The sequence below is a fragment of the Aythya marila genome, assembly GCF_965140915.1.
Source record: "Aythya marila genome assembly, chromosome: 2".
Lineage (NCBI taxonomy): Eukaryota > Metazoa > Chordata > Aves > Anseriformes > Anatidae > Aythya > Aythya marila.
Window position 1 is genome coordinate 15,630,912 of NC_139043.1, and position 60,948 is coordinate 15,691,859.

Consider the following 60,948-nt stretch of genomic DNA (forward strand, 5'->3'; position numbering starts at 1 on the left):
AGCTTCCCACATCTACTGAAGAAAACTTGTCTATAAGATTTAGGGGACACCACAGAGACACAAAGAGTACCTGATCAGATTTGGTATGCATGAGATTTCAGCAATTATGTCATATTAGGTCCAGGTTTTCAAATTCTAGATCCAGTTAATAATATGCAGTATTCAAAGCAAATTAGGCTCTTTATATGTCTAAGCATCTAATTTGCATGTGCAATCAAATATGTAGATACTAATGGTCTCAAATGGATTTATTTTCTCATTCTCATGATAAATGGGATGCTGAATTATTCCCAGCTGAAAATTTCGCCCTGGTCATTTAAACACATCTAAGGCAGTTATAGCATATGAGCTATGGCAGCTTGATATGAGCCTGTTGTATTTTAATCTTACCCAACACTTCCAAATACGTGATCTCTGTTCAGTTCCCTGCAACTTCAATGATTTGGAATAGTGTTTCTCATGGCTTCATCTGTCATAGAGCACAGTTTCTAAACACATTACAGCTCAGCACATTCACTTCAGCCAGGACACCCAGAAGAGTTACTGAGGTCCTTGTCCCAGCCTGAAAAGCAAAGGAAACTGCTGTAGTTATTTGTGTCCAAAATCAGAAGATGTGCAGTGAATGAGGCAGCCAGGGGATGAGATGGGATGTTTTTGTGATCAGGGCAATGAAACACCACTTTGGGGAACTGGATTCTGTCATCACATTTGCCACATTCTCCCTTTTGCTATGATTTAAGTAATTTAAAACAAATGGTCTGAATGTGTTGACAGGTCAGTATTTCAAAGGCTAACTTGAACCTAGGAAGTCTCTATGGCCAGTAGAGAAGGACAGATTCCTCCAGAGGTGATCTGAAATCTCAAGTTAGACACTGCTCCAACCAATGTTTCTCAGCACGGACCATGGAACATCTAAACGTGATTTGCAAAATACATTAAATAACAACAGTAACTTAAACATGTTTAAATTTGGGCTATTCTTCGTTCCTGTAATTGCACATTTATATCTTCTTATAATTCTTAGTAATACTTGCTGCCTATTTTGAAAAAAATAAAATAAAATCCTAAGCTTACTTAACACATTTAGCTGTCATAGTCTTTTAGCTCCCTGTAATTCTAAATGTTCTTAGTCCTGAAATTGCTCCATCACTGCTTTTAATTTGGCCTTGTCTCTTACTGTGTTGTGCTTGAATCACAGCTGAATAATTGGTCTCAGTACAGAGCATGAACAACAGAATATCAGGAAAAGCAAATTAGTCCATCCATTACAGCAGGTACAGTCTGCTAATGAAATTATGGACTAGAAGCTCATGTCCTAGTAGCTAATGTAAAGGTTCATTAAAGAATAGGACATAAATTCTGCTTTTTATTCAGCTGAGCCTGTAGCTTTGAACAGATGACTTCCAAAACCCATTCTTATGATTGTAGAAGTAAGAGGCAAGTTAAAAAGCCTTTGGAAAACAAAATATATTTTAATTGTCAAATTAGGAAGCCAATATTTGGTATTTTAAGCTTAGAGGGATAGATATTGGACTTACTCTATAAAATGATCAAATTAATTCAGTGAAATTGAATCAGCTCAAAAACTAGAAGTTTCCATACAGGCTTAGACGTTTCTTTTAAGTTTACAATCCTAATGATCATACAATTTCTATTTTAACAACAAATATGCCTTGTTTGGATAAAGACTATCTCTGTGACAAGCATCTAAGAGCCACATGCAAAAAATACTGACTTTGTGGCATTTTTATTTAAGGGCGAGCTGAGTAGATCTCTTCAGTGGATGACCATAAAGTGCACTGAAAAAGTCAGTTTCCCTTCTTTTTCCTTTCATGTCCTTACAAGATGTACTGTCTTAGGAAGTAATACATTCACGAAGCCTCAGGAGGTAACTCCTAGTTGAGAAGGGAACAGCTGTAGTACCAACAGAAAGGGAAGGATCAGCTCAGGGTAGTGCAAGGACCCACGGTGGTGTTTCAGGCTGTAGCAGGTGCAGAGAAATCAAAGGCTTCCTGGAGTCAAAGAAAAGGATTTCTCAGTTACTGGATCAAAACAACTTTGGTCACTAGTACTGAAACTATTTCTCAGACTGCTTTCAGCAACGTGGTTTTTACTGGAACTTCGTGTGTGAGAGCTAGCTGCTATCTATCTGAGAAGCCTACATTTGAAAACACTGGCTGTAAATAATTTTGGTAAGATTTTAAGGCAAGTTTCACTGAATATAGTGTCTAAAATCTTACAGGTCTGCCCCTGACTGATGCAGGGAAAGAGAACAACCATTCTTACATAAAATCAATACCGTGCAGGGCATGAGCACAAGGTCCACGGGTCAAACCAAAACTTGGCACCCAAGAAAATGTTTCCTCTCCATACAACTGAGATGATGTCATGTACACAAATGCACCAGGATCATGGCTTTCTTTCCTTCATCCACATGGACAGTAGAGAAGCTTGTTGCACTAGGTTACTGCTCTCTAAAGACACCAACAACCAAACTACCAAACAGAAAGGAAGGAAGGAAGGAAGGAAGGAAGGAAGGAAGGAAGGAAGGAAGGAAGGAAGGAAGGAAGGAAGGAAGGGAGGGAGGGAGGGAGGGAGGGAGGGAGGGAAAGAAACAACTGTTTTAGTCTTTGTTTATATAATTGAAGTGATGGATAAAATGCGACCAAATCATCTAAACAAATGCTCTTTCATTTTTAGTCATATTTTCTAAGCATAAAGATGGCATCATCTTAGGGGTAATATTAGTTTTAGAGATGTGTATTTCATAAGGCTTGGAAGTCTGCATTCTCTTTAAATTTGCATGTCTCTGTGTGATAATTCTATTTCTTAAAGTATGTATATACTAAAGTAAAACAGCCACATAAAAATCAGACTAGAGATAATACAGCATAAGTAAATCTGAAGTTTGGCATCTCTTGTGAGTTCAAAGCTTATTTTCTTCTTTAGAGTATTTGGCTTGTGGTATGATGATAGCATCAGTGCATCAGGCATAAGTTTCGCCTTCAAAAATTGCCTGGTTTAAAGCTTTAAAACTTTTTGATCTTTACTACAAGAATAGCTGTTGCTTTAGCATAGGAGATCCCATGGAGCTGGAATCAGCAGAGTTTTATTATTTTCTGGGCAATATGGTTAACATGAAGAATTTCAGAAGAAAAACTTCCAAAGTGTTGTTTGATTTAATATTTTGCTTGTGCTCTAGAGATAATCAGCATAATTTCTATCTTGAAAAATAAAGCACATGCTAAGGCTTAGGAAAGGCATTAAAGTGAAACCATCAGGAAACCATATATTCCAGCCTTCATTTCCATAAACAGCCTCCTGATTTGTATGAGTTGGCAGGAGGGGGGTAGTATGCCAGCAAACACCTCTGCATATTGGTGTGGGTAAGCATTACCATAGCCATAATACCTGTGCTAACCACTGCACCAGCACACACTAAGCACTAGCATTAACCACTGCCCCTCAGGGGCACAGCTGGCAAACTCAAAATAATTCCAAGTGCTTTCTGCAGAAGGCTTGTGCCACTGTTCCTGGGTTGTGGGGAGAGGCTAGGAGGAGAAGATTGCCCCAGGATGTGGAGATGGCTGTGGGTAAACACTGAACAAACCTTGCGAATGAAAATAAGCGGCCTCCGTTGCAGCTTCCTTGGCGCCAACGCTCTTCCTGCTGGAGCACAGCCTTGGCAAGCAGCTGGGATAAGCACTTTGTCAGACCGCGCTTCGTGCTTTGGAGCAATGCCTGACTGGCTGGTGACAGCAATCAGCTGTCATCAGCCAAACCCACTTTCATGCATTTTTACGTCTGGTGTATCAAACTGTTCGTCTTTGTTTCTGTCCTGGTGCATGGTTCATGGAGCTGCTGTCCCAAGCTGCTCACCAGTCATCAACATTTTTTTTTCCCCTGCTGCTCTTCTCGTTTTATTGATTGTTCCAGGCTGCCTATTGCCCTTCTACTTGACCTTTTTGTTTCTTTTGACATACACAAAATTAGTATAGTTAAGGTGTCTGGTCCAAAGACTTCTGAAGGCTCAAAAGCATTGCAATGGGGCACAGAGACTTGCCTTGAGGTCATTTGTCTGCTTCCAGCACAGGCCAGGGCTTAACAAAGGACATCTTTTAGCTGTTCAGTAACATAAAAGTGCACAGCTGGTCCCAAGCCAGGTCCTGACATTGATCATTGTTATCACAAAACCAGTCACCACAACTGCAATTAATTTAGACTTCTGTAAGCAGACACATGAGGGAGGTAAATGGCTTGGTACATGATACAATCTCAGTCCTGAAAAAATAAAAACAAAAATGTGCTTCAAAGCTCTGCACTGAAAATTACTTTTTTAACAGAACCAATGCAGGATGAATCATCACAGCTCTGTTGTAGTAAAAGTTTCCTTTCAATGTGAATCTGATTTTTTTTTCCACCTCATATTTAATGGTACTAAAGTAAGGTTGCACCTTTGCATCAAGAAGATTCAGGAAAAATTGTTTTACATAAGTAATGCCACCACAAAGATGGGTCATATAGACTGAATCCAGCTGTGTAAATACCTCTTTTCTGATGACATCAAAAAAGCTTCCTACAAAGTAATTCAAGTGTTGATAAAGATGATTTGTCAGGGGTGTAACACTTTTTTTCATTCCTTGTGGATCAGAGTGATAAGATACTATTCTATGGAATTCCCCATAAAGGAGAAGTTATGGTCTCAGAAGAGATCTACACAAAAAGAGGCATGCAACAGGACTAAGCCATAAACAAAATAACACGCTCAAAAACTCTACCTAATACTGAAGTTCCAGAAAACAAGATAATCTGACTCGGATTAGGACCCTCTTCGCATATGACACTCCACTCTGAATTTGTTACGAGAGTTACAAGATTTGTGAACACTTGGGCACGTTACACTGCTGCCAGTGATAATCGCAGTGTAGATCATTCTGCAAGAAATTGGATTGATGTCTGTTTCAAAATGTTGTATGCAGAGTCATTCCTCAGCAGCAAGAGCAATTTGGTTGGAGGTGCTGAATGTCTTCATGTCCTACCTTTTCTAACAAGACTTCTACGTTTAACCTTTCAGGGAGACATCCCATAACCTGCCCTTCCTACAACATACCTAGCTCTGCCAGACCAGCTGAACAAACAGCCTTCAAGGATGAGATTATTGCTATAAAAACAACATTAAAATTGCAGTCACTAGTGTATAGAAAGCTGCCAAGGCTTTGTGCCTTATTAGATACAGACTACAATATAAGACATTACATGATATATGGCCTTTTTCTGAATTGCTACATAGTTTTATGGATATTGGGAAAAATCTACCTTTCGGTTATGCTCGGTCTAATAGACATTATCATAAAAACATTTGACTTGGACTAGATGCAGAAGATAACCCAGCTGGTAACTTTCCATCTTGTCAGGAACATTAAGCCCATTCCCTGAAATAAATTGCTTGTTCAGTTTCATGCGTCCGCTGTGGCTAAGCACCCTGTTACTGTAAGATGGAAAAAGACAGATTCATCAGCAACCACAGAGACCAGGCCCAAAAATACTCGGGCAGAGATTAGGCCTTGGGTTGGCACAGTGCCTGGGAGTGAATTATATCCATGCCACTGGACTTAGTGGCCTTTCTCACATGGCTCTTACTATATATTCGTACAGTGACTTGGTATTTAGCTCCATTTATTGATTTTTTCCCCAAGTATCTATTCCATAACTATTAGAAGATTTCCAGTGATGGCATGTTTGGCACCCAGAAGCCTCCTCTCTTTTACTTAGTTTGGTTTTTATGCCTCTCTTCACTAGGCATTTTAGGTTCATTTTACTGTTCTTTGTCCTACCAGCTCTGTTTCCTGGTACAAATTTCTAGTAATTCACTGTAAGCATGGATGTTTGACCAGCCCCAGGCTTGAGAAGACTTCAGTGGGAGTACAAGAAAGTGACTTCTACCTAGAAAAGCAGAGGATGAGAAAAAAATATTCAGAACACAACACAGACTTGAACTGGAACGCACTTTCTGCCAGAAGATTGACTTTATGTTGGTTGGCAATGGAGCTCCATCATTTGATTGTAGCAATTACTCCACAGAAAGAAAAGGATTGGTCATCAAGGATGTATGGCAGGTCTTCACGAGTTATCCTTCCCCGTGCAGACACTGTGGATATCATGACTCTTCCAATAGAGAAGCTATCGCATGGAGTAGCTGCACTGAACTCTGTAACCTAGTATTTGTTCAGAAAGCACAGCTGTCTTGCCAGTTATAGCCAGCACTAAACTAGGCTCTTTTCAGCACTGAAGAAGTATCTCATGTACTATTTTTTGTTTTCAGCATGAAGGCTTTTATTCAGGATATGACAAATGGGATTTCTGTGATCTCAGCTCAGCTCTATCTGCTGATAGAGACATTATTTTTGGCTGCAATGTCACTATTGCTTTAAATAATTTACATTGGAAACATTCAGGATGAATTTCACAAAGAGATGCCTGCAATGGAAATCGTAGTGTTTCCTGTAGCATCCTGATCTGGGACCCTGTCTAGAAGAAAGAAGAAAACCTGCGCTCAGCCCCTACTCCCTCCTGTACATTAGGAAGGGCTCTGCACGGCTTCTCGAGAAACTCAGGCGCTGCAGGGCCTGCCTGCAGTGCAGTGCATATTTCCAAGATAACCTCAGACCAGCTGGCTAGGACCCACTAGAAATCCAGCCTTGGTGCTTTCAGGCTTCTGAGGGCAGGTGTTCAGGGCAGAGAAAAGCAGAGAAAGGAGGCGGGACACCATACAGATGTAAAGCTTATAGGCACTGGACCAGGGATCTTTAATTCCACTTTTTCCTTTTGTTAATTTATTTTACTTGTAATGAACAGCTTGCATCTGAAGAACAGATCTTGCCATATACTTCCATCAGTTCCGTTCTTAGGTTGTGAATTCAAGCAATGAAAAAAGTTGTGAAAATATATTAAAAAAAAAAAAAAAAAAGCACAGACGGTGTCCTTTGGCCCTGAGACAGTAAAGTGTACTGCATTTTTTCAAAGACTTGAGACATGCTTGCTAGCAGGAAAATTCCTGAAAGTGAAAAATCCTAAAAGTGAAAATTCTAACATATCTGTCAAAAAAGAACTGTGTTTTGGGGAAAAGAAGATAAAAAATAAATAAAGCTACTGGTGTTTCAAAGCTTGCTGTAAACTGGGGGCAGCTGATAACATTTACATTGAAGAAGCCCAGGACCCCTTTGATCTTCAATTTCTTGCTTATTTGTGCTACTGATAATGACCACTGTAGCCAGTGTCTAGCCCATATCCATCCATTCAAAATATAAAATAGCTCCTGTTATAAGTCAGTAACGGTGGGTTTCTGTGTCAGTTTGCAGAAGGGGCTCTTGAAATACTGCTGGTTTTGGCTTTAGGGAAACAACCAGCACTCAGACTTTGCCCGTCACGGAAAGCGCTGTGCAAATGAGCAGTTTCTTAAATAAATGGCTTAGGAGTTCACTGATCCTGTTCTCAGTGCACTATGCCTTTATTACCAAACGTATGACCACCTTGGCAATAAAACTAAGTTTCAACAGAACTACAAAAAGACGGTAAGTGTATGGAGACCAAATTCACATCCACCCCTTAGCAAGGCTGGAAGAGTTGTGAGGTCCATGAATGAAGAAGGCTGCACAGCTGCTACCCATATTAAACACTGCAGTGGAGGAAACCTCACTCTATAAAAGTCAGTCATACCCTAAGCAGCTTTTCCAATGAGGAACTCTCATGGTATTTGCTGGAGATTAAAAAACAGCATTGTTTAAATGCAAGGGTTATATTTTTATTGGAAGTAATCCTAGATCCACTGAAACTACTTGCAAATTTTCATTGATTTTAGGATGGAATCTTAACCACTTCTGATGGAGAACAGATGAACTCCATAGGATGGCAAATCACTTAACTTTACATGTTTTAGTACAGGAATTTAAAGAAGAGCAAGAGGCATCCTTCCCAGCATGCTTACAGTGAAGTATAGTCACTGCCCTATTGTTCCTGCTCTTAATAACCTATAAATCAGGTAGAAACCTCAGCTGCTATCTGATTGCACGTGTTGTCTTTGATGTCTGAGTTGTACAACATGACAAAAGGATTCAAATTAATTGATAATTATAAATGAATTAACACAGTTACAATTCAACATGAGACAGTTGGGTTAGATGTCAGCCTACAAACATGTTAATGTTAGGTTTCAAAAATCCCAAGTGGCTGCCCGCAGTAGACAGCTGGAAAGCTCAGGTTTTTATATCACCAGCATCAAAATGGAGCCTGATCATGGGCCTGATGGCTCTTCCTAGGTGGATTTCTTCATGTACTCCATACCTCTCTGAAGTCAGCAGGCCTCCTTATGTGTATCAGTAACTGTCTTCTTAGCCTCTGTTGCAAAGCTGAGAAGAGATAGAAAAAAGAAAATACTTCATTTCTGATAAATGAAATAGTCTAATCAAATACAATGTGGAAAGCCCCTGCAGAAATGTATTTATAACACACAGGATGCTGAAACAAACAACTCAGTGATAGAGGGAGAATGACTGTAAGAAGCGAAGTGTCCAAGTAGTGCATCAGGATGTGAGTTGGCAAGAACGGTGCAGAACCAGATGTAGTCTGTGAATCAGCAGCTCTGGAATGCCAGCACAGAAAGAATGGCAGTAATGATCCAAGAGGGGACAAAGGCATGTAGAAATTGTTCCAAGACCATTTTAGCAAAGCACATGTTTCTAATCTACATATTCCTGTGATGGTAAAGTAATGTCTGAAACTCTTATTAGCTTAGTTCCTCAAAGCATTAATTGAGGTCAAGCAGAGTTCCTGAGATCCTGAACAGATGAAATCCTTTGCTAACCAGACACTCAGGCAAAAATCAAAAAGAAAAAAAAAATAACAATGACAACATAAAACCACCCATGTTTTAGGAAAAAAAAAAAAAAAAAAAAAGACCTATTTTCTGGCGGGTAAAGACAAAACACTGACTTACTGCTGCTTAGTTTCCAAATCTGAATTTAGTGGCTGAATTCTGCTCTGGCTGGCACTGAAATGGGCTGAGGGTGAGCGGGGGGAGCGATGCCGCGCTGCTGGCGTTCTGGTGCCAAGCGCAGGATTCCTTTCAGCGGGTGGGGATGAGAGACATGCTGTGGGCAAGGGAAGCATTTGTCCCCAGATAACTTTGGCTGCTTGCTAAACAGTCCTAGGAGAGGTGTGGGGCCTGTGGGAGAGCTCGGTGTGTATCCTTACCCTCACCCGGCTGGCTGCTCTCTCTCCTTGACAGTGGGGGAAGTAGGGTAGCACCCAGCCTTCAGAGGTCCTTTGGCCTCTATAAAAGGACACTTGTACAGGTCAGTGACAGTCCATAGACTCTATTCTATTTGTCACTATTCTATTTGTCTTCACTCCCATGAAGGGTGAGGGATGTGACATGGGCTGTGTGAATTCATAGCCCCTGAGTACTCCTAGAGAAAAACATCATTAGATTAGGTTCACTGGAGAAAGCACATGAAATTTCTGTGTCTGTACAGGGAAAAAGCATGTGATACGGTTGGAAGAATTATCTTTCTTTTGATGAATTAATCCCTACTACAGGAAATTTTGAAGGGGCTAGAATATATCCACTTCAAATGTCACCTACTGATTTTATAGTCAATTTTCCTTTTCATGTTGAACAGAAAAAAAAACACACATTGATTTATAGAATCTCAAAATAACCTTTCCTCCAACTTTCAACCCAGAAGAAACCGTAAAAGGGTTTCTCTTGGTTAAAGAGGTCTCTCACCCTCTATCAGCTGACTGAGGCTGTGCCCTGCTCTGCTCGGCGTACAAGGAGGACGTTGTTAGCAGCCCGAGAACACCGCTGCCCTCCACACAGAAATCACATGAGAAGACCTTCACGGTGCCTAGACGGGTCGGTTGGCAAGGGCAGGACTGATAGTGATGGGAAGCTTACTTTGTGTGTTTATAATTACCACATGCACTGCTCAGGATATTTTTACTTCTTTTTTTCTCGTGTCTCTGCTGTCAGCACAGTCAAATCTCTTTACATCTTCCATACTCTACCTGCAATGAATTAACTACCTACATTTTCCTTGAAATCTATTTTAGCATTAAAGTGGAGGAATAATCCTATCGCCGAGGAAGCAGTACCTTTTTTTTTTTTTTTTTTTTTTTTTTCTTTCAATTAAAAATGAGTTCCAGCTTTGACTACTTCTCTGAGTTACTTTGATCAGGTTCAGAACAGAGATGCTGTGTCCCTTTCAGAGAGCAGGACAGTAACCCCGCTGCTGTTGTTTATAGTAGTGAAGTCCTTGGGTATAGTTTGGATGAAGATAGGACAGGAAAAGGGAAATACAGTGAGAATTTCTAGTGTTTCATTCTGCTTCTCAGTTGAAAAATCCCATCCGAGACGGTAAAGCATTTTAGCATGGATTTTAATCAGGGGAACATTGTTTTTAGAGGACAATTGCAAAAGCACTCTGCCTTAGAAGGGCGCCGTGCTGTGCTCTGAGGCACATTGTGAAGTTACATTCTTTTCAGTCCCACTGCGCCCAAACTAAGAGCTAAGAGAAATTTAATAATACTCTGTGTGGGCCTTTTGCACTTGTTGAAATTACAGCTGCAATTGTGTGACGGAAGGGAGTAGCAACACGAGTTTTCTCCCACTGCTAAAGAATCGCAATCCTAACTAGAAAAGACCTCCGGTAGGATACAAAAGTTTTGTCACTCTTCTGTTCCTTCATCACTGGCTGCTGCACAGAGCGCTTACACGTGACAAAACCATACCGTGAGTGCTGAAGATATCTCTGTGCTGGGAAGCAGCCTAATGTTTCTTGCAGAACAGCAAGCAAATAACTGGCAGGGATATGCTGCAACTGGTGGGACAGATGAGCCCACCAGTTAGAAGTGTAAGATGATGTTTCCCATTACAAAGCACCTGGGAATTTGAGAAATTTTGATTATTATTTTTTTTAATACTGTTTGAGTATGAGAGGAAATTGCTGAAACCTCTGCTATTTTCAGTTATTGAATGGAGAGCCTAATCTTTGTCCTAACAAGAGCTGATTCCTGTTCAATGCCTCTTGAAAAAAACTTGAAATAATGCAATTCAAAACAAATAGATCAGAGTAAAGAATTGTCACTTGTGTTTCACATGCAGTTGACCTACATACAGCCAGTGTGTAATCTTTCTCCTTCACTTCATGGTTTGTTTAGATAATATAGATATTTTGCTCTTTGAAGGAAAAAGGTAGAAAAGAAGAGGTAAAACAAAATGTCAAAAAACAATCTGAACAAAGAAAAACCCCACAAACAAACAAGAAACCCTGTGCCTAATGCCTTGTATTTGCAAATCAAATACAGAACTGTTTCCAGCTGTTCCTGAAAAGCTTACAGCTTTCAATATTACCTTGTTGAACAGAAAATTATGAAGAAATGGAAAAATTAAGAGAGAATTTGTTTGTAAAAGTATGAGACTTCAATAAATGGATTAAAATAAGATGATCTGTGTCTTGAAACAGAGATCAGAGGTATGGCTCTGCATTTGGTTCTTTGTCAGTTGTGCCATGGTCTTGGGACTTTTTTTTTTTTTTTTGCGCTTGTAACCCAGGCAGAGAAATGGCATGCAAGGGAGAAAAGTTCTGGAAAGGTTCATTAAAGCTTATGTAAATAGCAGTTCCTGTTTTGGATGGGCACTGGGAGTGCAGTTTTTTAAATTTTTTTAACAAGGATTCAGTGAACACTGAAGCAGCCTCAACACTGAAAGTCTCTACATTTCTTTACAAACTTTATACAGACATACAAGGTAAGATTAAAATAAAATGTATCTGCAAAATAGCTCTAATTAATCAAAAAGATCTGCAGCTTGGATTACTCTATTAATTAACCTCGATATTTAAAGTGATGTGTCTTTTTCTATTATTATTATTTTTATTTTATATGAATCACAAGCTAACCACTAGCTGTAAAAAGCTAATACTTGGAGTTTTTTGGTACAAAATCCAGTAGACACAGAGCAATCAGAATGACTATGAGTTTGGCAAAGCCTACATATTCTTTCTGCAAGTTCACCTGGCTACCTTCCCAACCTGAATTGCCAGATCTTGATGACGACGATAATTTCACATTGAGAAGCCAAAGCACATGCCTTAAGAAAAGAAAATAGTACATTGCAAAATGAATGAAAAAGTTTCCTGCACTGATTCTCGATAGTTTATGTGGAGTTGTTTATTGTAGACTGTCATACAGCACGTAAACAGCATATTGTGAAAGTAATATAATACAGTCAGTCATACAGATCCATTGCTTGTGTTTTAAAATGATGCAGCTTGTTGGGACAAATGCTGCAAATTCTGTCATCAAGATACTTGTTTCTCTAACAAAATAATTAAGTGTTCTGCTGAAAAGGATATTTTTTCTACGGAAACCTCAGAAATACCGATGTGTTTATGATAGTTATCCATTGCATTCCTTTGCATGGTTAAAAGGCAAATATCCATTATCTGATTATTTCAGTGACAGCACTTAAGCTCCAGTAACATTATTTGAAAATACAAGGCAGCCAAAGAAATTGAATTTTGGCAGTGTGTCATCACATGCAGGTAATGTTAAGTTCTTATTCGTCAGTCATCAGTTCAACTCACCTAGAAACATGGTATGGCAAAGCAGAAAAACATCAAAAGGAAATTCACTCAATCAAAGTAATGATTCCATATTTTGATTTCAGCAAATGAAATTTCCATAGTCTTACTCATCAACTTTTTCTCAGCCCATACCCCCTCAATAATTCTTTAGGAACTCATAAGCATTGCTCCAGGGTTACGGCTGGACACAAATGCCTACCTATTGTTTGAATGAGTAATATTGCATATAGATGAGTCAGACTGTGATTACCTGCTGTAGGAGTCTGGTATTAGATAGGATACTAAACCATTTCCTATCTTCAAATTCCACATCTTGAACTTCCTTATGTTTAGTCATGACTCAATTGCAACAGTGAAATATTGCAAAATATTGATGTTGCTCTACTAGTTAAATTTAATTTTAATTGCACATGTGGACAATTTTATGGTTGGATTCTTAATTATTGAAATGCATTAAATGATAATAAGGGCCCTTTAACAAGCTGGAGTTTATGAAAATAAATTGTATATTTAGGGGCAACAAGAAAATAGTAAAAATGTCCCCCAAAATAACATATGGTAGCTTATTTTTCATGCAATTGCCTTTGTTGTTCCATCCAAAGAAGATGATTACTCTGATACTCACATGAAGCAATCTATAAATTAAAAGGAAAATCATATGCTGTGCTCTGTCAGTGAAATGTTGGATTTTGATCTTTGCAAAGTGTCCATTAAATATATTTACTACATGAGTAAATCATTTTTAACACCATGTGGGCAGATAACTTCAATACACAATTCCATACTTCAGGTTTGTTTTCATTAAATTAGCTCTATCTATCATTCAGTTTAACCTGCAGTCATTGCTAATAATGTCTCCAGAACCTGGTGGGAAAGGTGCTCAATAGCCCATTATTGGCAGACTGTTTAGTCAGTCTCTAAAGGATTCATCCTATTTTGCTCGTTATTTTTCTTTCAAGTATACCACAGGCATTTGTCTCTCCAACATAGAAGTGAAATGTTTATTTAAAACACTTACAAAGCCAAATTCAGAGTTTTTGGTGGGTTTTGTTTGTTTGTTTGTTTTGTTAATAGAGAAAGTGTGGTACTAGGGATGACAGGAACAACTGAAAAGTCCTGGCACAGCAGGAGGAGGGGAGGATCTGCACATACACGTGTGCCAGCAATGCAGTTACCACAAAATCACAGAATAGTTGAAGTTGGAAGCAAGCTCTGGGGATCATCCTGTCCTGCCCCTGGCTAACATCCTTTACATGAATACCATTTGGTGGCTGCATCTTCTGTGTGCTAATACCTCGTGTCAGAGTCTAACAAGTCCTTTCAGGGGTCTCATGACAGAGCTCTTTACAGAGAGTACTTCAGTACAAAGTCTGAATCAATAACATGTTAATGGGTTCTGTCTGATCTTTGCAAAATACAGAGATAACTGATCTGGTTCGCTGTCACTTGAACACTTTGGTTCAAATGAGTGCCACACACAGATTCTGCTTTGGAAAACTGCCCCCAAAGTATATGAAATATGTGCAGAACATATGAAATTTATCATGTAATTTAAAAGCATGTTCTGAGACTGATGCATTTTTACTATAGGCATATTTTAATTTTTATTTCCATTTTTTATGGAAATCTCATTAAGGTGGATTCTAATTTGCAATTAAGAGCTCCATGAGTAAATTCAAGCATCTGACTAAAACTCCTGCTGCTTAAGGAGGATGTAATTCAGCATTCATCCCAGATAAGCTTTAGGCATCCAGAATGTGGCTGTCCAAAGCTAAGGCAGTTCACTTTGGCTCTTGAGTCTACATGGCCTCTTTTATTTTTTATTTTTATTTTGCCTTAAATTTAATGTTGAACCTTGAGGAGAGATCAAAGCCACAAACACAGGTAACCTCACAGGAAGCCTTCCTGAAGCAAAAAGAACCTTGTCTCCCATTTCTTTCTCTTTTATATAAATATACCTGTTAGCACCACAGTAAATTCTGTTGACCATGTATATAAATAGGTATAAAATTCAACTTATTACCATGTAATTACCATGTCTAGCAGGAATAAAAGCAAAGCAATATTACTTTTGTCACTTGTGTGTACAGATAAAAACAGAAGAAAGGGATTTGCAAAGTAAAAATCTGCCATGTTCATGTAATTTATTTTCTCAGAACAGAAATGTTATTTAGATTTAAAACAAAACAAAACAAAACACTTTTATATACTGGAACACACTGGTGTTAGCACTCTGATATATTTAATGCAAATTACTTTTTCTGAAAGGGTTTCCTGTAAAATCTTCTATATCTTATCAGGCGTCCAGTGATCTTAATCTGGTCTTAAGATTTATATCTCACTGGAATTTTTAGTTAATTCTAAAGCAATGTAGCCAGCATGCTAGTACTTGTTTTTTTTTTTTTTTTTTGAAGACCAAGTCATGCTATTGAGCTGCAAGGTACAGAAAGAAGGGGAATGCTTGTCTCCCAGAGAGAGAGCTCTGCCACTTTCCCGGTCTACATGCAAATAAGAGAAAACAAAAATATTCTTCATACTCAGAGCAGAAAAGTTCTTGGTACACTCCCAACAGCCACAAAATCCTCAGTTGGGATTTCTCAGGAAATCTTTTATTTGGCCAAGCAAGATGAGCTCTAAGCCATTCAGAGTTTAAAAAAGAGTCTTCCAAGCTTACAAGCACTGCTTCTCGTTCTCTGGGTTCACATCTTAGCACTGTCTAGAACATAGCAACAAAGGACTGAGAAAGACTTCTTTGGTCACTGAATGATGTCCCAGGCAGTCCAAGAATCACTGCAATGGATGCTTAGTCTTAGGAGAGCCACACGACTGCTCCATGACCAATCCCACACCTCAGAGTGCACACTGCTCCTGATTGCCTCTACAGGCTTAAGACACGAAGAAATAAGACACAAAGACACAAAGGACAAGAGCTGTACCTCTGATGGACCATAAGAAGAAAGCATGAGTGATCATTTCCCAACATCCTTACGATAGTAAGAATTAGAAGCAAACTGTCCAAAAGCTCCTTCAATATTCCTAGATATCCCAGAAGCAGCAGCAGTGCATCTCGCCAAGCCCCAAACCCACCACTCTCACCTGACTCCCAGAGCTAAGCAACAGAAGTCCTGTAAGGTGAGGCTAAAACACGAGCACGGAAATCTCCTCTGCTGCAGGTAGTTAGGTGCTAGCCCTACTAATAAATTGGACACAAAAGAACAATTATCTTGGGTTTTAATTCCAACTTCAGGGTACTTCTTATCTTGTTTTGTGATCCCCGTCCATAAACTTATCAACCTCCATCTTAAAACACTTACAGTTTTTTATAACAATTACCATTGTTGTCTGTCTTTTCCCAGGGAAATCTAGCCGTGGGGAATACAACAGGAGTGTAATTCCTTTTTAAAAAATATTAAGACAACATGAAGTTGAATGTTAACCCTTATGTTATCCCGTCAAGTACAACATATGTCTAAAATAATAACATCCAGCGCTGTTTCTTGTAGACCTTCCAGCAATGGAAGTAGGACCAGTGCACTTGTAATCAGCACACATCCTGACTCAGAAAGGACAGGTGCTCCAGGTAGTCAACTCACATGTAAAAGATTGATACAATTAACCTTGCAAATCATAAGTTAAAAGCAAAATACATATATGCATAAATTTTTCAAAGCTTAGTAGGTCTGGTACTAACCTATGCCACTGTGAACCATGAAACACTGATAAGTAGCAATGGTTAGAGAGGGAAAATTTCCAGAAATTGGGAAAGGATTGATATATTCTTTCTTCTCTCATGCTTAAATTAACTTGGGGAATTATATCTGCGCTAGGTACTTGAACATCTGGACTTTTATTAACAGTGAAAAATATACGTGATTTGGTTATCACATAAAATACTGGTAATAAGTTTACAAATAAATACATATGAATTATTTACTTTTGAGTAATGACAAATGCGCATAATAATAGAAGTGGAAATTTTCCATGCTAAAATTACTTCAGCTTGTTGTTCATGTTGTTGATGATATCTCTGAAAACAGGAGGAGTAAAACTGATGAAAATGAAAAGCATCGATGTTATTGACTTGGAAGCAAAAAGGAAGATTACGTTGGTGAGACTCAGAATGAATGGGTACACAAAGACGAATTTGGTAACAATGGAGGAAGGGCCTGTTCCAGAGAAAACACTTCAAAAGGGACCCTGATACCCTCACAGAAACTTATGATGCTGCTAACTCTGAACAGCATTAAGAAAAATGTAAACTTGGCCTGAAGCACACAAGAACTGTTGATGTCTCACACTAGAAGTCTGATGTTAACTCAATTAATTTCAAATACTTCTTCACTTTGGAAAATCTTCTGAAGAACTTTGAAGTGCATCTGTAAAAACATTTTACATGTTATTCTACAATCATTTTACTGATTAGTATGAGTGAAAATATTTTTCATCAAGAATTAATTTCAATTTTTTTCCAGAATTTCCAATTTGCCTTCATCCCCTTTGGAGTTTGTATCTATACAAGATATCAGCACTGGAAGGAAAAAAAAACCATGATACTCCTTATGCAAATTAAATTCTCACTATAAGAATTTCAGTTCTGAACAGGCTGCAGAATCAGTGCTCATCACTGCGCACTTCGAGCATATGTATGTATATATACACAGATACCTACCTCAAGTATGTGAAAAGCAGCTAACCTGAACAGCTCAACATGATGGCATAAGGTCTGTGCAGACCTGCTGAGCTCTCTCCTTGATAGAGACAAGACTTCCTATCTGCAGTGGCTTTAATAAATAACCTTCTACAGGCCGATCTGCCAATCTGCAGTGGCCAATGAACCGTGTGCTTCAGCTTCCTCCCTCTCAACTCCTTCTTCTTATCCCAACCATCACATACTCTTCAAGGTAAACCCTTAAATCCACATCACTAAATGCTCTTTGGAGGAATGAAGAGATCTATTACCTTGTGTGCTGCTTGTTAAATTCACAGCCAGCACGAAGGAGATATAGAATATTCTGATTTTACTCATGGTAAGCAATGCTCTTAGTTATGCTCTTATCATGCTCTCAGCTACCTGCAAGGGACTTTATTTCCCATTTTCAAAGACATAAATGCTACTGAAATCTCTGGTTGTTTCCTTCTCTTGTAGTTGGCAGCAAGTCCAATGCTTTTGAGGGATTCCAGAAATGGAGATTTTATCAACTGAGGATATAATTTCCTTATTTTTCCATGCAAGTACAAACCCTGTCTTCACAGCTGTAACCAAGGAAGGAAGCATTCTTTGGCAGGCGTGAAGAAACTATTGTTTCTGAAAGACGTTCATACGGACAAATCAGAAAACAACAGTTTAAGAGGCATGGGAATCACAAAGGCAATTTCAGTTCCACTAGTCCACTTTTTCTTTTACTTTCTGGCAATGTTTTGTAACATTCTCCAAACAATTATGAAAACAAAAAGGCCGTTGATGTCCGCTGAAGAACTTAGAAGTACCATGGTCTGCTTTGAGGATGAATCTATGTCTTCTTCATATCACAAATAAAAGGATTTTCATAAATTGTTCTCACCGTTCCTTTGCCTTCATGCATGTTATTCACCATTCTTGGTAGGTGTCATGATAGGAGTCATCATGAAGAGGAAGAGCAAATTACGGAAGAAAAAATTAAATGTGATTAGAGCAAGGGGTGAGAAAGATTAAACAAAGAGCCATACTTCTTTTGAACTGCCTGTGATGCCTGCTAGACATTGATGAAGCAAGAAATACATCAAGGAAAAGGCTGGGTAGGCAGGGTATGGCTATAACAAAGCTGAAACTGACTGCCTACACGAATGAAATACGGATGTGATGGGAGTTTATTCAGGATGACAAAAGCTCTTCAGAAGTTGCCAGAAAGTGATTAGTACCTGCCTCATTCCTTCCTCGCCTTCTTTTTTTTAAAAACTCAGCCACTCCTTAGTGTGCTAAGTCAGCACCTTGGCACCAAAGCTTCTGAATACCAAGAACCGCTGCTTTTCCACATCGTATCTCCATGCCGTAACATCTGGCAAGCATCCAGATTATAAAAGAAGACTTTTGCTAAAAACTTGAAAAGCTGATGAAACCTCTCTACCGTATCCTGTGGACGGCACGATAAAAGAGCTTGGTGAAGAAATGACTTGGAGGAAATGGAGAAGACTGTATGAGTTACACTGTGACAACTACAAGTGCATGCATGCACACACACACACACCCCATTCCCTCTGCTTAGGGCAGCTCTCCAGCTAACGAAGACTCACTTTTCTGCATGCAAGGCATGCATCCATTTATGGGAAGACGAGAAGTTGGGAAGGTGAGTCTGCCTGAGGTCAGCAGGAAATTAAGATAATACAACAGGTTTATTTGGATGCACAGCTCTCCCATCCTCTCATCCCCCACGAATGGTTTGTTTACCATCACCAGAGAAATTTGTTCTGCATACAACTTTAAGAAGTGCTCCCAGCCTAGCAATTTCCAACTGAAAGTCAGTTCTGGTCTGTATATCTCATGTGCTGTCACCAACAATAAACGTCAGAACTGAGATAATTCTGTTGATAAAAGACCCAGAAAAAGCTTTGGATTCCTCTCCTCCAGCATTACTTCTGCAAAGCTTACGAAGTAGAGTAATAAAATACATTTTTTGCCAATAGATTTGAGACATGATTTTAAATATAACCATGCTTCTTATTTGCTAAGTAAAAAGCTGTGTGCAGTCAGCTTTTTAAAGGAACATGTGAAAAGATGTTTTTTGAAAAGCTACATCAGTAGTCTGCTTACTCCTTTGGTATCTGTAAATCCAAATTCAGTAAAACACACGAATGCAGACTTTTTCTGCAAGTGCCTGATGAACCACACTTAATCCCAGTGGAGGCAAAGTGTCAGAGAAGATTTCATAAGACCATCAGAAGTTTTTTTTTTAAAATCAGTGAACATAAAATCTTGCTGAATGCCCTGTACAAAACGAGACTGAAGTGCTCTCTCTCTCTTTCTCAAAATGATGGGGCAGTGCACACGATTTTTGACACCCTCATAGCTAGCTATATGAAACCACTGCTGACACTGCTTTGAAGCACACGATATATACTTTGAAATACACAATATATAATACCAATGTATTTTGATAGAAAATAACATCATATAAATGTATGATGATAATACATAGCCTGGCATTTCCTTGTCATTCAATCTACTTTCCATTCTCTACTTTCTCTGAGTCTGGGGTCAGAAATAAGACAAATTAGTTATGACCTAACTGGGATTATATTGGAGTGATGCTTTTTGGCACATAAAAACACTTAGAATATTAAAGCAAGCTGATCTATACGTTATATCAATGGGGAGCTGTGACTAAAACTTTAAAGGATGCATGATCTTTGGATCTATTATTGATTGTAAAGTTCACCGTGTAACTTGTGTCCCTTAATTTTAATTTTTATTTTTTGCCATTTAAAAGTAAACAAATCTTGAGTGGTTTTAGATAATCAAAAGCACAGCCCTGACGTAGATTTCCCTAACAAGATTTGATCCTTAGATTCTCAGCTATATCTGCTATAACTCCCACGTGAAATAATTTTCAGAGCTTTTTTTTTTTTTTTTTTTTTTTTTTTTTTAGCTAACAATGCACATCTAATCTCACTCTTTGAAACAGCTAAGCCTTTTTTGCCATGACTATAAAAAAGTGGTTCAGGCAGGAATAAGCAAGCTAAAATACAATCCAGTGGTGATTAGTAAGGATTATAAACAATGGAAAGCAACTGAGAATAGGGATTTACAATGGGATGTTTCAGACAACACATGCCAAACGTTTTTAATGGTTAAAATATAAACACAGTCCAAAAGTAGGTTCCTTCTTCAAGGAAAATTCAGAGTTGATGCTTTAGGTAGTCAGGTTACAAAACATTTGTGTTAATTTGCACAAAGAAGGTGAAATATCTAAAATCCAACATTATTCCTAGAGCTTCCTTTTGCTTCTAATTAGTCTAACATTGTTAGAAATAACCAAATACGATCTTGATGATTAGGAATAAGATAGAGTTGTTGTTTTTTGTTGTTGTTGTTGTTTTTCTGAGTTTTATGCATTTCCAGTAAAAATAAATAAATAAATAAATAAAACAAAACTGCTTTGTAGAACTACTCGTATTTAGGACAAGATGTTGTTCACATATCATCAGATGTTTGTTTCATCCTTCTAGTTCACAAGAAAGTCTAAACTTGTCTGGGACAGGAGATGTGTTCCACATCATACTGTTTACTGGAAATTAAAAAAAGCTTTATAATTTCATAACTGAATGAAAGCTTCAGATAATCTAGTTTGACTTCAACGCTGTCTTAGGACACTAAACTTCTACTGCCAATTTTCTGCTGGTCTCAGTAATTTATTTAGTTATTGAGTTCCCGAAGCTGAATTGACCAATCACGGTCTATTGGTAAAGAGACTTTAAAATGCATTTGAATAAGCTGCCTGAGCCATATTTTTCTGTTACTTTTAATTATGCTTTCCCAGTGTCAGACAATGTCTCTAGAGTACATAAATCATCTTAATAGCCTTTATTTAGATAGAGTGTTACAGGCAACAAAATTTTTTGTCCAAGGTACAGCATATCCTGCAGGCATATTAATGCCTCTTTTGTTGTACAAATTGATTTGCAAATTCAGAATAAATTTGACCTGGAACACAGCTTAAATTCTCAAAAGTCACGTGCTGTATTTTTCCAGCACACTGCAAATTAAAATGAGAAGAGCACTTGAGGAACACTGAATGTCAACAAGTACTGTCAACTGATGAATTTCAGAATTTAATTCTTTAAAAAGGCAGGAGGAAGCAGCTTTAATTTGCTTCTCCACAAACACCTGGTTTAAAGATTTATTCAAATAGGTATTTTTTTTCTTTTCTTTTTCAAATCAAAAATTTTTTTCTTTTTCAAATCATTTTACTCTACTGAAACAATTTTGTTGGTTAATTACATCATTATCCAGATACAGTTTCACAGGAATGCTCAGGTTTGCCAATTCTCTTTGTTTAACATGCTTTTATTGCTAGCAAAGACCAGAGATCTAAAGGAATGCAAATCATTAAAGAATCCAGAGGTTTATTGCCCAGGTCATGAATGAGAAGAAACATACATCGCTCTTTACTGAGAAACTTTACTGAAATTACTTGTCAGATAAAATGTTTCTTTTGAAAACGTATTTGATCTATAAGGTCACACCAGGTTTAAATACCAAACAGAAAGATTCAGTTTTGTGACAATCGATGCATATTTTTCTTTTACTATGATAAATTACTTTTAAATAGTTTCTTAGTGTAAATTACCAAAAATGTATGCTACAGACAAAGCATTACGTAGCAATATGGAAGATAGTAAGTATATTTCCAATAGAAAAAGAGGAGCTTTTTGTAACATTTTTCTGTGACAAAATGAGAAGGATATTTACCAGGATATTTGGTCTTTGCTCTGTTTTCAAGAAAATGACACCACATCTGTAGACAAAAGTCACATGTTACAGCCAACAGAGGTAACATCCTGCCCTATTTGTGCACGCTGCATCGTGTCAGACGTAAAGTAGGTCTGGTAAGAGGATGAATGCTGAATATTTTGAACAGCTGATCACTGAAGAGAAACTTCAAAACAGAATACCAGAAATGGATATGAGAACGTGCTTGTTTAGTTCAGCAGAGCTCATGCAAGAAGCCAGTGTAAGAAAAACCATCAGTCAGTTCTCCAATGAGCTTCCCTAGAACCAACAGCCTAGAAGTGGGCAGTTTCTTCTCCATAGTTGACACTTCCTGGTATTTTTTATTTCCATCATAATTAAAATGAATAATCACCTATTCACGAGTTTCTATTCTTTGTGAAGTTTGCTGTTTAAACATTTAAAAGGCAAGTGAGCCCAAACATCTATTTTCTTGCAAATCAAGTCACTATGAGGTTTCTTCCTTACTGAGATGTTCATACATTGGGTATTACAGGTCAGCAAAGGTAGCTAATGATACACCCTCTTTGGTTATGGATAACGAGAACTTTAAGTTTCTTAAATAGGCTGGGTAAAGGATGTCTCAGCAGCTGAAATACTTCTTGGACTAGTAGCCATAAAACTGTTGATTTTGCAGCCAGCACATATTCATTTCTCATGAATGAAAGCAACTGAATTGGAAAAGTAAGAAGTATGTTACGTGCCCTTCATCAAAATAATGCCCTCCTATCATAGGAAATCTGTGAGAACCCAAACCCAGCAGCTGTATAAGACCATCCCTCGCCATAAGCCTGTGAATAATCCCAGAAATAACTGCATTAGACACATTAATATGTCTTACTGACTGATATAAATTCATAATTTCTAAAACAGCAATCAACAGAAATAGGCTTTATGACATCTTAGGGCTAACAACGATTATGTTTAAAACATTTTATTGAAAACACAGATAAACAGAACAGTAAACAGATGTCCATATATCACAAGCTAGGTGTTGTGAAGCAGCAGTGCACCTTCTAAAGACCTGGTAAACACCCTGGCCTTACCAGACAACTATTTCCACATGTACTGATAGGCTGGGAGGTGTAATTATTGCTGCCCTGAATAAGACTGCACAGTCCTGCAGAACTAACTACAGCAGAAAAATAAACTTGTTACAACATGAACTCAATCTAGAAGACTTTGCTTACCTCATAACAAACTAGACACAAAAATATTCTTTGTATTAGAGTGTAAAAAAATGCAGATGAAACTAGATTATTAGGTATTTTTTTCTGTCCTGTGGATTAGTTTGGAAGCAATGTTCACCCTGCGTACCTAACCTACGTGTAAATATACCCTTCAAATCCTTCATCTGCAAAGGGCCTTGAAAATGGAGCCTGATTTCAGATGGTCCCTGTAAAATTTGAAGTCTTTTACTGTTATTAAAGGGTTGGTACTCTAGGTCATTCTGGACATTGACTAATTTAAGAAAAAAGCTCTCTTTCTTGTTAACTTCTAGACTATATGAGAAGTTTCCATTATACCTTGTGATTTCTGTAAGGAAGCAGCCTGAGCTGACCTGCGAGCTCGTACTTTGCCCGTTTGAACGTTCATACTATTCCGGGATGTAGGAGGTATGGTGGCAAACCTGTGAAAAACTGATCTGAAAGATCTCTGATCTTAGTGGTTTGGCTGGACAACATTTTAGCCTGCAATCCGTAAGTTTCTGTCGACTACAATTAGAGCTGTGATCAGTACTGAGCAAAACTTGGAATAAACCAACCAACCGAAACAAAATACTGTTGTTTTTGTTTGTTTGTTTGTTTTTTAAATTGGGCTGAAAAGGCATTTCTACAGCCTTATTTTCCCAAAGTCGGACACGGCAAGTCCTGCACCTGGTTCCACTGAAGGGCTTTTTGGTTTGATCACCGCACAAACCACCAAAGGGCGGTTGTAACACTAAATACGGGTGTGGATCCATGAAATGTGGATGTAGATTTCAACATCCTGAAGCCTTCACCTCACACCTTGGGCTCGGCGTCCCTTACCAAACCCAATTCCCCCAAAAATGAGGGCCGTGGACCACCCTCACAACCCACCCCCCAGCTCCTGAGGGAGCCCCGCCCCTCACCGAGCCAGCCCCCTCACCGCAGCCCCGCCCCTCCCTCACAGCACCCTCTGCGCATGCGCCTTAGCCCTCCCGCCTCACCCCGAGCCCGCCCCAAGGCGGGCAGCGGGGCGGGGCTCTGCGGAGGGTGACGTCACCCCCTGCTCGACCCGGGGAGGGGGCGGGGCCGGGCCTGGCCGGCAGCGGGCGCCGCCATGGCTGCCATATTGGGGCGGGAGTGAGAGCGGGAGGCGGCGGCCGGCCGGGGCCCTTCCCTGCTCCCCGTTCCCCTCAGCCCGGGCGGACTCGGGTCTCCCGGCGGCGGAGCTGTAACGAGAGACCCCGCCCGGAGCCGGACGGGCGGCGGTGAAAGGAGGAAGGGGGGGTCAGGGGGGACAAGAGGGGAGCGGAGCTGAGCTGAGCTGAGCGGAGCTGAGCGCCCCGCGGGCGGCGGCGCCCTAAGATGGCGGACCCGGCGGAGTGTAACATCAAAGTGATGTGCCGCTTCAGGCCCCTCAACGAGTCCGAGGTGACCCGCGGCGACAAGTACATCGCCAAGTTCCAGGGCGACGACACCGTCGTCATCGCGGTGAGGGGCGGCACGGGCCGGGGGGGGAGGGGGTTGGGGTGGGCACGGAGGGGGCCGTGAGGTGGCTGAGGGGGGCGGCGGGCAGGGGGGGCTCTCCGAGGCGCCCTGAGGCACCCTGAGGCGCTGTTGGAGCCGTCGGGGCGAGGAGACGCGGAACAAGGCGGGCTGCGGCTCGTCGGGGCTCCTCGGCTGTAAACCAGCCATCGGCCGATAACTTTGTGTTGGTTTTTTTTGTTTTTTTTTTTTTTTTTTTTTTTTCCTTTCTTTTTTCTTTTCTTCAAGCCAGAATAAACTGAGACCATTTGGCTTATTACGCGCCTATAAATGCGTTTTAATTAAGCCGCCTTGTGAAGTCCGAGGCCTGTTATAAAACAATCAGAATCTTGCAGGGGAGAAGATAATCCCCTCCTTTTTGTGCAGCGTGTCACATTGAGCTGCAGAGGGGAGCTGGAATTTAAAATACGGGGGTTCGTGGCTCGGGTTGGTTGGTGTTGTGCAAGCACTTTATTCACAGTATTTATTTTTGCAAACTTGTAACTTGTGTTTTCATATAAATACTTTTTTCTCTAGACACATTGCTGGCTTTGCATCGGCGAAAGTAACTTGGAGATTTCAGTTACAATCAGGCTTCAATTTAGTCTGTGGTGTACTGTTTCTTGAGGCTACCAACAATAGCTTCCTCTTTCACCATACCTGAAGTCGAAGCAAGGCAATTTAGCAATGTGCCCCTTTTTAGTATCAATCACTTAATATTAGTCTGTTAAAGTTCAACCACGTTTGTCCATAAAATATGGAATTCAATGAGTCTGGAGCTACAAGAAGGGCAGGAAGCTCATGAAATGAGGTAATTTGAGACTTACTTCAGTTGGCAAGTCAGTGTGTTGGAGTATATCTCTTATTTAAGTTGTACAGGTAAACTCCTCAGAGTAAGGAACCAAACCTGGAAAATTTAATTAGAATAAGTGATCTCACTTCAATCATTGAGGATCCGTTCATTATGGCAGTGTATGTTCTGCTTAAAATCCAAGATTAGTTTTAGAAACCTTGATGTGTTCTGACTTTTTTTTTAAAACAATTTTTCCATATCTTCTTAAAGTAGCTCATGGTCTAGAGAGACCAAAAAAAAGCATTCATTGTTTGTATGCTCTCTAAATACACTTTAAAAAATATCTGAAATGTAAACTAGGCTGAGATAGCACTAAATCTGTGTAGAGAACAGTCTGATGGTACGCTCCAGAGGGATCATGTGGGGCTCTCTGCTGGGACTTGGCAGGGAATTAATATTTAGAGTTACAATTTCCCTTTGGTGTTTTCTACATTGGTTAAAACTAAAAAAAACCCTTCAGTGGTCCCAGATGTAGGATTTGCTGTGTCTGACTTTAGAAATATAACCACCTAAAATTAGTAGATTGGATAGCAGTGACAGTATTTGAATTTTGTTTCACAAAATCTTACTATAGGGTTGATGTTTTGTGGGTTTTGACTTTTTATAATAGTGGATATAGGACAAGATTGACGTTCTCAAAGTTGGAACTAGATTATCAAAAACTGTTCAGGCAATTACTTTAACCTATGGACTTTTTTTTTTTCTTTTTTTTAAAGAAGCTGACAGGTCTTGCAAAGTCTTGGACCTTCCAACCTAATGATGTAGTCAACCACCTCTCCTGTGTGTTGTGGGATTGCCAAAGAGAGGATGGTAACAGAAACAGGTCTTCACATGAAACAGTTTCTAAAAACATTCCTCCACAGGCTGAATGTTTGGTTGCCATCAGCTGATTGATTTCTGTATTTATTCATGCAAGTGATTTTGGCTGCCTGTTGAACAGCAGCTGAGCCACTTTTATAGCTGCTTTCCTTAGCTGCCTCGAACTGAGCAGCCCGAAGGACTTTCACCTTTCAAATCCATGCTGAACCAGTGAGGGCTTCTTTAATAATATTCGGGAGTTGCCTGGAATGGCAGATCGGAGGTGAAAGCTAGGAGGCAGTGGAAGCAGAGCGTGTAGCAGACTGCGGATTTGACTCCTCTGTGGAAGAGGGTGGGGAGGCAGATCAGTGACTATGGCCAAACCCTTTTCCTCCTCCCTTCTTGACTCCCCTGTCATCTCTGAGCTATCTGTCCTCCCTTCCCCCTTCTTTCCCTAGCTCCTGTGTAATTACGGCATGGTTGTCTTTCTGGACAAGTGAGTTGTTTTCATTTGTGTTAGATAAAATGCTTGTTTTAATTGTAGCTAGTGCATAGCAGCAATTTGAGGGGACATGTGGTGTCCGTCTGTTCTGAAGAGTAGACTTTGGAACAAAGTGCTGTCCTTCCATGGGTTCTCTTTTTTTTTTTTTTTAAGCTAGTAAAGAGCTTTTACATTATTAATTTAAAGGATTTTTTTCTATTTTAATACACGACAAAGTGTTTTTAAATGGTTCTTTCCCTTAAGTAAATAAAAGGCTTCTGTTAAAACGGACAAAGGGGTGGCTTGTTATGAGTATATGATGTTTATGTTAAACATGATAAATCTACCTTTATGCTGCAGTTGATAGGAACTTGCTCATGAGTTTCAGGCTTTTGAATAAGATGGAACAAAGAGGAACAGCAAACCTATAATAGGTGTGATTGTCCTTTGTTTTCTTCAAATGTAAAACTACTTGAGACTGGATAACTTTGTAGTTCTGCATAGCATATCTGCACCTTTTTAAAAAGGAAAAATCAACATTTCTATACCCAGTCTTGCTTATCTCACAACCGTCCAAAAGATAAATCACTGAATGCAGTCATACTTGGTATTTTTCGGACTGACACCTGAACTGAAAACACTACTATCAAATGGCTGAAGTGGTGAGGTGTTATGGACAGTCGCACAAATAGGTGGTATCCCTTTGTTCTCCAGATGTTTCAAGGCATGATTATAGTATATTAATTATTTTATGGCTTTAAAAAAAAAAATCTGCCTGCCTGTATTTTCATATTTGTATAGAGTCCTGTTTCCTAGGTTTAAGCTGTAACCACTGTGAAGAATTTGAGACATTTAGCTTTCTCTTTTGTTGCCTTTTTAACTAATATTGGATCGTAAATGAGAGCAAAGCTAGGTTTAAGTTGCATTAGAATCAGATTAATGAAGATCACTTGTTATTACTGGAGCTTTTGGCACAAGATTATTCAAAAGGAAAATGTAATTCCTGTGTGTTGCTGCAGGAAAGGCTGTGCTGGACCATGTAAATGTAAGAAGCAAAGTATGTTCTTGAAAACTCTTCTGTTATTTTACTAGTTTGAATAAAAGCACGCACTTGACTGGAAACACAAAATAATTAGTGCTTGCAGTACAACTTAAAACATAAATCAAAAATAATCTTTAGCTGAAACAATGGTGTTATTTCACTGTTGTTTTTTAGTACTTTTATGAAGTGGTGGATAATGGAGACATTTTTCAGAGGATACTGGTGTGACAACTTAACAGAAAGCAAATACTCTCACAGTGATATTTAAAGGATGATGCTCAGTGGCTGCTGTACCACTTTCTTAAAACACCTTGCTTGTCTCATGTTTATTTTTTGTTCTGAAATTCAGTGACTGTTTTTATGCTAGCAGCATTGACTTCTCTTTAGAAGAAACATTATGCTAAAGCAAAGCTTTGCTCGAACTCTTGTTCCAAAACTTCTGTTTTTATGCTGGAAATAGTTTCCAGTCACTTTTTTTTTGGTGATTAAAATCTTGTGTTTTAGTCCTTCTTCTGCTGCAAAAATTAACTGTGTTCATGTTGATGCTTGAAATGCAGTATTTGCACAGAAATAAGAAAAAGGGCAGAAAGAGCTGAGATTGGCTAACTGCTCAGTATTTCACTAACTGCTCCGTATCAGCCACAGTTTCCTAAGTGTAGAGCTAGGACAAGAAGAAAGCACTGGTAGGTGTGTTCGAGCAGTAATACCTTAGCTTAGCGCTGGGAAGAACTGAGTCAGGTATTTGACATCATACTTTCCAGAGATCATGGGGTGTGAGGCTTTTCTTTTCACGTATTTTGTGCTCGTGGGAAGAACATTAAAGTTGCAAAACGTAAAGGAGGGAGGTAGGCCCGTTACTTCTTGCTTCAGCCTCCCTCCGAGGCAAAGTTAGGGCAGGTGTGATGGTGTTTCAGTGGTCTGTTATAGCAAGAGGAGGTTAACAGCTGGTCTTTAACTGCAAAACTCTCTGCTTGAATGTAAACCCTGTGTTCAGGTCAGCTACTGCTTCAGTCATGTAGGCAGATGTTCTTTCTGAGTGCTTGCAAAGTTTTTGCTGTGGGACAACATCCTTTAGTACAAAGAGCTATGAGAGCTGTCTGCTGGCTGATAGCAGAACAAACGCCAGGCAAGGAGTGAATGTAAGTATCAAATCCCCTCTCTGGAGAGAGGAAGTGGGAGGCTCTGCTTAGTTGCTTGATGCATTGTGTCACTTATAGGGCATGTGTTTAATTTTTTTTGTAGGTTTTAGTAGGATTGCTGAAAATTTTGGAGTATGTCAAGCAGTGTCATATCCCATTAATGCCAATACATTGCTATCACCACTGTGGATGTCTTGTGGTAATGCTGCATGGACCTCTTATATTTTCATTACCTTCATGTTATCCAACTGTTTACTTCTTGGGGAAGAAAAGGCATCTGATGCAGAAAAAAATATCTGACACTTTAATCTGTCTTGATTAATCCCTTAAAGGTAATGGCCAGGCTTTCTAGGGCAGGGTAATCTGTGTGATACTATTCCTGCTTTGTTTACAACAGAAAGTAGACTGTAGGAGCAGTGATAAAACATGGTATGCAGGTGTCATTGATGTGAAACCACTAGGTGGGAATAACTTGTATTCTTAAATGTAATTATCCAGGAACCTGCTTGGTTAAACCTACTTGGTGAGGTATTGATTTCCTAATGATGGAGGAGGGACGTGCCTCTGATGTGGGCTTGTCACAGGTGTGATAAAGAGATGTACTGCAGGCTGGGAGGGGAGGAAAGGATGTAACTGGGGTTTTGAATGCTTTGAAGTTGTCTTTGAGCTTCGTCTAGAAAAGTGCAATGCTGAGGGCACATAAACAAATACACCATGCACCACCCGCAAGGGATGGGGTCTGAACAGGGCTGTTTTTGAGAATTCTTTGGGTTGTAATTAATTTCTGTAGTTGGTAGCAGTTGTTGAGGGAGATTGATCTCTTTCATTTATACAGGGAAAGCTGTGAGGCACGTGACAGATTCCAATTAAAGGCATTATTGCCTGCGTGAAGTCCTTGCAGCTTGGCTTCCTCATCATACTAATCTATGGCATTCATCATGTGCACTACTCTTTATATTAACACTTTCTAAATGAAAAGAGACATTAATTATGAGATACTCTCAAGTTACCTTTCAGATGCCTTCATAAGAGAACAGAGCCAAATTAGAGTAACTAGTCTCGAAGTATTCTGTGTGTAGGGATTAGTCTTGAGTTACTAAACACGATTTTCCTTTTACACAGATGAAAAAGAAGAGTGTAAATCATTCAGCCTTCACTTGCCAGAAGAGTGTGTGTGTATGTGTTGGGGAGGACCTTGCTTCTGAACAGCATTTAAAACTTAGAGAAGGAAAGCTTTTCGGAACCAGTAAGCTACCGGATAGTTGCAGACCAGCTCAGGTCTTTTGTACAGTAGATTATAAACAAGGCATCTTCCTGTACTGGGAAGTGGGCTGGTTTCATTCATTTAGTTATTTTTAGCTGGATTTCTTTGAAGGGAATAAAAAACTGCTGTTTGGCATTGGATATATTCTGTAGTAATATAGAAATATGAAATGTGTGTACATTCAAATATAGTATGGAAAATAATGCTTGCATTTCAGTGGACTTCTCTGTTCCCATAGTTGTCATGCTCTGTTGGGGACAGCAAAGATAAGTTGTGTTGGGATCTGTGAGCAGGTAGTGTTGTTAATAGTAGCTGCATAAACTGTCCAAAGATCCTGTCCATGAACTTTCCAGTATTCTTCTAAAATATTTGAAAATTTTATGAAGATGCAACTTAATTGGAGCTATTACTCCTGAAAATAGTTAGATAATAGTTTGGAGAATTTAACAATTTAAGCTAATAAAATTTAACGTTGCATGGATTATTTGCAGTGATCATAGAATCACAGGGTGGTTTGGGTTGGGAGGGACCTCTACGGATCTTCTAGTCCAGGCTCTCTGCTGTGGGCAGGGACATCTTTCACTGGACCAGGCTGCCCAAAGCTAAATCCAGCCTGCCCGAATATCGCCAGGAATGGGGTATCCATGCTTTCTCTGGGCAACCTGTGCCAGTGCCTCACCACCCTCACTGTGGAAAAATTGATTTCTTTTATCCAATCTAAATCTACTCGCTTTCAATTTAAAAACTTGTCACTCCACATGCTGGTAAAGTCACTCCCCATCTTTCTGATGAACTCCCTTCATCTATTCAAAGTCATAAGGTCTCTCTGGAGTCTTCTCTTCTCCAGGCCAAACAGCCCCAGCTCCCTCAGCCTGTCTGCACAGGAGAGGTGCTCCAGCCCCATGATCATTCTCGTGGCCTTCTCTGGACTCATACAAACACACAGATGATCTTGAGCGTGAAACAAATCTGCCTAAAGTTTTGCCATGTGGGTAACTTGCAGTGTTACTTGCAGCCAAGTTGAAGGCTTTTTGAAATAATAGCTGCTCGTGAGAGAGAAAATGTAAGACTAGTGTTATCTTTTCCACAGTGACTTAACCTTTTTATATAACGTGTTCTCAGCCTTAATTTTCTTACCTGAGGGTTACTTGGACTTGGTTGTTTGTCTTCTGGTGTATATAGTGGCATCTATTCTACCTCTAGAACATAAGAATTGGAGGTGCCTTTAAAGCTAAAATGAATAATTGGGAAGGCTTGTGATTTCCCCTCTGTGAAAGAAATGTTCTGGCAGACTTTAGCACCTTAGGGATAGTTCTTGCCTACTGAGTCTTGTGGTTTCTTAAGCATATGTACACAGTGAACTCTGTAATTATTTTATTTTTTCCAAGAGAGAGCTCATCTATCTGAATTTGAGCCTTCTAAGCGGATGGATATGCGTTGGATCTAACGAGCTTTGTTTGGTGTTCTGCTAGATGTTATTAAAAGGCAAATGGAAGGTCAGGCTGGGGAATGTGGTGGGTGGGCGAAAGATGGAAATTAGACTTGTTTCACTGCCAGGGAGGCAGTTCCAGAGTATCCTTGGGGGAGGGAGGGACAGGATGCTGACGAATTAAATTTAGGCAAAATGGAGCACTTAACAGTTGCAGTGAGCTGAGCAGCAGGAACTGATTTAGAACCTGTGTAAACCTTGGCTGTCTGCAAAGATGCTAAATCAAGGTCCAAAAATGCTATGAAAACTTCAGCTTAAGATGAGCATAATAATTCATATCCTAATGGTCTGTCAGCTGGTTATAACTGTTATAAAAATCCAGCATTCCTTTCAGAAAGCTGTGTCAGAGCTTCCTCTTCTGGGGTCTTCCGAAACGAGCCTTCTGTGAAAGGTTCCCTTCTCCCAAAGTGGCCTTTTCCTTCTGTTTATGGAGCCTTATTTTAGGGTTATCGTGTATGGAGAAATAGTTCTTGTGCTGACTGTAGGTGATCTCAGCTTTTCTTTTGGTTTGAGGTTTTGAACGAATATTATGAACACAGCTATTCTGTGTGATGTGGTGTAAGTTGCTCTTAGTAATTTAGGTTTACCAGAGTAAACACACTACCAGAGGAGTGGAAGAGAATAAAGAAGACAATAAAGGGTTCTCAGATGTACAGACTAGGCATTGGTTTACATTGTAAATCAAGTAAGTTGAGGTGATGTGGTAGAATAGTTTTGGAGAACTATTTAGGTTGCACTTTGAAAGCAAATATATTTAATTCAAGGCCTTATTTGTAGGCAAGCTTGTGAAGAGTTAGGCAACACAACTATATACATAAGCCGATTTCCTCACTACAGCCTTGAAGTGCTTAAAATAAAACGTAAGGTTGGACTGAGACTGAATAGGCTACTTCTAAACTATATGAACAAACACCTTTCAGTTGTACTTACAGAAGAATTACTTATAAAAAATCCTGTGTCTCTTTCTACAGTCCAAGCCATATATATTTGACCGTGTATTCCAGTCAAACACATCCCAGGAACAAGTATACAATGATTGTGCTAAAAAGATTGTCAAAGGTAAGGTGGAACAAGCTGTGTCATATTTGTGTGGATTTTGAAGTTGAAAACTAATACTTCTGTTGCTTCCCTTTATCTTTGCAGTATTTAATAAGAGCCAACATTGTTCATAGCAGTATAAAATCGCTCTGTAGTTGAGCTGATATGTCAGTACTAAAAAATGCTGTTTCAGCTGTTTGCCGTGTTTGATAATATTTACCTGTCATTATATTTGTAAAAATCTCTGTAGAAGATTGCTTAAAACAATTAGTATGAAATTAATAAAAGACTGCTTTTGTTTGAAAACAACTTGCGAGTAGTTTGTTTATTTATTGGTATCGGAAAACATCCTACAATTGTTTTAGTTTGGAGGAATGTAAGATGAAATGAAACTTGAGAAACCATATGTAGACTATTGAACTTTTCTTAGCTTTTTAATTTAATACACAGTTTAAAGGAGGCTTTTGATGTGATTCTTTTTCAAACTCGTATTAATCAGAAAAGTGAATTGCTGTAAAAAAAAAAAAAAAAAAAATCCATGCTCCTGCGAGCATTTAACTCTTCAGTGAGTTAAATAGTAATCAGGATTAGATCAGAAGTTTGTTCCTTAAAAAAATGGAGTTAACTAAGAATCGTACCCAGCCGCTTTGCTCCCCTTCCCCCATTTAAAAATCTAATCTTTGTTTCTCTTTGTTTGCTTGTTGGATGTGATTCCACAGTAACTCACCTTTAAATAAACAAACAAAACTACCTTACCCCTCAATTTAAATCTTGGTGTTGGTTCATTCATGATTTAAAATACAAACCTATGGCTGAAGGGTAAGGTACTTGAAACTTAGGGCATAGCCTATTGCCTTAACGATCAGATACTTAAACTTTACTGTGAAGGCGGCAAATACCGTAATGTTCTCGTGTATGATTTCTTCCTCTGAATTGTCAAATGCAATCTGTTCAACCTAGCAGTTGGATTGATTTCCTTTTTGTTCCTGACTCCGAAGTCTTGATTTTTCTGGCTGAAGGAATCTAATAGAGTAAACTTCTAAAATAGAGTCAGTGGTAGCGTATTACATTTAAAGGGGTAGGGAGGAACATCATTCCCAAATGTGGAATGATTTAACTTGATAAATGTGTTAGAAACTGTCTTCTTGTGTTTCTATTTCATTTGACTTTCCTTCTTCTAAAGGAAATTAACCCTAATGAGAATACTCTTTCCTTCTAGATGTACTTGAGGGGTACAATGGTACAATATTTGCTTACGGGCAAACATCATCTGGAAAGACACACACAATGGAAGTAAGAAATCTTGAAATAATTTTATCTTAATATCACTGTCATCTATTTTCATCACAGTAGTCTTATTTTCCTAGACAGGTGTCAGCTTGTTCTTGTAGAATCAGAATGGTTTGGGTTGGAAGGGACCTTTAAAGACCATCTAGTTCCAGCTTCCCCTGCCACAGGCATGGAAATCTTCCAGTAGATCAGGTTGCTCGAAGCCCTGTCCAACCTAACCTTGAATGCTTCCAGAGTTGGGGCATCCAGATCTTTCATTTCAATTTTCTTTTCCATTGCAACATTTGGATACCCAAGATGTTTTTGAGGACTGAGAATGGCAATTACTGAATTTATTTAGCCCTCAGTAGCTGGCTTTAGAAACACAAGAATATCATTCATGGTAGATTTCTCACTTTTAGCTGTTTGGGAGCTCCTGGCAAAAGCTGGGCCTAAATGGGCAGTCAGACATTTCCTCTACAGATAACATAAGTACACTGTACCTGTCAGCATTTTAAAATTAGCTTGTCTGATTTTTTGTTTCTCCTTCAAGTACTTGGTGCTGTTGTATTAAGTATGAATGTTTTGTTGTTTCTCTTTCTAATAAGGGGAAGCTTCACGACCCGGATGGAATGGGAATTATTCCAAGAATAGTGCAAGACATTTTTAATTATATTTACTCTATGGATGAAAATCTTGAATTTCATATTAAGGTAAACTTTTCTTTAGTGTTAATTATTTAATCTATGTTATAACTACAAGTAGTCTGTGGTTAAATTGATGTTCTTTATCTGTTTCAAATGCCTGTAGCTTGGAAAATCTAAATGTTATTTCAGAAGTAAATGGCACTTAACAAATTAAGTTAACATTTCAATCTCGTTTCCATTAAACAGTGATGGTGGTTATATTGATAACCAATGGAAGTGCTGATAGTGCTTGAAGCTTTAGATAAAAATGTTTTCTTCCTAAAGGTGTATTTTAGTTCATAATAATCATATTGGATCTTTGTGGTTGAAAAGCTAAGCATTTTTGTTTTCTTACGCTGTATCTGTATTTCCCTTTGCACTTCTAGGTGTCATATTTTGAAATATACTTGGATAAAATAAGGGACCTTTTGGATGGTAAGCCTTTTATTACTGAACATAGCAAGTAAATCTGTCTGGAGAGAAATGTGAAGAAAAAAAGTTGTAGTGTGATACTAAGATAAATATGCAGTGTGCTAATAGTAGTCCATATGTTACAGGTACATCAAAATAAGAAAGCGTGCAGCTAATCCATATGATGCAACTAAAGCTGCAGTAGTGGTTGTTTAATTTATGTTTGGTTTTGAAAAGTGTTGCTGAAAAATAACATCTGTGACTTGTATGTGTAATAAATGTCCAAAAATATCATAGATGCCTTAGCTTTAGAACTTTTCTCTTCCAGTTTCGAAGACCAATCTTTCTGTTCATGAAGACAAAAATAGAGTTCCCTATGTAAAGGTTAGTGTTGGTCTGATACCATTTTGGTCTCCTACTCTTCTAGTGTACACTTCTTACTTCTGGCTTGTTGGTATTTTACCTTTTGTTTTGCTCTTTTTTTTTTAAAGGGTTGCACAGAGCGTTTTGTATGTAGTCCAGAAGAAGTTATGGATACTATAGATGAAGGAAAGTCGAATCGACATGTAGCAGTTACAAGTAAGTGTTATCCTTATCTCCTTTAGTGCTTTATTGGTTACCTTCTGGTATATCTTAAAAAGTGGGGAAGACTAAAATGGTGAACTAAATTGTGGTGTTTTAAAGGTCTAATGCAAGCAGTTTCAGCATCTTTTTAAGAAACAAGTCTTTCAATTTGTTTCTTGTTAGATGTTATGACTTAAGCTTGGATTGGAAAGAGAAATTAAGTGATCAGTGAAGAGCTCTGAATCATTAGAGGGGAAAACAAGTTTAGTCCTGTGTTATGAATAGTGCAGGATACTAGCTTGTGAAGTTCCAATTAACCTATGCATCTACAAGTAAGGCACAGTGGCTCAACTACAGTTTGTCAATTTTGTTGCAACTTCTTAGAAGAGCTGATCAGAATATATATTCAGACATGCTGCAGATTTAAGCAGCATCCCATTGTCCCAAGCATTTTGGCCTGAGGCACACAGCTGAGTTGCAAGGAGTCATGTCATGGGTCTCCGAACTCTGTAAGATCCAGGATTACAAAATGACGGAGGTTTGTCAGTTATTTTTCCCATTTATTTAGGAGAAGAAAGAACATGCAGTTACAAAAAAAAATTAAAATATATCCCATGTCTTTGATTAAGAATTGGGAATTGGGAAAGAAAAAGTCTGATAATGCAAAAATTCTCTTTATTGTTCGTAGGTGTTCAGCTTCTGAAATGGAGACTAGGCAAAATAACAGAAACAGCACAAATTTGTAAAGAAAGGTGTTCTTTCATGTTCAGCTGCTTCTGTGGTATCAGTTAGCTGGTCCTTTTAAGCCTATGAAGGGTTTATGGTTAAAAGGAAGAAGTAGACAGACATTATCATTTAGATTGCAGTCAGCTTAGATTATGTTAACGATTTAAAGTAATTCAGGTTGAATACGAGTTTTTACCCTGCATGCCTCACAGTAGAGGGGGGCAGTAAGTATTTAAACCAGAAGGAGATGTGAGAGAGTTCGGCCGTCTAGTTCAAATTTTCATGAAACTATTAAATGCAATATACTGCGAACAAAGTGCTGTGGTATCATAGTGAATGTGTGCCTTCTGCTCTAATACATTAGATTAAGTGTGACATCCATGGTTGACAGGCTCGCCAACCTTATCAGCACGTTCGTGGTATTAATAGAAGCCCAAGGGAGACTGGATCTTTGTTACTCTGTTAGGTGGTACCACTGGTTGCTGCCTCTAGCTTTACTGTCAGGGAGAATACTGCGTTCAGTTTCATTTGCTTTAAATTTCTTGCTTCACTGTTGGGAAGATGCTATTTAGTCAAGTTAGAGTGGTTATACAAGTATTTTTGACAGTTTATATGTTTCTTTTTATTATAGATATGAATGAACACAGCTCTCGAAGTCATAGTATTTTTCTCATTAATGTAAAACAAGAGAATACTCAAACAGAACAGAAGCTAAGTGGAAAGCTTTATCTTGTGGATTTGGCAGGTAGTGAAAAGGTAACGTTACATTCCTTTTCCATTCTTTAAAGAATGATCTACTTCTCACAATTGAACACTTTCCAGTAATACTGATTGTTCAGTTGTCATCTGTGAATTGTTTTTTTTAACTTTGATCTTGAAATGTGGTCCTAGTCTTTACTGGCTTTTAAATACTACCTCTAAGCATATTTGCATTTCTGGAGTGAGGGCTTGTAAATATGGCACAGGGTGGGGAAGTAGGCTAGAGTTCAGTCTCAGTGTCTGAGAGCAAGAAAAACTGTATAGGTGTGTTGGCTAGACAGGTACTGGAGTCAAAAGGGTATTTATGGATATGGGATATCTAAATTTTCTTTTGTAGTGGTACCAAGTTCCTTATTTTGAAGTTCTGATGAACATTACAACGACAGCTTGCTTTCCTGTGTTAGTAGTTTAAAGAAGGGAAGGAAACATCATCTACCATGTTGCTTATTCTATATTACTGTTACACTTCTTACTGTAATTTACCTTTTTAAGACCTAAATTTTTGATGTTTTTCCTTCTGGGATTATTCTTATTTGTCTCCAGTCTGTCCTGCTTAGTGTTGCCTTTGACATTGTTCTATAACATTGTCATCTCTGATCCTTTGTTTCTGAATGTTTCTTCATGGTCATCTTTTTTAGTTTTTGTCTTTTTTTTTTTTTTTTTTAATAAGAATGAAACTGGAAGTACTAAAGTGAAAACAGACTTTAAAGGATCAGGCTGCAGATCTCCATTCTCTGTAGCCTTGTTCCTTTCAATGTATATAACAAACTTTTGTTTAGCAATTCTGCAAGTCCTCTTGAAAGAAATTAGTTTTTCATGCCTCGTCTTGGGTTACATTAAACATAAGCAAATAGAATTGTTTATTTGTGTTCATGATCGCAGCTTGATGAGAAGAATAGTAAAAGCAGGGTTATAGAACTGAGTCAAATTTAGCTGTGAGGCAGAAGAGCTAAGATAAATAGAATTGTCAGGACATAACTTTTTTCCACGTTTCTGCTGATGCCTACAGAAGTTCCTAGAGTATTCCTGTAGGTCAAATTCAGCATTTAAAACCTGTGTTCTCATAAGGTTTTCTTGCTAATAAGACTTCCTGTTATATTCAGTGCTGGTTATGTAGCAGTGTTTTTTGTGGGCATGTTTGTCTTTTTTTAAGGTTGACCGCTGGCTAAAGGTGAATCAGGAATGGGGTTTGAGGAATAATTTGCTTATTCTAATGCAGCTGGCTTATGAATACTTCATAAAGTCAGGAAGACTGACTTAAAAGTGAGGAAATTATTCAAGTTTTATATTAAATATGAAGATTTTTTTTTTACAGATGTATCTAGTAACTTATTAAAATATTGTATAGGTTAGTAAAACTGGAGCAGAAGGTGCTGTGTTGGATGAAGCCAAGAACATCAACAAGTCTTTATCTGCTCTTGGAAATGTCATCTCAGCTTTGGCTGAAAGCAGTGTAAGTGTTTTTTCTTTTTGTTTTTGTATGCTTCAAGGTTAAAGGCTTGTATCTGAACGATATATTATGAAGTTCTCCGTTGATATTAGTGATTTGTGTGGAGTCTTCTAAACTAATCCAGTTACACCAATACATTGCAAACAAATGTTACTCTTGTACTGTGTTGTCACTAATGAATAATAAAGTTGTATTTAAGGGACCTAAACACACTAAAAATTTTTGTACTCTAGAAGTTACCAAACATAAAAAGACTTTGTCATCCTGTACAAATATAGTGAATTCATGAAGCTGCATGCTTTATGAATTAAAGTAGAACTTAATCTTTCTAATGACGCTATACCTAGATAAAATACTGCTCTTCAACAAAGTAAATAACACGTCCGAAAAACTGTAACTGATTCATTTAATTGTTTTCTTGGTAGACCTATGTTCCGTATCGTGATAGCAAAATGACTAGAATCCTTCAAGATTCACTAGGGGGTAATTGCAGAACCACTATTGTTATTTGCTGTTCTCCGTCTTCATACAATGAATCTGAAACAAAATCTACTCTTCTCTTTGGCCAAAGGTGAGTAAATGACTTAAAAGATAAGAGGGACAAGAAACAGAATTTTGCAAGAAAAGTTAAGCACTGTGTGTGCAGTTGTGTATCCTGCCTAACAACAACTGATAAAGTAAACCTCTAACAATAAACGAAGTCCATTCTTAAAAAACGTGGAGTTTGAGATCTTAACTGCTGATTGATTGCACATGTGAGTGTACCTCAATATTTTAATCTTACTAAACTCAGAAATAAATGCAGAATGAGAAATAAGCTACTCAGTCAAGATTTCTATACCTAATTAGTTAGTGTTTACTTTCTTTAATTCTTCAGTGCACACATGGCTAGGTGTTGTGATCTATACAAACATCTTTAAACTGGACAGGATCCTGAAGCCAGTATTTCAAGAAGGACCATGTGCATTTTGGCTCAAAATGCAGTTTAGTGTATACTTTTGGATTCAGGAAGATATAAGGGAGAGCCTGTTGTCTGCTACCCTTTCCTTTATAGTATACTGAATTACATTTTCTAGTCTGTTTCCTGTCTTAGTGTTCTAGTAACATTTGAGTTAATACTTGTAAATTCCTATGTAATTTGTAACTGAATTTTTAAGTACCTACTCAGAGTTTGATATCTGGTTAGGCGTGTCATCTTTGCCACACTTCTATTAATGTGGAACGTTAATATTCCAGTTTCTGAATGCTAGGCTTAATCACTGCATTTACTGGAGCAGATTACAGAAGCTATCAGCATTTCATTTACTTCATCTGTGTGTTTTTTTTTGGTTAGTATACTTCTTTAATTTTCGTTCAATGATACAGTTTTCAACTTTTTGGAGAAGACTTTGCTAATGGAAAGTAGACTAGATGACTTTGGAACTCCTTAAAATCTGGCAGAATATAGGCACTTATTAGCTGTTTTAGTAATGACTGTGTTCTGTAGCAGCGGAATTCCTGTTTGGTCTCCTTCTGGTATCTAGGAAGTCTTTTCCTCATAGTATTTCTAGCACAAGATATCAGGAAATGTCTTCCAACTGTAGCTCTGTAGATTCACTGTTCCTTGCTCTTGACTTCTGGAGGAGCTGCAGGAGTGTATTTCTATCTCAGTCACCTTCATTAGTCTGATATATTATCTCAGCCTTCTGGGGATGTTAAGTTTATGCTGAAACCCTCAGGAGTAGTAACTGAAGGTTAAGTAAATATTACGTAACTTAGCAGGAAAAGCAGTAATTGGTCCCAATGAGACTTTGCAAAAGATCCTTATCGGAGTCATAATATTGGATACTGCGGTGTATTCCTAACTACCATTAAGTTTTCTTCTGTTTTCATCTTTGGGGAGGGTGCTATTTTGTGGTAGTACATAAGAGCTACTGAGATAAGCAAGGTACAGCACTAATGTAAAAACTACATGTTAACTTCATATAGTTTTTAGTGCTTGTAGCTTTGTCTCCAGAGCTGATGCATTTGGGTGAGATTTGCCTGACCTTGTGTCACCTGAATTAAATGCATTTGAGCTTTACAGCTCATATACCTCTTTAGTTAGTGGAGATCCAGTCACTGGATTTTTAGGTGAAATGAGCAGTTCTTTAAGCTAGATTATTTACACCCTAAACATATTGTGCTCTGTTGGAGAAATGTTTGTTAGATATGGTAAATGCTGCCCTTTGTTCAAAGATGTGCACTGTCCCAGCTCTGGTGAAAGTATACAGCTGATTTTTTTCTAACTCAACGAGCTTGAGATTTTTCAGTCGTCTTAAAGCTTGTTGTATTACTCTGTCCATTAATGGTTGTATTTATCCAACTGAAAGGATATTAAATTGGCATGGAGTAGAGACAAGCTTTTGCAAGAGGTGGAAGTTGCTTACGCATTTACCAGCAATATGTGAAAGTTTCACTTAAAAGCATTACGTTCTTTTCTTAAATAATTAAAACAAAAAACATGGTTTCAGTGGTCTGTCTCTCTATGTAGAGCAAAGACCATTAAGAACACAGTCTGTGTCAACGTTGAGCTCACTGCAGAACAATGGAAGAAAAAGTATGAGAAAGAAAAAGAGAAAAACAAGACTCTACGGAACACCATACAGTGGCTAGAAAATGAACTCAACAGATGGCGGAATGGTAAGAAGAAATTTTTATTATGCAAACTTCAGAAAAGCAGACGTGAAATCTACTGAAGAACCCCATGCCAGACAGAAATAAGCATATTAATGCTAGAGTATTAGATTGAGATTATTAGGTTGACATTGGAGCTTTCTGTTTCTTGCTGGAACAGCTTTTAATAATCACATACTGGTAAAAATGTCTGAAAGTATGTTGGTATTAGGTTCTTCAACACTTAGTTTACTAGGAGAACTGGACCTAGGTAAACTATTAAAAATACGTATTCCTCATACATATGTCCCAAATACATATACATTATTTGTAATTGCAGAAATTGATGAAAGTTTTCTTTCTAATTCACATAAGTCTCATAAGGTTTTGTCCTTGTTTATAGTTCACTTTTGTAGGCAAAAAAATAAATAAATTCTTAACAGTAGATAATACGTGCCCATCCTCCCTGAATGATTGAGTTCTTTTTCATTCAAGCGTGGCAAAGTGCAAGTTAATTATGAAACCATAAATTCAGGAAGAGAAACATGGAAGCTACTGACATATGTATGCTGGAGTTTACAGCTTTAGAAGATGACTTTGCAATCATGCAGACAACTCCTGCACCCCATCTTAAAGTAAATCTGCAAAAAAAAAAAAGGTCTTACTTAAGTTGAGTGGGATGTGATTTGTTTCATGTCTTGTGTAGAGATGGTATGAGGCCACACCTGAAAAGTTAAGTATAATGCTTTAAGAATATTGACACAAGATACTGGAATGTTGGAAAGAGCCCATATCATCCAAGGACTGTGTAAAATACTTTGTAATAAGGCACTAAGGAATGTAGTTAGTTTACCAGAGAAGTGCCTTAACTAGAGTGTGAGGCGTTTTTTATGTGAAGTCAGTCAAGTATTCTCATCAGAAAAGGGTTAATGAACATAAAGGGATAAAAGTGTAACTGAACAAATACTCTTAAATAGGAAGTAGATAGTTTAGCAGTAAAGATGTCTACCTATCAAAGTAAAAATACTTTATATTCCTTTATTTAAGGGGAGACTGTACCTGTTGATGAACAGTTTGACAAGGAGAAGGCCAACTTAGAAGCTTTTGCAGTGGACAAAGATATTACTATTGTTAATGATAAACCAGCAACCACAATTGGAGTAACTGGCAATTTCACTGATGCTGAGAGAAGAAAATGTGAGGAGGAAATCGCTAAACTATACAAACAACTGGATGACAAGGTATGCCATTCTTATTCTTATTTAATGTAAGACATCTCGGAAATACGTCTTGAGCTACATTATGCAATGCTTAATTTGCCAGTCTTCATTTGTTAGCACAGCTTCTTTAAATATTTGCCAAGAGCACCTATTCTATTTCTGAAGTTCTAATTAAGAGATATCAAAATTGCTTCATCTGGTACTAAGTGAGCATCCTTTCTTAGATCATTTCCCCACTTTGCTGAAAGTACTAAAAAGTGTACTGAATGCAAAAGTGCACATGGCAAGAAAAAGATTTTTTTTTTAAAAAAAAAAAAGGAAAAGCTCATGAGAATCTTGAGTGGCTTTTCTGCTTTCTGGGTGTATGCCATTCCAAGCTGATAGTTTGGATTAATGCTATCAAAAGGAGGAAAATGAGTAGAAAAAGAATAAAAAAGGTATTTGGAAGTAAAAACACTTACTTTCAAATAAAATGTGCATACACTGAACATCATTTCAAACTAAAACAGTAATACTGAATATGAAATATCTTTTAATTATATCTGATTTATTTATTGGAAGCTGGAACAACTTGGAGAAGACTTGCAGAAGCACAGGCATAATAATTCTGTCCTTGAACCATAGTGTTTTATACGTATACACCAAGTTAATGGATCAGCCTGTGATTCAAAAATATTTGTTTATTGCTTTGAGTTGTCTAATTGTCTCAGAACATAGAAAGGTTAGATGCCTGATGCTGCCTTCTCTTAGATTATTATTTCTCAGTGGTATTTGTCAATGTATTGAACACAGTCTTAATTCAACTGCAGGATGAAGAAATTAATCAGCAGAGCCAGCTAGTAGAAAAACTAAAAACACAAATGTTGGATCAGGAAGAGGTGAGTTTTTTGCTTTTGTGTCTTTGTACTGCTTTTCATTGACTTTTCTTTTGGAGATGTTCTGAATGGGCTGTAGTTTATGACTAGGGAGTAAAATGGTTGATTATTACTGTACAATAGTTTTTTTAAGTCAGACTTGAAATGCTGTGCTTATTCATTCTCCCTGCTTGTGCTGTGCTTCTGGCTACATTTGAGTCAGTTTACTCAAGGTTTGAGTATCCATGAAGGCAGAAGGAACCGAAATCTTTAAACAAAGACAGTCTCTTGTTTCCTTCTTACAAAGCTAGCAGTTTGTCAAAACTAAAGAAACCTTGGTTTACTGTAAGAAATATGTTTTATGGTTTACTCTTGTCAATATTGCTGTACTGACAGATGGTGGGTGGGGGTATGCGTGGAATTTGATTGTCCCTAATAAAAAGAGAAGTATTTAAGTGCTACTTCAGGCTGCACTTGCTAGAATATTTGAACCATTTGTATGTGCATGCTGTCAGTGATATAACTTAATTATATATCAGAAAATACCTGGCAATTTCATTTAGCCAAGATATCAGAGCAAATAATTCTATGTTTACAAAGTCTAAAAAATAAAGTGAAAAAAAATCTTGGTGTATAGGGCAAGAAGGAAATGGATTGAGGTCTCAGGAAGTTGGAGCTGTTATTTGCTCTTAACTTAAATAAACCTGCATCTTTTATCAACTCATTGTTTTGTTCTAGCTATTCTTCAGCAGCTAACAGTGTTAAAGTGCTGAAAGTTTAATCCCTAGCCTGTTGACAATTTCAGACTCGAGTAGTGTTTGGTGACCTTTTTGCAGTTTTCCGTGCACATTTGCAGTTGCTGGTCTTAAGTGCTTTCATCCTTAATCATTTCCATTTTGCAGACTTCAGAAGCTGAAGAATTCTATATAAATGTACCTCGTTTTTATCTGTCCTCAGTGTCCTTGTTTTGTTATGCTAGGCATCATAAAAATATAGATATAGACAGTTACAGCAGTTGAAAGCATTACTAAGATTTCACTTGTTAATGCAGAATTCTTGGTGGTGGTGACATGTTTTAAATAAATCTCTACCAACATTGTAGCTTTTAGCATCAACCAGAAGGGACCAAGACAACCTGCAAGCAGAGTTGAATCGCCTTCAGGCTGAAAATGATGCCTCTAAAGAGGAAGTGAAAGAGGTGCTACAAGCCCTTGAAGAATTAGCTGTCAATTATGATCAGAAGTCTCAGGAAGTAGAAGATAAGGCAAAGGAGTATGAACTGCTTAGTGATGAACTCAATCAAAAATCGGTAGGAAAATGGGTCAAAAAATTGTTGAGTCTTCAATAAACTCTTGCCTTGTATCTCCAAGCTGTTTCTTGCTTGGAGTCATTTAAAGGTTTTCACAAGGGAAAGTGAGTTTAATTCTAAATCCTGTTTAATACCAGAAAACTCATTTGATGACCTAAGTGACTGATAAATTTTTTATATGGCTTTCTTTCTCCCCCTTATTTCCCTTGTATAAACCTCTGAGAATTCTTTCCTGACTGATGTGGCCCAAAAGGTTTGTTCTTGTGTCAAAGTCTGTTTACATCTTCTCCATCTTGGCTCTGATAGTTCATTTCACACCACCTAATCTTTACAGGTCTACTGAAACTATCCATGGTAACTGTGCTAGTCTTCTCTATAATGTTCCAAGATTATTGCACAGTTTTGATGCTGATGCAAGTTGACAGAACTGAGAGATGGATATAGAAGTAAAGATACTTCAATGTTCTCAGTCTGTCACAGCTAACCCAAGCAGTAACTATCCTTTTGTATCAGTAGTTGGAACTTTCCTGCTGTAAAACTTCAGGTGTTTTTTTAAAACTGATCAAAGAGCCACCAACTTCTGAATGTGCAAGCTGCTTTAGCTGCCACTACTACAACCACAGCAGCTCAAACCAACTCTAAGTCTCCTGTCAAGTAACTGCAGCGCTTATATGACACCTAATTCTGAGTGTCCATTTTAATATTCAAGCAGGAGAGAGTTAAGAGCTCTACAAATATAGCAAAAAGTGTTTGACTTGTTGTCCATGTACCTTTTTTCTTATAAATGCAATCCTCTGCAACGTTTAACCATATATAATTCTGAATACTGCTTAACAAAGTTGACATAAATTTTGTTGCTGAGTTGTGAGATCACATTTTGTGAGCTGAAGGCCTCTGCCCCCAGTACTTAACTTTTCTTTCAGAAGAAATAGCGTAATTGTAGAATTTCTACGTATTTACTATGTGGAATATTTACTTAAGTTGAATTTTTTTTGAAACATGCTTTTTTGGAAAACAATGTGATACTTCAGTACTTGTTTTAATGTAGCAACTATATATTGCTATTTTAAATAATATGAAACTAGTTTTAAAAAATGTGCGTTGTTTACTAAAATACAACTGCTTTTACTGTAGGTCACTTTAGCCAGTATAGATGCAGAGCTTCAAAAACTGAAAGAAATGACAAACCATCAGAAGAAACGAGCAACAGAGATGATGGCCTCCTTACTAAAAGATCTTGCGGAAATAGGAATTGCAGTAGGAAATAATGATGTCAAGGTAAGGTTTAGTTGATGAAGCTTTTAATACCACACACAGACACACGTACATCATGGGTAGGTAGGGTCAGTTTTCTTACTACAGTAAAAATAACTACCATAGTAACCCTCATACGCATTAGTAATTTGGGCACATGGTCATCCCTTGCTTCTCCTGTGACTTACTAAGTCCCAAACAGAAATTGATTGTGCACAGACAAGATAGAGCAGGTATGGTTTCTGAAGTAGTGTTTTCATTCATACTGTTATTAGAACCATTTCACATGACAGTTTCAACTGCATCATCTTAGACTTGCAGTGGCAATCAAGATGCTAGTTATGTTAAAAATGGAACATGGAACTGAAATAAAAGATAAATTGAGAAGATGACTGTAGGACAGGAACATAAGCAGTGTTGTATGCAACTCACTATCTTTGTGTAAACAAAAGCATTTGGACAGGGGGAGGGGAACAACACAACATATAGTAAATGACTGCTATAACAAACTCTTGAAAGTAACTTACTGGTAGTAAGTTGCAGGTACAAGTATAACTGGCTGAGTCACGTCTGTAAGTGTTAAGCTTGTAAGGGGTGGGGTGTTGAAGGTAACCTTTTAAGCGTGCTGTACTTTCAGGTTATTCATTTAAGTTCAGAATTATAAATTATAAATTCAGAATAATATTAGGTAATATGAAGTTATGTTTTGGTGCCCAAGTGTTCTGATTACCTGCTGGGGTGAGGGCAGGGATGCTAGGCACTAAGTTGTTCCACCTCATCTTTAATTCTGTTTCTGTATCTAAGCTTTCTAAATGTGATTGCACAATTTTCAGCAGCCTGAGGGAACTGGCATGATAGATGAAGAATTCACAGTTGCAAGACTGTACATTAGCAAAATGAAATCAGAAGTAAAAACAATGGTAAAACGATGCAAACAGTTAGAAGGCACACAAGCTGAAAGCAATAAGAAAATGGAAGAAAATGAAAAGGAGTTAGCTGCCTGTCAGCTTCGTATTTCACAGGTAAATATTTCTTGTGTTCTTCCTAAATGCTCTTTTGAGTCCCATTAACCTCTAATGGGGGGAAGTTGCAGTAACTTTTTTGACACCTGACAAAGTAAGTTGCGTTTGAACAGCCACAGGACTTGGCTGTGTCCTGAATACTCTCTCCAGTTTGGGTCCTTCTGAGTAATGTGTGACAGGATGTCAGAATTTCTGCAATATGTCTGCAGCCTGATAATGCTTTTGCAGCAATTGTATTACATACTACAGTGTGTTTGTACTCTGTCACAGGATCCCTTACAAATACAAATCTTACAGGAAAGCACTGTCTTGTACTCTGCCCTAATGCAGCAAGTTGAAAGTGGGAGAGGTAGAATTAGCACCATGATACTTCAGTAGGTTTGCATAGCAGATGAATCTTGCTTCTAATGCCTGATGGGCTATATTTTGGTATTATTATTTTCTCTATATTGACCATACAGATGGTCATCTTTTATATCAGATGTGTACAGTACTGTTTTCTAAATGCAGTGAATCACTTTCCTCTGATAGCATTTAATGTGCAAAAACATTTATTCTCCCAGTAGAAAATTTACTTTCTTTCATTGAATGGCATGAATGTAAGACGTTGTCTTAAATTACAGATCTACTCAAGTAGTCATTCTTCTTAGAAAGTTTAGTTGGCACCATTTTTGTTTTGAGATCAGGATACTTGTTTAAAAATAAGTATAGTGTTTATGCAGAAGTAATTCCATGGTACCTAGTTCTGAAGTAAATGAATTTTTCTTTCCTACAAGCATGAGGCCAAGATCAAGTCGTTGACTGAGTATCTTCAGAATGTGGAACAGAAGAAGAGACAGCTGGAAGAGTCTGTGGATTCCCTTAATGAAGAACTAGTTCAACTCCGAGCACAAGGTAAGCATAGCTTTTTATAGTCTGTCCTTGCCCCACCCAAGTTTAAATATGTAATAATAAATAGGAAATTCATCTGTCTGGGTTGAAGAGCGGTGCTTCAGGATAGCATTTTGCTACTGAACATCTAGAACTAGTCAATAGAAAATCATACTTGCTGTTTCAAGTGCTAAGGATACGGATAAATTCAAGATGCTGCTGATTCAACTGGTACATGTGGGGACAGGTGGATAACTTTTTCCAAATTTTGAAGTGTTGGGCTGAGGGGAATTACTTCTTTCTTTCCTGTAAATGCTTAGCTTCCTGACTAAAACGTCTTTTCTCCTCTGTTCCTATTAGAAAAAGTCCATGAGATGGAGAAAGAGCACTTAAATAAGGTTCAGACTGCAAATGAAGTCAAGGTAAGTTAATGTAATTGTTGTTTTAAAACAAAATGAAGTATAACAACTTCTGAAAGTGTTTAATACATGTTTTTGTTTTTTATAATAGCAAGCTGTGGAACAGCAGATTCAGAGCCATCGTGAGACACATCAGAAACAAATCAGTAGCCTGAGAGATGAAGTTGATGCAAAGGAGAAACTTATCACTGAACTCCAAGAGTAAGCAATTGTCATCATTTTGGTACTGCCAAATGGCTGAACTGTGCAAGTACAGAAGTGTGGTAGGGTGGGAAGGAAATGGCAAAGGTTTTCTCCAGCAGTATCTAATTAGTGTTGCTTTACTGCATGTGGTTTGTTTCAATCAACTGACCCATTACAACATATCAGAAGCCTTAGTTACTGAGTGTTGATAATTTGATCTGGATTGCAGCTTAATGGGCTTCTGTTTGATGTTTCTGGTGACAGGGAGAAGGCAAAGATCTCTTCTGCTTTAGATTTAATTTTGTTGGATATCACAGAGATGTGCAGGTCTGTTCCCTATTCTTTCCAGTCCTTTTAAAATTACACCTAACATTTACTTTTGTCTTCAGCCAAAATCAGAAGATGATGCTTGAACAAGAACGTCTTAGAGTTGAACATGAGAAGTTGAAAGCAACTGATCAGGAAAAGAGTAGAAAACTCCATGAGCTTACGTAAGTGATAATTGTGCATAAAATAAGTGTTCCTGCACACTTTTATTTTTAAAACAAACGACCTGATATGATGAAGTCATTTTTCACTGCCTTAGTGTATAAAAGTGGAACAAAATTAATGAAAGATATACAAAGGCCAAATCAAATCTCAATGCTACAAGTTGGAGCAGTTAACGTTTTCATTTTTATAGCTAAGTTTTGCATGCTCTAGGACTAGAATAGGCTTACCTTGACTTTACAACAGTTCCCATTTTCTTCTTGGTTCTATGCAACTTATCTAGTCAGCTGGTTCTAACTGGCCTGTTGTTGAGATTCAACAGTTGTATACTTCATGAAGTAACCAAATAGTGTATTTTTTGAAATAGACGCTGAAATGTTAATGCAAAACTTAAAATTGAATTCCACTTGTGAGTAAGCTTCCACAGGTTAAGCTGAAAAGCAGTTATGAACTTAAAGAAATTTCACCATAATCTATAAATTTTACTAGACTATCTAGACTATCACTAGCACCCCCATTTCTGGTATAAACTTGTCTTTAAGTTAGGTATTCTTAACTCTTTCAAAAGTACATACTTTTTCTTTAGAAGCACCAACCAAATTTCAGGTTTTTAATCATAAAATTCACGTAATCAGGCTTGATTGGTCTGTACAAGTAACCAATCATAACACATTCATTTCAGTATCCTTACTATGAAATACAACGTTGGATTAAGTGATTTAAATTTTAATAGCGCTTTGGTCTTGTGAATCAATCTTATTCTCGTTTATTCATATGCCACTCAGTGTCATTTACAGTAGATTTTTCTTGTCTTACGAGATATGACAAACGCACTTGTGGTTCTCATTTCGTTTTGCAGGCTAAAATATGTCTTCATATATATGTGTGTGTGTGTGTATCATTAATCCCTTAAAGACACTTGCTGTGTTAGAAACTTTGCTCTTCCAAAGACCCATAAGAAGCATTAAAATTCTCTCCCTTCAGTCCAGATATTTTCCATTGTATATCATAAATGTGCATGGCAAAAGACTTTTTCCAGACCTCACTGGAAAATGGATGATGACATTCTTCAGAATATTTTATTGCCTCAGATGTTTAATCATTTAACTGTGGTCTAATAATGTAACTGTATGAGGAGAATTTTCAAGAGAAAAAGAAGCTCAAATATTCTGGCCACTTACTGGGAGTGGTTCGTTTTCATCTACTCCATGGCCTTCTTTTTCTGACTTGGATTCAGAAAAAGAAAAGTCCAAATCCCTTCATTGTGTCCTGTCAGAGTAAGGCATGCACTGCAATATAATTCTGAGAGAACATTAGTGGTGCAGTCAGTGCTTTCATGTTAAATAGGAAGACAGCAGCTCTGAAAAGTGGTGTCATTAGGCTATATTCCTGGAAATGGAGATTCCACTGCTTATGATGCAAAGTTTGGCAAATGTAGTAGGGATAAGGTGGTGGAACAAAAAAAAAAATCCTAAAGCCATCAGTTGGTACTAATTTACACTTTCGTAGCTGGTCAAAACTAAGAGCATTTTACAGGATAAGATTTTTCCCAAACATTGCTGAACCTGATTCTGAAAATCTACCTTTACCTGTTTTAGAAATTCATAATTTCTGCAGCTGAAAGTACGTGTTTGTATTCCTTCAGTGTTAAAAGTACTCCCTCTTTTCTTCTTGCAACTTTTTCTCCCCCACTTCATGTGGTTTTGAGTGTTGTCATCCATTGGTGATGTCCTTAACTGAGGACTTCAGCTGAAAGACAGACATTTTTCAATTTATATGTATAGTGTTTACCACTCTCTAGTCTTCTAAAACATTTCCAGTTTTGCTCAGATGCTTCAGGTTGAATGTATTCTCTTTTAGGGTTATGCAGGACAGGCGGGAACAGGCGAGGCAAGATTTAAAGGGTTTGGAAGAGACTGTGGTAAGTTAGTCAGAATACTTTCCAAAGTAAGTGTCAATACTTACTTTTTTCCTTCAGAAATAATTTTTGTCTTTTCCCTCCTCCTTAACTGTAGGCTAAAGAGCTTCAGACTCTTCACAATCTTCGGAAGCTGTTTGTTCAAGATCTGGCCACCAGAGTGAAAAAGGTAAAGTGATACTGTAAGGAAACTTGGTGTCTCTGGGGCTGTTGTGTAAATTTCAGTTTAAAACTGAACTTTGAATTGATCTTTTTTTTTCTGGCTTGATCTTAACTTGTAAGTTAAGATTTGTACTCAGCATCTTTTCTCCCTCCCTCTGACTTGGTTACTGCAGAGTGCTGAGATTGACTCGGATGATACAGGAGGCAGTGCTGCACAAAAGCAGAAGATTTCTTTCCTTGAGAATAATCTTGAACAGCTTACAAAGGTTCACAAGCAGGTACAGTGAGGCTTAATTTCAAGTTTAATTAAAAACAGATAAGCTACTTAAGCTCCATTATTATATAAGTAACTGAAAACCTATTGGTCATAAAGTAACTGTTCTGTAATTAAATATTTCTATGTCTTGAATGTGTTTCTTGATACAAAACAATAGATGCAAGGTTTCCTATAGTCATTTAATAGACATTTTAAGTGCATGTGGGTATATAATAAAATAGTTGCATTTAAACCAAGAAAGATCAAAAGTTAGTGTTTAGAGTTAACACATCAATTTTGAGGGATGCTTGCCTGTTTCCCTCTAATTAAATAAGGATGTAATCTTTAAGTGCCTGTGTTGGATAGCTTGTCCTTCCACAGTAACGGGCTTTCAAATGATAATCTTAGTGCTGAGCTTACAAGAAGCTTAAGTATGCATAGCATAGTAGCCCTACTATATGGTTTATATGTACAGTTCAGGGGGTTTTTGGTTGGTTGGTTCTCCCCATGGAGAGAGACACCAAGAAAATACCAGATTCAATTTTTGTAGCTGGTACGTGACAATGCAGATCTTCGCTGTGAACTTCCTAAACTGGAGAAGCGACTTCGGGCTACAGCTGAAAGAGTTAAAGCTCTGGAGTCTGCACTGAAGGAAGCCAAAGAGAATGCGTCTCGTGATCGCAAGCGGTATCAGCAGGAAGTAGACCGTATAAAGGAAGCTGTAAGATCCAAAAACATGGCCAGACGAGGACATTCTGCACAAATTGGTTAGTAGAGAATCCCTTGGCTCCTAAAACTTCTATCTCTCCTGATTTTTTTTTTATCTTCTTACATGTGCATTTTTCAACCATAGCTGTGTCCACTTGCGTGAACACAATGTATTTTCAACCACGAGTTACATTGTGGTTAGCAGTCAGATTGTGTTGTGTTTTGTTTTGTATTTCTTATTAAATGGATCTCTTCTATGACCTGGCTTCTTATAGCTGGACTTTTCTACAAGCTGGGAAAGTCTTACCTAGGATTCTGTCCTGAATGTGTTTTCTGTTTCCTAGAATGAAAAAAATACACTGAATGTGTGTCTTAGCTCTGTAACATCATTTCATAAGAATTTCTAAGACTAAGTAGGTGTTTCAGGGCAATGTGAGAGATTGCCATTGCCTTCATGAACGACAAAAATTGTATTGCTTTCTGTACATCCAGGTTGGGAGGGGGCAGACAGAAACCCACAACTAACATCCAAAGAGCCTTAATCCGGTATTCTTGGTTCTTTGTTCCAAAACATGTAGTATTCGGTAGTCCTCCTTAAACTGTGATAGCTAGTAGAATTTCTTACTGTGTGGTGGAAGGCAATCATACTCTTGGTCCTCCTTCTCACCTGCTATTATGCTGTCAAGTACTGAGGACCAGGATGGTTTGTGACCTGTGAAGAACTTACCTGTGCCTGTTACGATGTTGTTGTTGTTGTACCAGTAATTATGGGATCCACCTGTATCAGGACTTTAGTAATCAACGTACTTACCTTAAATTCTGATGTAACTGAGACGAGCATTGGAGTTGAATTTTGCTTGTATTCTGTAGGTTTGTAAAGAGCTGTTCCAGACTAAAATGTTTTTTGTGCCTTTTGGGAGGGATTCTGGTATGGGTTTTTTTGGTCTCTTCAAGTGGCAGCTCAAAAACTGATGCATTCCTGCTTTATCTTTCTGTCAAGTGATCTCTAAGACAACAAACAGAATTCTTTAGTGAGTTTACCACAGGTATAAAGCTTCCTGTATGTAGGTGTCTGGTTGAACACATGTTCCAGGAGATTAGTTTGCTGCAAGGCAGAAGTTGAGAAGTGTTTCTCAGATGTAGTTGCTACCTGTTGTTTAATATCTGTTTGTATGTTTTCTGTTTAACATGGCAGAACTCTGTAAAGTTATGCAGTTGTGTATGTTTCGTTAAATTGCTTTCAATCAGTTTTGCACTAGCTCTTGTGAAAGCATATGTAGCTTGTGAATTTCCTGTCAAAACTACTTGAATTCCAGAATATAGTAAGTTATATAATATATGCTGGTAAGTATTTGTTGGAGTAGTGTTTATTTGTGGAGTAACCAGTATGCAGAACAGCTTGTAGAGCAAAATAACTAGCTTGTAGAGCAGAATAAACTAGTGACATATTGAGCAGGTGTAAGAGAAACAGCAGGATATAATGGTTCTTTATAGGAACATAACACACAAAACTTCAGGTGATGAATTATTTGAGTTCATACTGACAAGAAACAGAACTCTTAAAGAGAAATACATTAGGTGGGGTAGATAACACGTGAGGAAAACCATTATCAGAAATTTTGTTAGCTTTAATGCTAGTAGGGACAATAAAAGGAAAACCTTGTCTATTTTTCAGGGCTGATTATATTTGATACTAATCTGACAGGTTCTTGGAATACCATCTCCTAAACTTGTTTTCCTCTAATTCAAAGTACATTCAATTTTGATTACTTCTAGGCCACTGCAAAATAAAGCATTAGTAAATTTGAATAATGAAAGATAAAATTGATATGTATATATCTGTAAATCATGTCTTGTTTTGTGCAGCTAAGCCTATCCGTCCTGGCCAGCATCCAGCAGCTTCTCCAACTCATCCAAGTGCAATTCGTGGGGGAGGTGCATTCACTCAAAACAGCCAGCCAGTTGCACTGCGTGGAGGTGGAGGACGGCAGGACAAAGTGTAAGTTTGGCTTGTAGGATTTGTTTTAAGTGTGCAACTGCTTTTTGTTAGTACTATTACAGTCCATTCTGTTGTATAAAATCACTTGAGTAATCAAATTAACTTATTTCAGGAATTTATAGTTAGAGGAATAATGCACCTGACTAATGCTGTTGTTTTTGTTATAAAACTGGCGTTTATTCTAAAATGGTGGTTGTTGAGTTCCTATGAAGTAGAACATAATGTAAAAAACAGTCAATTGGATATCATCACCAGCCACAGCAAGCAGCTAGTGTTTGAGAAGAGTTTGGAGAGTTCAAATTATTTTGTCTTGCTAATATTTGTAAAGGGTCCCCTTCAAAAAGCATTCAGCAATGAAATAAAAAAAGACCCTGTTCTTATGTTGTTTGTTCTAACTTTGTGCACTGTTTCATGTGTCTGCACATGTTTGGAAGTATTTAATGGAAAAATTCGTGTCGTTATCCAGTAAGTTTTAAATGTTGCCTGATTAAAATACACTTACGGTAATTGGAATCAATATGTGCACTTTAAAAATGGAGAATACATCTCATAAGCTCTTTTAATCTCAAATCATTACATTGAGTCAGGTACTTACGTATATTAAGTTATTTTCAGGATCAAGGCTTTTAATTAACATCTGTACTGTAGTTGGTCTGTTGGTTACCCAAGAGTAATGCTTTATTGCATCCTCCATCATCATCTTCACTTTTGAGTGTTGTAATATGAATGCCTTCTAGAAATTCTTAGTTAAGATTATCTGCATCTTCAGTTTGAAAATAATCTTAAAATAATCGATTGCATGGTGTGGTGCTTAAATCCTGGGCCTTCTTTTTTTTGAAGTGCACCAGAGCAGCTTATTAATCTTGTTTTCATTCATTTCTTTCTATTAACTGAATCTCTTTTCAAAGTTTTCCATCCAATTTAGTGAAGAAAATCAGGCTGTAGAACTAGTTAGGGTACCTGGTTGTGTTCAGTAGCCACTCTTAAAGTAGAGGTTGAAGTTGTGTACGTACTTTAAGCTTGAATAAGGTTTAATTTGAATTACCATGGAGCTGGCAATTCATGGATGTTTGATTATTACTTTGGCAAGGTGAATGTAATCTTGCAGCTACTCGAACTATGAAGTCAATCTAGCTCTGCTGTCCAATGCAGAGGCATATGAAGGTGTGATTGACTTAATGTATTTTTAGATGCCTAGAGCATGTAGAAACTCATGCTAAAATAATGTTGCCTAGAACTCCAGCAAGAGTCTATTTAGTCTCATACCTCTTTAAGAGTACTTACCGTAGATATAATCAGTGATATGTAGCTCAAAATTGAGCTTGTATTTTGCTTTGGAGAAGGATCACTGTTGGTCACTGGGATTTTAAATAGGAGACTTCGCACTTTGACTTTTGGACTATTTGTAGATTAATCATCAGGGAGTGAAAAATAGCTAAGTATTGGCTAAAGTCCCTTTTAAAAACAAACAGCAAAACAATAAAAGAAATCCCACTACATGATATACTTAGAGAATCCCTTAAGCAATTGTAAAGCTTTCATACTACATTTGGCATCAGCACATTAACCCATTGCTGCAGAATCAAACTGAGTTTAGCACTTAAAGGCAGAGCAATGGTCTTAATTTATTTGAACCCTCCTATTTTGGTTTTGGAGGAACCTCTGCCTTACGAACGTATGGGGAAAAGAACTTTTTTAAGCTTCATTTTGCTATTAAATATAGATATCTGTTGAGTTTGGGAATACTTAGGTAACCAGTAGCATTTTTCTCTGTAGTACTGTCTATTACAGTTTTTTCTGAGGATTAATACAGATACTAAGCATCAGAGTTTCTGGTTAGGGTATAAGTTTTGATGCAGTAGAAACATGGTGTGCTGTTTAACGTTTAGAGACCACCATTTAACTAATTATTCTGGAAATGTAAAAAAAAAAAAAAAAAAAAAAGTCAGCTGTTATTTCCTTACATAGATCAAACGTCTTTAGTGTAATTAATGCCAAATGATCTCTTCATTCCCACCTCATTTTCCCAAAGAGCCAAGGCAATAGTTTGAAGCAGCTGTTAGGTGGGTACGTGGTACCCAGGCAGTTTTCTCCCTTCCCTGCAAAAGCAGCAATGTTGTGGGAAATGGAGATGGGTTATAATTGGCTTGATTATAATGTTCACTGCTTTGGGTATCCGGTCTTGATTGCATTAGTCAGCTTATCTTGGTGTAAATTTGTATTGGTAACAGCCAGCATTGCTTAAATGCTTCCAGCATTGCATAATTTCTTATTCTAAAGCAGATGTTGTGTTAGCATTTATCTAAGTGGTTTAAGAACTGAGCTCTTAAAAGCTATGTAAATAATGAATGTGATCTACTGTAAATATAAATAGCTTGGCTTTTTTGGTTTATGAGGTACAAACACTTAACTTCTTTATTTCTCTCATTTGCAGTTGCTGAATGGTAAATGCAGCGTAAGAAGGCTTGGATATCATATAGAGGGAGTCATTCCATGACAATAATCTCTCCCTTTGGGGACTGTAGGATTATTTTTTGAAAATGTATAAATTATACCTGGCCTGTACAGCTCTTTTCCCCTTCTACAAATTCTGCTAACTGATTTCCTAACCCCTGCCCATACCCCCCCCCCCCCCAAAAAAAAAAAAACAAACTAGAGTGCAATTTTGGCGTCTTGAAAAATGACATGTTAGTTAAAGTGTAGCTCTGCTCATTACACGGTTTGTCTTTCATGTCTTAAATTTAGTCTGCACTGTGCCAAGCTGAATGTACATTAAGAAAATCTTAGTTCAATTTTTCTAGCTTAATTTTGTGTACATTTTATTGTCTTAGGGAATGTGCAACAGTGTTTAAGTATATTTTCATTTTTATCACATCACATAACACTACATGTCCCACTGAATTAGAACAGCACTCTACATTACAGTATGGTTTTCTTTTGGAATGCTACATAGAGCATTGGAACTAAATTTCTTTGTACAGTGTAAGAATACTGAAGTGTGCTTACGACAACTGCCATGAGGCACTGCAAGCGCTGCACCACAGAACTAAAGAGTTCAATATGAACAAGGCTGTGTAACTGTTATCTGATTAAATGCCCGTTTATCGGGTTATTTAGAGTTAAATATTGTACAGTAATAAGAGTAAACTGAAGTTTACAAAAGACTCTGGCAATGGATTATCTCATCTGTCCTGTTCCTGATTCTACACACAGTATAGTCTGGTAGAGTGAAAACATTCTGCTTCATTCTGATGAGCCTGTTTATCCATTTTGTCTATACCTGTGATGGTTCACTTTCGCTGTTGTAAAATAGTGAAATGAGCACAATCTAAAATTTAATTTGATATTCCACTGCATACACAGTACTGGAATTTTCGGCTAAAGTTTTAACTTTCAATTAAAATTAATTTCAGCAACAATTTCAGATACCTGATAAAGGATACAGCTTTTTAAAACTATGGATCTGGAAATCCCAGAGGTGTGTTTAAAATAAAAATAAATAAAGCACTATAGTGAATTGTATTTGTAATCCGTTTGTAAGTAGGTATATGAAATGTCCAAAGTAGTAGTTGTTGAATATTTTTCTTCTCTTTGCAATAAAGTCCTCTAAAGTGGCTAATGAAATGAAATGTTTTTTTTTTTTGTTTTTGAGCTCCAATACTTCCACTGAGCAGAATCTGGGTTTTAAGTTTTTTCTAGTATAATTTGCCTAACTTATTTATTAGGGTTTAGCCACTACAATTTTTAGCCTCCTTCTGCATAGAAACTAGTTTCCAGGTCTTTGAGAAAGAAGGAACTTAATGTTGCTGAAAGAATTTAGATAGCTTTCCAGGCCCTGTTAATACCACTTTGTGTGTTAGTTTGAATTTTTTGATGGGTACTCATCAGTTATTTTGGAAACAGTAGAGATTCTATAACTGTTCAGGCAGCAAATCACTTTCAACTTTTATATTATAAATAGACAAGTATTTATATTATGATGGAGTGTAGTCAGATTTTAGACCTTGAACCACTTGTTTTCTATATCTACAGTAGACTGAATTTTTAATAGTTTGATTTTTAATGGTTGAGTGTATCAGTCAGAAATCTCACTATTTGGGAGTTTTCAGCTTTTAAGACTGCCAAACACTCCAAACTTGCAGTTGTTTCAGAGCATGTCTAAAGACAGCACTCTGCAGAAAGAAAAGGAACAGCAAACTCCTTTCAGTTGAAATTTCTCATAATGGAAACAACACTGTCTGTTATCTTCCTCATTGTTAACTGCAGGTTTTCAGGCCTTGATTTGTTAATTTGCAATCAAAAGCAAAACCCCACTTTCTTTAAAATGCATTCATATGAAGCAGGATTTTTTTCTCATGCCTGTGAATGGGGGTTTCATTCCCATAGGTAATTATCGTGGGTTTTGGTGCTGAAAATTCCTGTTTAAAATAAAGAAATGATAGCCTGTAGCTCAGTGTACCTTTTTATATTTAAACTTTTTTATTTTAAATATTTTATGAAGTTTACGAAGAACTGCCTCTTAAAGTGTTAAATAAATAAAATATATACTCTGTTTTCTGGTTTGGCTGTCGTAGGTCAGCTGGACAGGACAATTACTGTTTTTTGTAAATTAATATTCAGTCTATACAGGGAATGTTCAACACTGCTGTTTCAACTTGCAGTCTTTGGTTCTTTTATGTTCCTCTAGATCATATTTTTTTAAAAGATGGTTTAGGATAGGAACTCGGTGAAATAATATTTATTTCTGGTGAACAACTAAATTATTTACATAACTTAAATGCTGACTCACTACTGTGTGTAATTCTAAATTTGACATGAGAGGACAAGTCTACCTGTGGAATATGATTTAACTTCAGTACACTTAAGATGCATTTAAAACAATTGGTTTGGGGGAGACGCCATATAGTTTTAACTTACCTGCATGCTGTAAATGTATTTGTGTTTAAATAAAGAGAAGAAAAATCTTTGAATTTCGTGCATTTATTCAGTCTTCACATGAGTGTGTCAAATTGTCCCTGTTTGTTTATTTCACTTGTTTCCTGACCAGTTATCTTTGCTTAAATTGTGATTATCATAAACCTCCAGTTACCTACACTGATAAGCTGCAACTGTCTCAGGCATTCATTGACACAATCTAAATTGAGGGAGGGACAGGGACATGCCTAAAGTCCGTCCAAGTTTGTTATAGCCAGGGGCTTGGGATAGCATACCTTTTGAATGAACCAAGAAGCTGTAATAGTGATTTTTTTTTTTGTAAATGTCAAAATGTATTACTGTATATGAGGTATGCTACACATAAACCTCTCTTGAATCACTTAAGTCCATCACACTGCCAAGGGATACAGCAAACACATCTGAAAAATCACTAATAAAGACTGATCAATGTATTGGGATTTTTGCCTTTGTGGTTCTGAGCTCATTCACCTTCTTGAGCTTCCCCTCTTTCCCTTCTCTTTATCACTTTATTCCAGAATTACAGCACAGCATACCCAAGTTGGGAGAGTCCCATAAGGATCATCCAGTCCAACTCCTGGCACCACACAGGTCTACCCAAAATTTCAGACTAAGTCAAACACTTCTCAAACTCTGACAGGCTTGGTGCAGTGACTGGGGACTCCCTGGGGAGCCTGTTTCAGTGTGCGAGCACCCTCTTGGTGAAGAACCTCTTCCTGATGTCCAGCCTAAACCTCCCCTGCCTCAGCTTTACACCATTCCTGTGGGTCCTATCACCAGTCACTAAAGAGAACAGATCGGTGCCTGTCCCTCTGCTCCCCCTCATGAGGAAGCTGTAGACTGTGATGAGGTCTCCCCTCAGCTCCCTCTTTTCCCAGCTGAACAAGTCAAGTAACCTCAGCCGCCCATCATACATCTTCCCCTCTAGGCCCTTCACCATGTTTGTAGCCCTTTTTCAACCAATCCTTCCTAGGGGAGAAGGGGCAAGTGAAGTGGGACTGGGAAGAGTGCAATTTTAACTGCTTTTAGTCTTGTTCTGCAAGTTGAAAATGCAGAGGGTATCAATCGACTAGGCAATGTAACGGGGGGAGGAGGGATGTGAAGAAAAATGTAATACATATGGATGAGACTGCTGTATAAGGCTGTATTTAGTTTATCTTTGAAAAGTAAGAGGGTGATAGCTATCTAGGGGGAAAAAAAGGGTGTGTTGAGGGCCACACAGCATGGTGCAGCAGATCTGTATTGTAGATACTTTAAAGGTAAAGATCATTGTGGAGTCAGTCATGCCCGTGTATACCAGGCACGTTGATATTACTGAATCAAGCTAAATCTACTACGTCTTTTCTACCTGAGAAACTGGGGGAAGTTTTGATAAATACCTCTAGCAAGTAAGGAGAGCAGCAGAGACCAAATTCTCGGCATTCCCCAATGCAGAAGACTGGGTGTGGAGGACTCCCAGGTGCCCCCAGCAGCAAGCCCTCCGTCCCTGTGGCCTCTCTTCGAGTAGCTCGTACCACCAGCAGCCCCTGATAATGTTCGGAAAGGGAACTTGGACTTCTCTGCATGCGTGGGGTCATTGGGAGCATATGCCTTGCAGCTGGTAGCACCGCGCTGGAGGTGGCTGTGGAGCCTCTCAGACTTTTTGGCGGGTGCTTGGCCGGGCTTTGCATCGGCAGCGGTGTTCAAAAGGGAATAAATTCATTGATTCATTGAATTCATTAATTCATTACCTCAGCGAGGCTGCCGAGGCCGGGGCTGAGGCCCGGACACCAAACGGCCCCGGTGCCGCCAGGGGGAGCGCGGCGCCCACCCGGCCCCCGCCCGCAGACCCGGCCTCAGGCCGCGGGGCCCGGCTGCAGGGCGGCGGCTCCCCCAGCACCGCTCCCACAC

The 60,948-nt window shown here is 38.1% G+C and overlaps 1 protein-coding gene across 2 annotated transcripts; it reads left to right on the top strand.

Moving 5' to 3' along the window:
* Positions 1 to 24,450: 24,450 nt before the first annotated feature.
* Positions 24,451 to 59,069, top strand: KIF5B (kinesin family member 5B). 2 transcript variants are annotated; one of them, XM_082753239.1, is made up of 26 exons: positions 24,451 to 24,806; positions 32,877 to 32,964; positions 34,163 to 34,236; positions 34,821 to 34,925; positions 35,285 to 35,333; positions 35,638 to 35,693; positions 35,801 to 35,888; positions 37,231 to 37,355; positions 38,707 to 38,811; positions 39,234 to 39,379; positions 41,321 to 41,469; positions 42,490 to 42,683; positions 43,472 to 43,540; positions 44,619 to 44,825; positions 45,960 to 46,103; positions 46,916 to 47,101; positions 47,878 to 47,995; positions 48,332 to 48,393; positions 48,482 to 48,591; positions 48,963 to 49,064; positions 50,923 to 50,983; positions 51,078 to 51,149; positions 51,316 to 51,420; positions 51,949 to 52,165; positions 53,973 to 54,105; positions 56,540 to 59,069. In XM_082753239.1, exons 1-26 carry the CDS (start codon positions 24,681 to 24,683, stop codon positions 56,544 to 56,546), a joined length of 2,898 nt encoding a protein of 965 aa, XP_082609365.1. In that variant the 5' UTR covers positions 24,451 to 24,680; the 3' UTR covers positions 56,547 to 59,069. The 2 variants fall into 2 exon arrangements, with proteins under 2 accessions (XP_082609365.1, XP_082609364.1); XM_082753238.1 differs by having other exon boundaries at positions 24,452 to 24,806; positions 46,913 to 47,101.
* Positions 59,070 to 60,948: the final 1,879 nt, after the last annotated feature.

Excerpts from the sequence above, each read along its gene's own strand:
- KIF5B (XM_082753238.1), top strand. The coding sequence starts at position 24,681 with ATGGCGGACCCGGCGGAGTGTAACATCAAAGTGATGTGCCGCTTCAGG. Across the intron at positions 34,237-34,820 it reads GAAAGACACACACAATGGAA|GGGAAGCTTCACGACCCGGA; the intron begins GTAAGAAATCTT and ends CTTTCTAATAAG. Across the intron at positions 39,380-41,320 it reads ACTCTTCTCTTTGGCCAAAG|AGCAAAGACCATTAAGAACA; the intron begins GTGAGTAAATGA and ends CTCTCTATGTAG.